Raw genomic sequence first — 72,089 nt, 5'->3', positions numbered from 1 at the left:
CATATATCTAACAAAACATTTCAGCAGGTGCAAATGTAGCAACACATCACAATAAACATGACTGAAATGTAAGCTCTGAATGTAGAGAAAAATGAGTTTTATATACTGTCTGTACACAATGAGTACATGAATTTTAACACGTGTTACTTAAAACACTGCATTGACTGCCTTAACGCCAGGTGAAGTAGTAATTTGCATTTTAAATTCCTCTAAGCCTCTGGCTAATCAGTATCTGAGACCTGAGGACCCCCCAGCTTGTTGGTCCTACTTTTAATTGCAATTCAAAGGGCTCACTATATAGTAATCCCAAATATAAAAGTGCTGCTGCCCTTCAGAGTGATTGCTATGTAACCTCAAGCATTCAGGTCTTCATCCCTAATTAATTCAAATTATTTAAACCTTCTCTACAATTAAATACGTATTGCCATTAAAGCATGTTGTGTCCTAATAAATGCATTCCTCAGCCAGGGGGCCTTTAGGCAACATTGTTTGTTGGGCATGTTTCCCAGAAATTAAAAGACAAATATTTAAACAAAGCACTCAATTAAATTAGAAAACAAACTTAACCAGTTTCCTAAAATCATCTGTCTTTAAAACATTTGTACTAAGATAAGTTCTCATCAATAGGCAACCCGAGTGACTCCTTGGTCTCAAGCCAGTGTGTAGGTCCATCGGGCATTGTGGTTGAAAGTGTCCTGACATACAGAGATATGCTTATTTCAGGAAGGCAAACAGTGGAGGCCCAGGGATAAGCAACCAAATATGCCACAGAGTTACCACTATTTTAGGAAGGTATACAGTGGAGGTCGAGGGATAAGCAACCAAATATGCCCTGCTACAACCGGCTGCAAAATGGTCTCATCTCCTGTGACAGCCACAAAGTAAGTTTGTTTAAAGAGTGAATGAAGGAAATTCAGCTCCCACTTTCTACTTTAACTAGTTCGGCTGATTATAGAATTCCTGGTGTCTGAGCCTCTGAAGCCACCCGTATAGGCTATATCCTCAGTAAGGCCGACATTGGCATCCTGATGCTGAGAATCCCGACATGGGATGGGTAAGTATACTTATCCTTCCGCCCTACCCTGCCTAACCCCCCCTTCCCCTTCCCGCAGCCTAAACGTAACTTCCTCGTTGGTGCCTAAACCTAACCCCCCTTCCCCCTCCCCGCAGCCTAACCCTAATCCTCCCTTCCCCGCAGCCTAATCGTAACCATCCCGAGTGGTGCCTAACCCTAACTCCCTCCCCCTGCCACCACAGCCTATCACTAGAAGTCACCGGCATACTGTACTTACTGTTAGGATGTTGGCTATCAGGATTCCAGCGTCCGCATTACAACTACAAGTGATGTCGGGATTCTGGAGCTTGCATTCTGGCTGCATCCCATCTTTTGAAATAAAGGGAAGAGATAAGGGGAATGCTTTCTGCTGCGGGGTACACTGGGCTCCACAAGGAATAGACATAGGGGTGTAGTGTAGGATCTTGATCCGAGGCACCAACAGGCTGAAAAGCTTTGACTGTTCCCAGAATGCATAGCGCCGCCTCCTCTATAACCCCTCCTCACTGCACAGGAGCTCAGTTTTGTAGTTGGTGCTGCAATAAGCAGGCACATAACATAGGGGCTGCTCCAGGCAGCCCTAAGAAGAGCTTTTTTGAAGAAAAAGTGAAGACTACAAGGGCAGCAGCAGTGTGTAAATGTCAGAGACATTCACTGCTGCAGCTCCAGCTCTCCCCAGCGGCGCTGTACACTCCTGAGCCCTGGTTGCCGGGTAACTACAGCAGGAGGCTCCGGTTTTCTTCATGATCAGGCACACACGACGGGGGCTCACCGGGATCGCGTGGCCGCGCTTCGGGAGGTGGTGAGTGGGTCCCGCTTGCGGGACCCGTACTTTATCGCGATCCGGCGCGGTCAGTGGGAGGTGGGCCGCGCGCGCTGGTGGTGGACACTGTGGCAGTACAGGCGATCCCACTAGATCACCAGGGCATGGGAGCAGGTCAGGTTTTCTCTCTAAACCATTTTAATAGTAGCTCACAGTACCCGGTGGTTTTGCCAGCAGGGGGATAAGAGGCTTAGACCTGAAGCCCCTCCCCCAGCCCCAGGGCGCCATTTCCCGCAAATGTTCCCGCCCTGGAGCTGCATATCTGTCTCTCCCTCACTCCCTGTCAGTGTCTGGGCGCCATTTCTCTCAGCTTCACTCTTCCTGGGACTGCTTGGGCAAATCCTCCTGTGTAAAGCCGCCTGGTTGTTAGTGCTGTGACTTTACATGACACTTAAGTATTCTACCTGCCTTTTAGACAGTGTTAGTTAAGAAAGAGTGCATTTAGTCAGGGTTTTCTAGTACAATTACCCTGTGATATACATCCAGTTCTTACTGTGCAGTGTTATATCTATTGACTATATAGCTATATATAAGCTGGTCCACTGCAGTATTATTGTTAGTAATAACCTCTGCATTGTACAAACTGTGACTATCTGTGTGGGCATAGGTAGCTGAGTGGTGTCCATTTCGAGTCTCTCACTCAACTTGCTATCCCTATATTCTATAACCTGAGGGGGCTTGGTGCGTCAGGTTTTATATTTATATAGGATTTTCACAAAGATATACTTTAATACGTATTTTTCTCTGTGATTTTAGTCACCATATCTCTCCTTTATCTCTGCTAGTGCTGACTACACTGCGCAGGGGTTTGGGTAAGAGGTATTGTGCTGCTGCCAATTGTACTGTGTTACCTGATACTGCAAGTTACATCATGTCTGCTTCTGAGGGTAACGGTTCAGGGGCTAAACACACTGCCGGTGTTGCTGAAGCCACAGATCCCTATGAGGAGAATATAGCAGCTGTGGGCTCTGGTTCTGGAGGCTCCTTGCCCCCCAGTGGGACTGTGGCAACGGAGGTACTTAATGACCCAACGTGGGCCGCTTTTTCCACGCTTCTACATACGCTAGTTAATAAACTAACACCCCCTATGGGACCCCCTATGCGGTACAACCGTATGTGGTCCCTGCAGCTAACCCGCCGTGGGCGGACGACTTATATGCTCAATTGAAGAAGTTGAACCAGTCCCTGACTACTAAAAAGTCTGACCCTCGCTCGCCCAAGCCCAAGGGGCCCTCTAAGCGAGCTCTTATCTCCTCACAATCCACTGCTGTCACTGACACCTCGTCTGATGAAGACGGCATTTACACTGACCCCACAGATTCTGACACAGGTACTGCTGATGGGGAGGGTAGTTCACATGTGGATGTTCCTGATCTTTTGGAGGCTATTAAGTTGATTTTACAGATTACGGATGATCCCGAGCCATCCGTCCCTCCTAAGAAACCAGATAGGTTCAAGCGTCAGAAGGTGGTTAAACAAGTTTTACCTCACTCTGACCACCTAGTGGATATACGTCAGGAACCCTGGGAAAACCCGGGTACGAAGTTTGTGCCTCAAAAGAAGATGCTGGCTCGCTATCCCCTCGCGCTAGAGCTGTCTAAAAATTGGGAAACGCCTCCTCCAGTAGACTCACATGTGGCTAGGATGGTGGTTTCCTCAGCTCTACCTGTCACTACCGTCACGTCTCTAAAAGAGCCTACGGATAAACATGTGGAGGGATGTCTGAAAGCGATTTACACCCTCACGGGTGCTGCACAAAGGCCCACTATTGCAGCAACATGGGCTGCAGAGGCTATTGAAGCATGGGCCTTGGAGTTAGAAGCTAAAATCTCTTCTGACCATGCTAGACAATGCTTGTCATATATTGTCACAGCTTCTCGCTATATTAAAGAGGCGGCTTCTGATGCCGGTATCCTGGCAGCCAAGGCTTCTACTAAAAACCCATTTGTTTGTCCCTAGAAGAATCCTTCTCCATCTTGTTGGCAGGGTATGTTGAAAGAGGTTTTCTTGCAAAAAAAAAAAAAAAATTAGCTATTCAGTGGTGTATTAGGGGGTCATGTACTAAGCAGTGATAAAAGAGGAGGAGTGAGCCAGTGGAGAAGTTGCCCATGGCAACCAATCAGCTGCTCTCTTTACTCCTATAGTATGCAAATTATAAATGTTACATCAATGCTGATTGGTTGCTATGGATAACTTCTCCACTGGCTCACTTCTCCACTTTTATCACTGCTTAGTACATGTCCCCTTAGTGTTTAACACATTGAAACCTGTGGATGAATACTATACAGTATCATACAGGAAGTCTTTTCTAATGCAGGAAGTGTTTGTTACAGGAAATGCGTCTGCAGTGACCATTTTACAAAACTCATAGAACTGTGGTTTCAGTCTGAGCAATAGGAAACCTCCCCTATGAGCACCCAAATTTGCCAGTCGTCAGTGGGTTTGCCGTGGTAAAAGGGCTGTGGCAAACAGCCCTGATTCCAGGGCACGAAAAAGGTGGAGTTTACCCAAAAATAGGAATTTACTTACCGATAATTCTATTTCTCACAGTCCGTAGTGGATGCTGGGGACTCCGTAAGGACCATGGGGATTAGAGGCTCCGCAGGAGACTGGGCACATCTAAAGAAAGCTTTAGGACTATCTGGTGTGCACTGGCTCCTCCCCCTATGACCCTCCTCCAAGCCTCAGTTAGGATACTGTGCCCGGACGAGCGTACACAATAAGGAAGGATTTTGAATCCCGGGTAAGACTCATACCAGCCACACCAATCACACCGTATAACCTGTGATCTGAACCCAGTTAACAGCATGATAACAGAGTAGCCTCTGAAAGATGGCTCACAACAATAATAACCCGATTTTTGTAACAATAACTATGTACAAGTATTGCAGACAATCCGCACTTGGGATGGGCGCCCAGCATCCACTACGGACTATGAGAAATAGAATTATCGGTAAGTAAATTCTTATTTTCTCTAACGTCCTAAGTGGATGCTGGGGACTCCGTAAGGACCATGGGGATTATACCAAAGCTCCCAAACGGGCGGGAGAGTGCGGATGACTCTGCAGCACCAAATGAGAGAACTCCAGGTCCTCCTCAGCCAGGATATCAATTTTGTAGAATTTTACAAACGTATTTGCTCCTGACCAAGTAGCTGCTCGGCAAAGTTGTAAAGCCGAGACCCCTCGGGCAGCCGCCCAAGATGAGCCCACCTTCCTTGTGGAGTGGGCATTTACAGATTTTTGGCTGTGGCAGGCCTGCCACAGAATGTGCAAGCTGAATTGTACTACAAATCCAACGAGCAATAGTCTGCTTAGAAGCAGGAGCACCCAGCTTGTTGGGTGCACACAGGATAAACAGCGAGTCAAATTTCCTGACTCCAGCCGTCCTGGAAAAATATATTTTCAGGGCACTGACAACGTCTAGCAACTTGGAGGCCTCCAAGTCCCTAGTAGCCGCAGGCACCACCAATAGGTTGGTTCAGGTGAGACGCTGAAACCACCTTGGGGAGAAACTGAGGACGAGTCCTCAATTCCGCCCTGTCCGAATGGAAAATCAGATAAGGGCTTTTTCAGGATAAAGCCGCCAATTCTGACACGCGCCTGGCCCAGGCCAGGGCCAACAGCATGACCACTTTCCATGTGAGATATTTTAACTCCACAGATTTAAGTGGTTCAAACCAATGTGACTTTTGGAACCCAAAACTACATTGAGATCCCAAAGTGCCACTGGAGGCACAAAAGGAGGCTGTATATGCAGTACCCCTTTTACAAACGTCTGAACTTCAGGGACTGAAGCTAGTTCTTTTTGGAAGAAAATTGACAGGGCCGAAATTTGAACCTTAATGGACCCCAATTTCAGGCCCATAGACACTCCTGTTTGCAGGAAATGTAGGAATCGACCCAGTTGAATTTCCTCCGTCGGGCCTTACTGGCCTCGCACCACGCAACATATTTTCGCCAATTACGGTGATAATGTTTTTGCGGTTACATCCTTCCTGGCTTTGATCAGGATAGGGATGACTTCATCCGGAATGCCTTTTTTCCTTCAGGATCCGGCGTTCAACCGCCATGCCGTCAAACGCAGCTGCGGTAAGTCTTGGAACAGACAGGGTCCTTGCTGGAGCAGGTCCCTTCTTAGAGGTAGAGGCCACGGATCCTCCGTGAGCATCTCTTGAAGTTCCGGTTACCAAGTCCTTCTTGGCCAATCCGGAACCACGAATATAGTGCTTACTCCTCTCCATCTTATCAATCTCAGTACCTTGGGTATGAGAGGCAGAGGAGGGAACACATACCCTGACTGGTACACCCACGGTGTTACCAGAGCGTCTACAGCTTATTGCCTGAGGGTCCCTGGACCTGGCGCAATACCTGTCGAGTTTTTAATCATGTGGAAGACTTCTGGGTGAAGTCCCCACTCTCCCGGGTGGAGGTCGTGCTGAGGAAGTCTGCTTCCCAGTTGTCCACTCCCGGAATGAATACTGCTGACAGTGCTATCACATGATTTTCCGCCCAGCGAAGAATCCTTGCAGCTTCTGCCATTGCCCTCCTGCTTCTTGTGTCACCCTGTCTGTTTACGTGGGTGACTGCCGTGATGTTGTCCGACTGGATCAACACCGGCTGACCTTGAAGCAGAGGTCTTGCTAAGCTTAGAGCATTGTAAATGTCCCTTAGCTTCAGGATATTTATGTGAAGTGATGTCTCCAGGCTTGACCATAAGCCCTGGATATTCCTTCCCTGTGTGACTGCTCCCCAGCCTCGCAGGCTGGCATCAGTGGTCACCAGGACCCAGTCCTGAATGCCTAATCTGCGGCCCTCTAGAAGATGAGCACTCTGCAACCACCACAGGAGGGACACCCTTGTCCTTGGTGACAGGGTTATCCGCTGATGCATCTGAAGATGCGATCCGGACCATTTGTCCCGCAGGTCCCACTGGAAAGTTCTTGCGTGGAATCTGCCGAATGGGATTGCTTCGTAGGAAGCCACCATTTTACCCAGAACCCTTGTGCATTGATGCACTGAGACTTGGCTCGGTTTTAGGAGGTTCCCGACTAGCTCGGATAACTCCCTGGCTTTCTCCTCCGGGAGAAACACCTTTTTCTGGACTGTGTCCAGGATCATCTTTAGGAACAGAAGACACGTCGTCGGAACCAGGTGCGATTTTGGAATATTGAGAATCCAATCGTGCTGCCGCAACACTACCTGAGATAGTGCTACACCGACCTCCAACTGTTCCCTGGATCTTACCCTTATCAGGGAATTGTCCAAGGAAGGGATAACTAAAATTCACTTCCTTCGAAGTAATATCATCATTTCGGCCATTACCTTGGTAAAGACCCGGGGTGCCGTGTACCATCCATACGGCAGCGTCTGAACTGATAGTGACAGTTCTGTACCATAAACTTGAGGTACCCTTGGTGAGAAGGGTAAATTTTGACATGAAGGTAAGCATCCTTGATGTCCCGAGACATCATGTAGTCCCCTTCTTCCAGGTTCGCAATCACTGCTCTGAGTGACTCAATCTTGAATTTAAACCTCTGTACGTAAGTGTTCAAAGATTTTAGATTTAGAATCGGTCTCACCGAGCCGTCCGGCTTCGGTACCACAACAGTGTGGAATAATACCCCGTTCCCTGTTGCAGGAGGGGTATCTTGATTATCACCTGCTGGGAATACAGCTTGTGAATGGCTTCCAAAACTGTCTCCCTGTCAGAAGGAGACTTCGGTAAAGCCGACTTTAGGAAACGGCGAGGGGGAGACGTCTCGAATTCTAATTTGTACCCCTGAGATATCACCTGAAGGATCCAGGGGTCTACTTGCGAGTGAGCCCACTGCGCGCTGAAATTCATTGAGACGGGCCCCCCACCGTGCCTGATTCTGCTTGTAAAGCCCCAGCGTATACTGAGGGCTTGGCAGAGGCGGGAGAGGGTTTCTGTTCCTGGGAACTGGCTGATTTCTGCAGCCTTTTTCCTCTCCCTCTGTCACGGGGCAGAAATGAGGAACCTTTTGCCCGCTTGTCCACGAAAAGACAGCGCCTGATAATACGGCGTCTTCTCATGTTGAGAGGCGACCTGGGGTACAAACGTGGAATTCCCAGCTGTTGCCGTGGCCACCAGGTCTGAAAGACCGACCCCAAATAACTCCTCCCTTAATAAAGCAATACTTCCAAATGCCGTTTGGAATACGCATCACCTGACCACTGACGTGTCTATAACCCTCTACTGGTAGAAATGGACAACGCGCTTAGACTTGATGCCAGTCGGCAAATATTCCGCTGTGCATCACGCATATATAAAAATGCATCTTTTAAATGCTCTATAGGCAAAAATATACTGTCCCTATCTAGGGTATCAATATTTTCAGTCAGGGAATCCGACCACGCCAACCCAGCACTGCACATCCAGGCTGAGGCGATTGCTGGTCGCAGTATAACACCAGTATGTGTGTAAACACCTTTTAGGATAACCTCCTGCTTTCTATCAGCAGGATCCTTAAGGGCGGCCATCTCAGGCGAAGGTAGAGCCCTTACAAGCGTGTGAGCGCTTTATCCACCCTAGGGGGTGTTTCCCAACGCACCCTAACCTCTGGCGGGAAAGGATATAATGCCAATAACATTTTAGAAATTATCCATTGTTATCGGGGGAAACCCACGCATCATCACACACCTCATTTAATTTCTCAGATTCAGGAAAACTACAGGTAGTTTTTCCTCACCGAACATAATACCCCTTTTTTGGTGGTACTCGTATTATCAGAAATGTGTAAAACATTTTTCATTGCCTCAATCATGTAACGTGTGGCCCTACTGGAAGTCACATTCGTCTCTTCACCGTCGACACTGGAGTCAGTATCCGTGTCGGCGTCTATATCTGCCATCTGAGGTAACGGGCGCTTTAGAGCCCCTGACGGCCTATGAGACGTCTGGACAGGCACAAGCTGAGTAGCCGGCTGTCTCATGTCAACCACTGTCTTTTATACAGAGCTGACACTGTCACGTAATTCCTTCCAACAGTTCATCCACTCAGGTGTCGACCCCCTAGGGGGTGACATCACTATTACAGGCAATCTGCTCCGTCTCCACATCATTTTTCTCCTCATACATGTCGACACAAAAGTACCGACATACAGCACACACACAGGGAATGCTCTGATAGAGGACAGGACCCCACTAGCCCTTTGGGGAGACAGAGGGAGAGTTTGCCAGCACACACCAGAGCGCTATATATATACAGGGATAACCTTATATAAGTGTTTTTCCCCTTATAGCTGCTGTATAGTTAATACTGCGCCTAATTAGTGCCCCCCTCTCTTTTTTTAACCCTTTCTGTAGTGTAGTGACTGCAGGGGAGAGACAGGGAGCTTCCCTCCAACGGAGCTGTGAGGGAAAATGGCGCCAGTGTGCTGAGGAGATAGACTCCGCCCCTTTTTCGCGGACTTTTCTCCTGCTTTTTTATGGATTCTGGCAGGGGTTAAATGCATCCATATAGCCCAGGAGCTATATGTGATGCATTTTTTTTGCCATCCAAGGTGTTTTTATTGCGTCTCAGGGCGCCCCCCCCAGCGCCCTGCACCCTCAGTGACCGAAGTGTGAAGTGTGCTAAGAGCAATGGCGCACAGCTGCAGTGCTGTGCGCTACCTTGTTGAAGACAGGACGTCTTCTGCCGCCGATTTTCCGGACCTCTTCTGCCTTCTGGCTCTGTAAGGGGGCCGGCGGCGCGGCTCTGGGACCCATCCAAGCTGGGCCTGTGATCGTCCCTCTGGAGCTAATGTCCAGTAGCCTAAGAAGCCCAATCCACTCTGCACGCAGGTGAGTTCGCTTCTTCTCCCCTTAGTCCCTCGATGCAGTGAGCCTGTTGCCAGCAGGTCTCACTGAAAATAAAAAACCTAATCTAAAACTTTCACTAAGAAGCTCAGGAGAGCCCCTAGTGTGCACCCTTCTCGTTCGGGCACAGAGATCTAACTGAGGCTTGGAGGAGGGTCATAGGGGGAGGAGCCAGTGCACACCAGATAGTCCTAAAGCTTTCTTTAGATGTGCCCAGTCTCCTGCGGAGCCGCTAATCCCCATGGTCCTTACGGAGTCCCCCAGCATCCACTTAGGACGTTAGAGAAAAGGCATTGGCGTTTCTATAATGGGTGCAGTGTGTGCGGTGCACACGGGCCCCTGGGTCCAGGGGGTCCCACACCGCACACACTGCACGCATACATTATACTTACCCCTCCGGAGTCCTGCGATGGTGTCACTGCTGTGCGGGCACAAATTACTCTGAAAATGGCCGCCACGGCCATTTCTGAGTGATTTGAGAATGCGCACTGAAGGTATCCCCGGGAACAAGGCACGGCCGCCATGTTCCCGGAGACCTGCGCATGCACAGTACACTCTGGCATTATGCCAGAGTCTACTGCGGCTGGAGAGGAGGGGGCCGCGACGGAGGCTGCACGCGGGTCCCCTCCTCTCTTAAAACGTCCCTGCAAAGACATACCCTCCAACTGTACCTTTTTGGCAGGTACAGTACCTTTTTTCTGTGGTCTGCATCGATTTTTGACTCTCCATTTTTCCATTGAAAGTATAAGAAAAGAGGCATGGCCCTTTACCCGTGCCCACGCCCCCTTTCCTAATCTGTACCGATTTTTATTTGTAAAATGTTGGAGGGTATGAAAAGAGGGTATTTCCGGTCAACTCAGGATGTGGTTAGAGTGGATAATGATTGAGGTGGGACCTATTTTATCAAAGTTTAACAAATGCAAATATTGGCAGATTTGACAGGGCAACACAGGCAAGCGCCTAATAACTGGTACTGTTATGGAAAAGGTTCACATGTATAATAATAATTACACCTAGTTAGTGAGTGCGACTTGAATATACACATCATCCTTCAAGCTGCATATTGCGGCACAGATGCTGTTTGTGAACTTGTAAAGCAGGTACTGTAGCATTTTATGGATCTATCTTCTATGTTTGTACTTGTATAAAAAGGAAGATTAATAAATGTTGGCTTTCACTGGATATTATAGACTAGAGGACACAAGTTGTTTCATTTTTTTAAATACCGAAGGAATGATGTGACTGGCTAATTAGAGAGGCTGCGTCTCTTGTACTACTACTACTGCACCACCCCTTCCATCCATCATCACCACATTTCCCATGCCCTGCTCCCACATAACCCTTAAGATTGTAAGCTCTCACGAGCAGGGCCCTCTTCCCTCATGTGCTTATCCTTCTCTTACTTTAATAATCTTCAACTGCACCAAATCCAGCAGTCTTCTGCCACCTGATACTTATTCCAGTGTCATCTGCTTTTGTAGCTGTGTTTATTTACCCTGTACTTGTCCTATATTGTCATCAACTGTATGTTGCTGTTTTCCTGTTTTTGATTATTCGTTCATGTACTCTGTAATTGGGCGCTGCGGAACCCTTGTGGCGCCATATAAATAAAGGATAATAATAATAATAACAACAACCAGGGATTGCATTTGGGAATGAAAGAAAGTAGTATACATATAGAATCGCTGTTGCTGCTGCTGCTGCTCCAAGGTCACTTAATTCAACCTGGCCTGTCAGACACAGTGGAGTTAATCACCCTGGAAAAGGGTGGAGGAATGTAAGGCTGTAATCCTAAGTGAATGGCAAGTAAGTCTATATAGGGGCATAAGAGGAAACAATAGGGTTTGATGTACACAATATTTCTATTGCTATAACTTGCATGAACAAAAGGTTTCTTTTTGTATTGTGTGCTAATTATTAACTTTTCTTCTGCATTAAGTAATGAAAATATAATGTAATACAGTAATAATGAAATGCAAATATAATGTAATACAGTAATAGTTCTAGCAGAACACTTTACATGACCCCTTACTTTACAACATCATTACATTTTGTGATATACACTGAATGGCCAAATTATTATGCCATGTGTTAGCACTATGGGGGTAATTCAGATCTGATCGCTAGGCAGCGATTTTTGCTCTCCTGCGGGGGGAGTGTATTTTCGTTGTGCAAGTGTGTGAACGTATGTGTAGCAGAGCTGAACAAACTAATTTTGTGCAGTCTCTGCGCAGCCCAGGACTTACTCAGCCGCTGCGATACCATCAGCCTGTTCGGGAATTGGGGTGCAAAAAAAGGCAACAGGTGGTCTGGACTAATTAGTCAAAATGTGAAAATGTGAAATATTTCCGAAGGGCTGGAGAGCAGTACAATAATGAGTGTCTGTAGGCAACAGTGAAACATGGTGGAGGTTCCTTGCAAGTTTGGGGCTGCATTTCAGCAATTGGAGTTGGGGATTTGGTCAGGATTATTGGTGTCCTCAATGCTGAGAAATACAGGCAGGTACATATCCATCATGCAATACCATGAAGGAGGCATCTGGTTGGCTCCAAACATATTCTGTAGCAGCACAACAACCCCAAACACAGCCAATGTCATTAAGAACTATCTTCAGCATAAAGAAGAACAAGTTCTGGAAGTGATGATATGGCCCCACAGAGCCCTGCTCTCAATATCATTGAGACTGTCTGGGATTACATAAGGAGACAGAAGGATTTGAGCAAGTCTACATCCACAGAAGCTCTGTAGTTAGTTCTCAAAGATGTTTGGAACAACCTCCCTGCCAAGTTCCTTCAAAAACTGTATGCAAGTGTATCTAGAAGGGAAAGCGGTTAAAATACCACTAGTCGGGATCCCGGTGGTCACAATGCCGATGCCGGATCCCGACTAATAGTGAAGTATTGCTGCCGGAATACCGGCGACACAGGCTATTCTCCCTCCATGGATGTCCACAACACCCATAGAGGAGGAATATAACCTGTGGCGAGCGCAGCGAGCCACCGTGCCCACTGCACAAGGGTCTTTCTGGCACCCACCCCGCTGCCGGAATACTGGTGGCCAGGTGGCCAGGATACCGTTGTCGGTATACTTACGGCTGGCATCCCGGCCACTGGTAATTCCTACTAAACTCCCTAGAAGAATTAATGCTGTTATTCTGTTTTGAAGGCAAAGGGTGGTCACACCAAATATTGATTAGATTTAGAGTTCTCTTATGTTCATTCACTTTGCATTTTGTTTATTGATTAAAATAAACTAATAAAGTCTTCTATTTTTAAAAGCATTCTTACTTTGCAGCATTTTTTTCTTATATAACATTTTCCTTTCGGAGGCACTCAATTAAGACAGGAGTCAGCTTAGTGACCAACATTTCAGTGATGTATTTCAAAACATTTTCGTCAGGATGCTGAACCCTGACAAAAATGCTTTAAAGTATAGCACTGAAGCGTTGTTCACTACATGCCGTAACTAGACATTTTGGTGCCCTGTGCCAGAAAAAGAATTGGTGCCCCCTCTCCAGTCATATTTAAAACAGGGACAGTGCGTGCCGAAGGGGTGTGGCTTTATAGGGAAGGGGCGTGGCCACAAAATAGTAACAATTCACATTACACAGCACAGTAGTGTTTGTTATTCACAATACAACACATAGTAGTACCCCTAACACATATTACACCACAGTAGAGGCCCTGATACACATTATGCCAGCTAGAGCCCCTGATACACATTATAACAAGTAGAGCCCACATTATGCCAGGTAAAGCCCCTGATACACATTATTCCTGGTAGAGCCCCTGATACACATTATGCCAGGTAGAGCCCCTGATACACATTATGACAGGTAGAGCCCCTGATACACATTATGGCAGCTAGAGCCCACATTATGCCAGCTAGAGCCCCTGATACACATTATGTCAGGAAGAGCTTACATTATGCAAGGTAAAGCCCCTGATATACATCATGCCAGGTAACGCCCACATTATGGAAGGGTGTAGGGAGCAGTGAATGAGGGTGAGTTTATCAAGTAGAGAGGGTGAGAGTAAGGAGCAGTAATTGAGGGGAGCAGAGAGAGTAGGTGAAGGGAGCAGTGAGGGTGGGTGAGTGAAGGGAACAGTGAGGAAGAGTGTAGGGAGCAGTGAGTGAGGGGAGCAGAGAGAGTGGGTTTAGGGGGGAGTGAGGGTGAGTGTAGGGAGCAGTGAGAGAGGGGAGCAGATAGAGTGGGTGTAGGAAGTAGTGAGGGTGAGTGTAGGGAGCAGGGAGCAGTGAGTGAAGAGCAGAAAGAGTGGGTGTAGGGAGCAGTGAGGGTGGGTGAGTGTAGGGAACAGTGAGGAAGGGTGTAGGAAGCAATGAGTAAAGGTTGTTATAGAGAGCAGTAAGGGAGGGTGGGAGTAGGAAGCAGTGAGGGTGCAGTAAGGGTGAGTGTGAAAACAGTGAGGGATGATCAGTGTGGAGCCGCTGAGCTCAGTGTGTGTTCCCACTGACTGCTGCAACCTCCTCCCACCTGTGTGACTCACCATAACACTGCCCCGGACTCTCCCTCCTACTTGGAAGGCAGAGCTATAGACTACAGATGCGATTGCGAGTGCTGGTCGGTTTGCAACTTTGCAGTGGATGTAGGAGGCGGGTGGCGGTGGCAGGGGGGAAGGAGTTGGGGACGCACAGTGTGCTGGTTCTTCACCCACAATGCCTATGCGCTGTAGGCCGAGCACACTCAGCACACACGTATTTACGGCCCTTGGTCACTAAGCCGATTCCTGTCTTTATTGAGTGCCGCCAAGCAGAAAATGTTGTATACTGCAGCTGACTGGCTTTGCATGCTGAGGGCACCTATTTGTAATTTTTAGCTTATGGACATATGTACCTTAAAGAGTGCTGCTTTTGTGAAAACGTCTATATATATATATATATATATATATATATATATGCATGTGACCGGCACTCCAACTAAAAAATACATAAGTACCTGGGTGCCCTCCCGTGGCACTACAAGGCCCAGCAGACAGCACAAATTGGTGGGCGGCACTCCAAGGGTTTGTAAAGAAAAGACAGCTGCACAAGCTGAATTGCTTCAACGTTTCAGACGCCTTTATTTGCGCCTTTCGTCAGGATCCTGACGAAAGGCGCAAATAAAGGCGTCTGAAACGTTGAAGCAATTCAGCTTGTGCAGCTGTCTTTTCTTTACAAACCCTTGGAGTGCCGCCCACCAATTTGTGCTATATATATATATATATATATATATATATATATATATATATATATAAATTTATTTGAATTGCACACTCACCAGTTGATGAATAAAAAGTTATTTATTAATAGGCAAAATACTCACAAAAACTACATAGCAGAAAGTGCATATGTGCAAGGTCAACGTTTCGGTCCACTAAGGACCATCATCAGGACAGGCAACAGAACATCCTTGAAGCAGCTCAGCAGAAAGCAGAATGAACTGTGTTCCATAGCATGTGGGTATTTAAACCCTGGAGCATTACCCATAAACACTCTGTGCTATACCAATGCACCATGGGACAAAAAACACAAATAAAGCATAATAAGTTGTGTAACCAATACTGGCAACAATATAAAACATATACCTTAGACAATAAAGTAAAGTGTGGCATACTAAACAAATAAATATTGTATAACTTATCAATAAGATGTTAATTAATACCCGCACCCAGAACGGGAACAGGAAGTATCATGCATTCCACTGTACTGTGAAACGCACGCCAACCCCAATAGTAATTAACCGCCGGAAGCGGAAATTACGTAACCGGAAGTACTATGCGTTCCGCAGGCGGTGGAACGCAAATACAGGAAGTAATGTTAACAATAGCGCTATACTGAAAACGAATGCCACACTTAATATATACAAGTCCAACACAACACTATAACTTGTAATGTAGATAAACAACCCTCCTACTACTATGTGTTGGACTACAAAGGTTCAAAAAATAGCTTAGTGTGTTTCATTAATATTACATATGCATCAGAGTGAATATGACAATGGTTTTGGTAGTATAAAACCAAATCTAAATAACAATACTAGAATAAACAAACAAACATATATGAAGAATCATATGACACTAATGATCACCTCTGTCGAAATTTAAGAACAAAATGGGAAAAAATGGGAAAAAAGGAAAAAAGCTTATTCAGGCTTCTAATAATTAAAGCAGGATATTATAAGGATTATGTTCATTGAGCCCACGTGGCTGAACAGTATCGAGTGTATAAATCCAACGTGCTTCACGGAGCCGCCCCAAGACTGCTCAGTCTTGGATCACTTGACACAATTGGCCAATGTTGTGTAATGGCCTTTTTGGCTTGGTGGGCCATACAATCATAAGTACTCGTAAAGATAATACGTCTATTGTCAAAATGTTTAATGTGAGTATTGCCAGAAAAAAAAATTGTGCTTTTTGGAGACATCTGTTGATGGTACGTTGAGTATAACCACGTATGAGAAAATGTTGTGACATCTCAGTGATCTGTTCTTCAGCGCGGTGTGGGTCAGAGTTAATCCTCAAGATCCTCAAGAATTGAGAGATCGGGAGTCCCTCCTTGAGGGGACTTGGATGATGACTTGTAGAAAATAATAGTGTATTACGGCCTGTATCCTTCCTGAATAAGATGGTAGCCAATGTGTCACCTTGTCGAAGAAGGGTGACGTCCAAGAAATTGATGCTGATCGGATCCACCTTACTCATGAATCTGATAGGGGTATCTAAAGAATTAAGATAATTGACCATTGTGGTAAATTGTTCGCCAGTGCCAAGCCAAAGTACAAATAAATCATTGATAAACCTTTTATAGTATAGTATCGAAGAACCAATTACAGGCAAAATATATTTTTGTTCATAACTTGCCATATACAGATTGGCGTAGGCCCGTGCCAAATTCGACCCCATAGCAGTGCCCATAGTTTGCATGTAATAGGCACCGCTATAGAGGAAATGATTGTTAGTCAAAACTAGACGCGTAAGATGCAGCAAAAATTCAGAGGGTGGACCTTTTGGTGGGAATAACCTTAAAGCAGAAGCTACAGATGCCAATCCCTCATCATGTGGAATCACAGTGTAAAGCTGTATGTATGCTAAGCTCTCACGAGTAGGGCCCTCTTCCCTCATGTGCTCACCCTTTTCTTCTTTAATAATTCTCAACTGCCCAAATCACAGTTTTTGGGCCACCTGGAACTTATCTCTGTCATTTACTGGTGTAGTTATGCATAGTTACCCTGTACTTGTCCAAAATTGATTTCAACTGTAAGTCACTGTTTTGATTATGTGCATATGTACTCTGTAATTGGGCGCTGCGGAACCCTTGTGGCGCCATATAAATAAATGATAATAATAATAATAATAATAATAAAAAGGGAATTGACATCAAGTGTAGCTAATAACACATTTTGCGGTAAAGTACCCAGTCCAGATATCCCTTCTAGAAAATGACCTGTATCTCTCAAATAACTAGGTAGAGAAGTTACAATTGGTTGAAGAAAAGCATCAACAACTGTGCTACTGTTTGAAACAGGGATCCACGGGCTGATATGATGGGTCGCCCTGGTGGATCCACAAGGGATTTATGAATCTTAGGTAAGGTGTATAGAATAGGGCAGATAGGGTGTTCAACTTTTAGGAAACCCATCATATCAGCCTCAATCCCACCCTGTATAAGAGCCATGTCTAAAGTCCTATCAATAATGCGTTTAAGGCGGGGCATAGGGTTGTCACTCTGCGATATGTGTTGGAATCACCTAATTGTCGAAGAATCTCGTTGTTATATTTAGACCAATCTTGCAGGACGACAGCACCCCCCTTATCTGGCTGACGAATGACTACCTGATCATTATTGATCAACCCCTTTAGGGCCGATCTTTGACTAGGAGTAAGATTGTCATACCTAGGTTTATGTGTAGTTTTAGTCATGTCATTTTCTACTACCCTTAAAAAGGTCTTAAGACTAGCATTAGAGCTCTGTGGGTCAAATTGACTGGGTGCTTTAAGGATATGAGAATGAGAGGGAACAGAATCGTTATTACCAAAAAATTCGCGCAAACGTAGTTTGCGTCCTAGTTTAAAGTGGTCAACCGACCACCGGAAGTTGTCATGTGTACAAGTAGGGACAAATGAAAGATCAAGCGCTAAAACCTCATTTTCAGAGGCCGACAGAGTATGTTGAGAAAAGTTAAAAACAGTGTCTAATAATGGTTTGTTGGTCCCCCTCGTCTTCTTGTAGCCCGCCCTCCTCGTGGGGTACCTGCTCCTCGGCCTCTGCCTCTGCCAGTGGCCGCCCTGGTGCCTAAAAAAACTGTCCCACTGGGTGGTTTTTGATCAACATAATTAATATCACTAGTTTCAGCAAGATCTGTCTCTGATTGTGATTGAGAGGAGGAAGAAAGATCAACATCCTGTGTACTACATTGATGGTAATTAAACCATCTACGTCTATAGTTAACAGGTTCACCTTTGAGACAAGGGTAGACTTGGTGATTAGTATAATAGTGGTTAACTGTACTAAGTTTTTTACGTTTAAAAACTGTAAGATCTTGCTGAAACTTGGTGATCTGTTCAGACAACCGTTCACACCAATTCGCTGACTTATCGGCATTGAGAGATGGGAAAAAAATTTCATTAAAAGAGGCAATATCCTTTCTTATATTGGCAAGTTCAACTCCGACTTCCTCAATCACCAAAACCATGAGGTCTAGAGAGCACTTGTTAAGCACACCACACCACTTAGTACAAAATGTGATGTTATTACGACCAAACGTGGGCATGTTACGCACACGAAACCCCCTGGGGATTTTTTTATTTCTAAAATAGTCTGAGAGGGACTGGCCGTGTAGCATAAGTTCCACCTCACGTCTGCGCAACCTCATGATTTTATGAAAAAGGTCGGCCGGAGTTTCATCAGGTAACTTCAAGAATTCAATTTGTTCAAACAACACTTTTTCGGCATCATCATCTGTTAGAGAAATAATATTGGATTCAATGGCTTGAAAGGCAACTTCATCTAAATCATGTGCCTGACGTTGAGTCATATTGTAACCCTTGAAGACATGCAATATTAAATACTAATAATGATAGGCTTAGCACCAGCGAACAAAGTACAACAATTGGCCAGGACAGAGGTGACCAAAAAAAAAAAAAAAAAAAAGGAATTTAAAAATGACCAACACAGGTCAAAAACACAGAAAAATCCTGCTACAGCTGATAAGAGAAAAATGTTTCAAATGTCCACAATAAATAGAGCGGGTGCCAGACTAAAGAAAATGTCCAGAAACTGGATACTTCCAATAACATAGGATATACGGTCCACACTCCATGCAAAAGGGGGTCCAGCAGCGGGGTGCTCCAATAAAGATACTGTAGATCCAAGTATATAAATTTGTTTGAATTGCGCACTCACCAATTGATGAATAAAAAGTTCTTTATTAATAGGCAAAATACTCACAAAAAACTACATAGCAGAAAGTGCATATGTGCAAAGTCGACGTTTCGGTCCACTAAGGACCATTATCAGGACAGGCAACAGAACATCCTTGAAGCAGCTCAGCAGAAAGCAGAATGAACTGTGTTCCATAGCATGTGGGTATTTAAACCCTGGAGCATTACCCATAAACACTCTGTGCTATACCAATGCACCATGGGACAAAAAACACAAATAAAGCATAATAAGTTGTGTAACCAATACTGGCAACAATATAAGACATATACCTTAGACAATAAAGCAAAGTGTGGCATACTAAACAAACTAAATAGTGTATCACTTATCAATAAGATGTTAATTAATACCTGCACCCAGAACGAGAACAGGAAGTATCCTGCATTCCACTGTACTGTGGAACGCACGCCAATCGCAATAGTAATGAACCGCCAGAAGCGAAAATTATGTAACCGGAAGTACTATGCGTTCCACAGGCGGTGGAACGCAGATACTGGAAGTAATGTTAACAATAGCGCTATACTGAGAACGAATGCTACACTTCATATATACAAGTCCAACACTACACTATACCTTGTAATGTAGATAAACAACCCTCCTACTACTATGTGTTGGACTAGAAAGGTTCAAAAAATAGCTTAGTGTGTTTCATTAATATTACATATGCATCAGAGTGAATATGACATTGGTTCAGGTAGTATAAAACCCAATCTAAATAACAACACTAGAATAAACAAACATATATGAAGAATCATATGACACTAATGATCACCTCTGTCGAAATTTAAGAAATAAATGTGAAAAAATGTGAAAAAAGGAAAAAAGCTTATTCAGGTTAGGTGGATCCGATCAGCATCAATTTCTTGGACGTCACCCTTTTTCAACAAGGTGACACATTGGTTACCACCTTATTCAGGAAGGATACAGACCGTAATACACTATTATTTTCTACAAGTCATCATCCAAGTCCCCTCAAGGAGGGACGCCCGATCTCTCAATTCTTGAGGATCTTGAGGATCAACTCTGACCCACACTGCGCTGAAGAACAGATCACTGAGATGTCACAACATTTTCTTACATGTGGTTATACTCAACGTACCATCAACAGATGTCTCCAAAAAGCACGAAAAAAAATTTCTGGCAATACTCACATTAAACATTTTGACAATAGACGTATTATCTTTACGAGTACTTATGATTGTATGGCCCACCAAGCCAAAAAGGCCATTACACAACATTGGCCAATTGTGTCAAGTGATCCAAGTCTGAGCAGTCTTGGGGTGACTCCACCATTGTGTACATACCGATGAGGTCCTAATCTAAGGAACATGCTAATGCGTCCCCTACTACAGCCACGGAAGAACCAGGGAACTTGGTTACCAGGTAGGATGACCGGCTGCTTCAAATGCGCAGATTGCACGACCTGTCGTTCAATGCTTACTGGGTCATTTTTTACTCATCCACACAGTGGCAAAAAAATGCGCATCAAACATCACCTACACTGCCAGATGAGTTTCGTCATTTATCTACTCGTTTGCCCTTGCGGACTTATGTATGTTGGCATGACGAAGCGCAACTTTAGGGACCGCATGGCCAACCATAGATCATCGATAAGGGCGGCCCTAGACACTGGTGTGTCGGATAAACCAGTAGCAAGACACTGTTTTGAGGCCACACATTCAATAGCTAGCATCAGATGTATGCTAATCGATCACATCCCGATTGATATCAGGGGTGGTGATCGGTTGAAGAAATTGAGAGAACGTGAAGCACGTTGGATTTATACACTATATACTGTTCAGCCACGTGGGCTCAATGAACATAATCCTTATAATATCCTGCTTTAATTATTAGAAACCTGAATAAGCTTTTTCCCTTTTTTCCCATTTTTTCACATTTTTTTCTTACATTTCGAAAGGTGATCATTAGTGTCATATGATTCTTCATATATGTTTGGTTGTTTATTCTAGTATTGTTATTTAGATTGGGTTTTATACTACCTGAACCATTGTCATATTCACTCTGATGCATATGTAATATTAATGAAACACACTAAGCTATTTTTTGAACCTTTCTAGTCCAACACATAGTAGTAGGAGGGTTGTTTATCTACATTACAAGGTAAAGTGTTGTGTTGGACTTGTATATATTAAGTGTGGCATTCGTTTTCAGTATAGCGCTATTGTTAACATTACTTCCTGTATTTGCGTTCCGCCGCCTGTGGAACGCATAGTACGTCCGGTTACGTAATTTCCGCTTCCGGCGGTTCATTACTATTGCGGTTGACGTGTGTTCCACAGTACAGTGGAACGCATGATACTTCCTGTTCCCGTTCTGGGTGCGGGTATTAATTAACATCTTATTGATAAGTTTATCCACTATTTAATTTGTTTAGTATGCCACACTTTACTTTATTGTCTAAGGTATATGTCTTATATTGTTGCCAGTATTGGTTACACAACTTATTATGCTTTATTTGTGTTTTTTGTACCATGGTGCATTGGTATAGCACAGAGTGTTTATGGGTAATGCTCCAGGGTTTAAATACCCACATGCTATGGAACACAGTTCATTCTGCTTTCTGCAGAGCTGCTTCAAGGATGTTCTGTTGCCTGTCCTGATGATGGTCCTTAGTGGACCGAAACGTCGACTTTGCACATATGCACTTTCTGCTATGTAGTTTTTTGTGAGTATTTTGCCTATTAATAAAGAGCTTTTTATTCATCAATTGGTGAGTGCGCAATTCAAACAAATTTATATACTTGGATCTACAGTATCTTTATTGGAGCACCCCGCTGCTGGACCCCGTTTTGCATGGAGTGCGGACCGTATAGCCTATGTTATTGGAAGTATCCAGTTTCTGGACATTTTCTTTAGTCTGGCACCCGCTCTATTTATTGTGGACATTTGAAACATTTTTCTCTTATCAGCTGTAGCAGGATTTTTCTGTGTTTTTGACCTGTGTTGGTCATTTTTAAATTCCTTTTTTTTTCTTTTTTGTTTTGGTCACCTCTGTCCTGGCCAATTGTTGTACTTTGTTCGCTGGTGCTAAGCCTATCATTATTAGTATTTAATATTGCATGTCTTCAAGGGTTACAATATGACTCAACATCAGGCACATGATTTAGATGAAGTTGCCTTTCAAGCCATTGAATCCAATATTATTTCTCTAACAGATGATGATGCCGAAAAAGTGTTGTTTGAACAAATTGAATTCTTGAAGTTACCTGATGAAACTCCGGCCGACCTTTTTCACAAAATCATGAGGTTGCGCAGACGTGAGGTGGAACTTATGCTACACGGCCAGTTCCTCTCAGACTATTTTAGAAATAAAAAATCCCCAGGGGGTTTCGTGTGCGTAACATGCCCACGTTTGGTCGTAATAACATCACATTTTGTACTAAGTGGTGTGGTGTGCTTAACAAGTGCTCTCTAGACCTCATGGTTTTGGTGATTGAGGAAGTCGGAGTTGAACTTGCCAATATAAGAAAGGACATTGCCTCTTTTAATGAAATTTTTTTCCCATCTCTCAATGCTGATAAGTTAGCGAATTGGTGTGAACAGTTGTCTGAACAGATCACCAAGTTTCAGCAAGATCTTACAGTTTTTAAACATAAAAATCTTAGTACAGTTAACTACTATTATACTAATCACCAAGTCTACCCTTGGCTCAAAGGTGAACCTGTTAACTATAGACGTAGACGGTGTAATTACCGTCAACGTAGTACACAGGATGTTGATCTTTCTTCCTCCTCTCAATCACAATCAGAGACAGATCTTGCTGAAACTAGTGATATTAATTATGTTGATCAAAGACCACACAGTGGGACAGTTTTTTTAGGCACCAGGGCGGCCACTGGCAGAGGCAGAGGCTGAGGAGCAGGTACCCCACGAGGAGGGCGGGCTACAAGAAGACGAGGGGGACGAACAAACCGTTATTAGACACTGTTTTTAACTTGTCTCAACTAGTGATGAGCGGGTTCGGTTCCTCGGAATCCGAACCCCCCCGAACTTCACCCATTTTACACGGGTCCGAGGCATACTCGGATACTCCAGTATTGCTCTGTTAACCCGAGCGCGCCCGAACGTCATCATCCCGCTGACGGATTCTCGCGAGATTCGGATTCTATATAAGGAGCCGCGCGTCGCCGCCATTTTTCACTCGTGCATTGGAAATGATAGTGAGAGGACGTGGCTGGCGTCCTCTCACTTTGTTTCAAAACTTTCAGGGGGCGGCAAATATCTTTATTCTGGGGACCAGCAGTATTATAGGAGGAGTACAGTGCAGAGTTTTGCTGACCAGTGACCACCAGTATTATACGTTCTCTGCCTGAAAAACGCTCCATATCTGTGCTCAGTGTGCTGCATATATCTGTGCTCACACTGCTTTATTGTGGGGACTGGGGACCAGCAGTATTATATAGGAGGAGTACAGTGCAGAGTTTTGCTGACCAGTGACCACCAGTATTATACGTTCTCTGCCTGAGAAACCCTCCATATCTGTGCTGCATTGTAGTATATAGTAGGAGTACAGTGCATAATTTTGCTTACCACCAGTATATAATATATAGGAGTACGGTACAGAAGGTCACTGATCTACCTACCTCTGTGTCGTCAAGTATACTATCCATCCATACCTGTGGTGCATTTCAGTTTTGCACAGTTTGCTGACAACCAGTATGTAATATATAGCAGTACGGTACAGTAGGCCACTGCTCTACCTACCTCTGTGTCGTCAAGTATACTATCCATCCATACCTGTGGTGCATTTCAGTTTTGCACAGTTTGCTGACCACCAGTATATAATATATAGCAGTACGGTACAGTAGGCCACTGCTCTACCTACCTCTGTGTCGTCAAGTATACTATCCATCCATACCTGTGGTGCATTTCAGTTTGCACAGTTTGCTGACCACCAGTATATAATATATAGCAGTACGGTACAGTAGGCCACTGCTCTACCTACCTCTGTGTCGTCAAGTATACTATCCATCCATATCTGTGGTGCATTTCAGTTTTGCACAGTTTGCTGACCACCAGTATGTAATATATAGCAGTACGGTACAGTAGGCCACTGCTCTACCTACCTCTGTGTCGTCAAGTATACTATCCATCCATACCTGTGGTGCATTTCAGTTGTGCGCAGTATATATAGTAGTAGGCCATTGCTATTGATAATGGCATATAATTCCACACATTAAAAAATGGAGAACAAAAATGTGGAGGGTAAAATAGGGAAAGATCAAGATCCACTTCCACCTCGTGCTGAAGCTGCTGCCACTAGTCATGGCCGAGACTTTGAAATGCCATCAACGTCGTCTGCCAAGGCCGATGCCCAATGTCATAGTAGAGAGCATGTAAAATCCAAAATACAAAAGTTCAGTAAAATGACCCAAAAATCAAAATTAAAAGCGTCTGAGGAGAAGCGTAAACTTGCCAATATGCCATTTACGACACGGAGTGGCAAGGAACGGCTGAGGCCCTGGCCTATGTTCATGGCTAGTGGTTCAGCTTCACATGAGGATGGAAGCACTCATCCTCTCGCTAGAAAAATGAAAAAGCTTAAGCTGGCAAAAGCACATCAAAGAACTGTGCGTTCTTCTAAATCACAAATCCCCAAGGAGAGTCCAGTTGTGTCGGCTGCGATGCCTGACCTTCCCAACACTGGACGGGAAGTGGTGGCGCCTTCCACCATTTGCATGCCCCCTGCAAGTGCTGGAAGGAGCACCCGCAGTCCAGTTCCTGATAGTCAAATTGAAGATGTCACTGTTGAAGTACACCAGGATGAGGATATGGATGTTGCTGGCACTGAGGAGGTAATTTACAAGGAGGATTCTGATGGTGAGGTGGTTTGTTTAAGTCAGGCACCCGGGGAGACACCTGTTGTCCGTGGGACGAATATGGCCATTGACATGCCTGGTCAAATTACAAAAAAAAATCACCTCTTCGGTGTGGAATTATTTTAACACAAATGCGGACCACAGGTGTCAAGCCGTGTGTTGCCTTTGTCAAGCTGTAATAAGTAGGGGTAAGGACGTTAACCACCTCAGAACATCCTCCCTTATACGTCACCTGCAGCGCATTCATCATAAGTCAGTGACAAGTTCAAAAACTTTGGATGACAGCGGAAGCAGTCCACTGACCACTAAATCCGTTCCTCTTGTAACCAAGCTCCTGCAAACCACACCACCAACTCCCTCAGTGTCAATTTCCTCCTTACACAGGAAAGCCAATAGTCCTGCAGGCCATGTCACTGTCAAGTCTGACGAGTCCTCTCCTGCCTGGGATTCCTCCGATGCATCCTTGAGTGTAACGCCTACTGCTGCTGGCGCTGCTGTTGTTGCTGCTGGGAGTCGATCGTCATCCCAGAGGGGAAGTCGGAAGACCACTTGTACTACTTCTAGTAAGCAATTGACTGTCCAACAGTCCTTTGCGAGGAAGATGAAATATCACAGCAGTCATCTTGCTGCAAAGCGGATAACTCAGGCCTTGGCATACCATCTAGGTTCCATTTCTCTAGGCAGGCGATACCGAAAATGTACACAGACCTCAGAAAAAGAGTCACCAGTGTCCTAAAAAATGTAGTTGTACCCAATGTCCACTTAACCACGGACATGTGGACAAGTGGAGCAGGGCAAACTCAGGACTATATGACTGTGACAGCCCACTGGGTAGATGTATTGCCTCCCGCAGCAAGAACAGCAGCGGCGGCACCAGTAGAAGCATCTCGCAAACGCCAACTCGTTCCTAGGCAGGCTACGCTTTGTATCACCGCTTTCCAGAAGAGGCACACAGCTGACAACCTCTTACGGAAACTGAGGAACATCATCGCAGAATGGCTTACCCCAAATGGACTCTCCTGGGGATTTGTGACATCGGACAACGCCAGCAATATTGTGCGTGCATTACATCTGGGCAAATTCCAGCACGTCCCATGTTTTGCACATACATTGAATTTGGTGGTGCAAAATTATTTAAAAAACGACAGGGGCGTGCAAGAGATGCTGTCGGTGGCCCGAAGAATTGCGGGCCACTTTCAGCATTCAGCCACCGCGTGCCGAAGACTGGAGCACCAGCAAACAGTCCTGAACCTGCCCTGCCATCATCTGAAGCAAGAGGTGGTAACGAGGTGGAATTCAACCCTCTATATGCTTCAGAGGATGGAGGAGCAGCAAAAGGCCATTCAAGCCTATACATCTGCCTACGATATAGGCAAAGGAGGGGGAATGCACCTGACTCAAGCGCAGTGGAGAATGATTTCAACGTTGTGCAAGGTTCTGCAACCCTTTGAACTTGCCACACGTGAAGTCAGTTCAGACACTGCCAGCCTGAGTCAGGTCATTCCCCTCATCAGGCTTTAGCAGAAGAAGCTGGAGACATTGAAGGAGGAGCTAAAACAGAGCGATTCCGCTAGGCATGTGGGACTTGTGGATGGAGCCCTTAATTCGCTTAACCAGGATTCACGGGTGGTCAATCTGTTGAAATCAGAGCACTACATTTTGGCCACCGTGCTCGATCCTAGATTTAAAACCTACGTTGGATCTCTCTTTCCGGCAGGCACAAGTCTGCAGAGGTTCAAAGACCTGCTGGTGAGAAAATTGTCAAGTCAAGCGGAACGTGACCCGTCAACAGCTCCTCCTTCACATTCTCCTGCAACTGGGGGTGCGAGGAAAAGGCTAAGAATTCCGAGCCCACCCGCTGGCGGTGATGCAGGGCAGTTTGGAGCGAGTGTTGACATCTGGTCCGGACTGAAGGACCTGCCAACGATTACTGACATGTCGTTTACTGTCACTGCATATGATTCTCTCACCATTGAAAGAATGGTGGAGGATTATATGAGTGACCGCATCCAAGTAGGCACGTCAGACAGTCTGTACGTATACTGGCAGGAAAAAGGGGCAATTTGGAGGCCCTTGCAGAAACTGGCTTTATTTTACCTAAGTTGCCCACCCTCCAGTGTGTACTCCGAAAGAGTGTTTAGTGCAGCCGCTCACCTTGTCAGCAATCGGCGTACGAGGTTACTTCCAGAAAATGTGGAGAAGATGATGTTCATCAAAATGAATTATAATCAATTCCACCGTGGAGAAGACATTCACCAGCAATTGCCTCCAGAAAGTACACAGGGACCTGAGATGGTGGATTCCAGTGGGGACGAATTAATAATCTGTGAGGAGGGGGATGTACACAGTGAAAGGGGTGAGGAATCGGACGATGAGGAGGAGGTGGACATCTTGCCTCTGTAGAGCCAGTTTGTGCAAGGAGAGATTGATTGCTTCTTTTTTGGTGGGGGCCCAAACCAACCAGTCATTTCAGTCACAGTTGTGTGGCAGACCCTGTCGCTGAAATGATGGGTTTGTTAAAGTGTGCATGTCCTGTTTATACAACATAAGGGTGGGTGGGAGGTCCCAAGGACAATTCCATCTTGCACCTCTTTTTTCTTTCATTTTTCTTTGCATCATGTGCTGTTTGGGGACTATTTTTTTCAAGTGCCATCCTGCCTGACACTGCAGTGCCACTCCTAGATGGGCCAGGTGTTTGTGTCGGCCACTTGTGTCGCTTAGCTTAGCCATCCAGCGACCTTGGTGCACCTCTTTTTTTCTTTGCATCATGTGCTGTTTGGGGGCTATTTTTTTGAAGTGCCATCCTGTCTGATACTGCAGTGCCACTCCTAGATGGGCCAGGTGTTTGTGTCGGCCACTTGGGTCGCTTAGCTTAGTCACACAGCTACCTCATTGTGCCTCTTTTTTTCTTTGCGTCATGTGCTGTTTGGGGACTATTTTTTTGAAGTGCCATCCTGTCTGACACTGCAGTGCCACTCCTAGATGGGCCAGGTGTTTGTGTCGGCCACTTGGGTCGCTTAGCTTAGTCATCCAATGACCTCGGTGCAAATTTTAGGACTAAAAATAATATTGTGAGGTGTGAGGTGTTCAGAATAGACTGAAAATGAGTGGAAATTATGGTTATTGAGGTTAATAATACTATGGGATCAAAATGACCCCCAAATTCTATGATTTAAGCTGTTTTTGAGGGTTTTTTGTAAAAAAACACCTGAATCCAAAACACACCCGAATCCGACAAAAAATATTCAGGGAGGTTTTGCCAAAACGCGTCCGAATCCAAAACACGGCCGCGGAACCGAATCCAAAACCAAAACACAAAACCCGAAAAATGTCCGGTGCACAGCACTAGTCTCAACATACTCTATCGGCCTCTGAAAATGAGGTTTTAGAGCTTGGTCTTTCATTTGTCCCTACTTGTACACATGACAACTTCCAGTGGTCGGTTGACCACTTTAAACTAGGACGCAAACTACGTTTGCGCGAATTTTTTGGTAATAACGATTCTGTTCCCTCTCGTTCTCATATCCTTAAAGCACCCAGTCAATTTGACCCACAGAGCTCTAATGCTAGTCTTAAGACCTTTTTAAGGGTAGTAGAAAATGACATGACTAAGACTACACATAAACCTAGGTATGACAATCTTACTCCTAGTCAAAGATCGGCCCTAAAGGGGTTGATCAATAATGATCAGGTAGTCATTCGTCAGGCAGATAAGGGGGGCGCTGTCGTCCTGCAAGACTGGTCTAAATATAACAACGAGATTCTTCAACAATTAGGTGATTCCAACACATATCGCAGAGTAAGTGACAACCCTATGCCCTGCCTTAAATGCATTATTGATAGGACTTTAGACATGGCTCTTATACAGGGTTGGATCGAGGCTGATATGATGGGTTTCCTAAAAGTTAAACACCCTATCTGCCCTATTCTATACACCTTACCTAAGATTCATAAATCCCTTTTGGATCCACCAGGGCGACCCATATCAGCACGTGGATCCCTGTTACAACCACTAGCACAGGTTGTTGATGCTTTTCTTCAACCTATTGTAACTTCTCTACCTGGTTATTTGAGAGATGCAGGTCATCTTCTAGAAGGGATAGCTGGACTGGGTACTTTACCGCAAAATGTGCTATTAGCTACACTTGATGTCAATTCCCTGTACACTGTGATTCCACACGATGAGGGATTGGCATTTGTAGCTTCTGCTTTAAGGTTATTCCCACCAAAAGGTCCACCCTCTGAATTTTTGTTGGATCTTACGCGTCTAGTTTTGACTAACAATCATTTCCTCTATAGCGGTGCCTATTACATGCAAACTACGGGCACCGCTATGGGGTCGAATTTGGCGCCGGCCTATGCCAATCTGTATATGGCAAGTTATGAACAAAAATATATTTTGCCTGTATTTGGTTCTTCGATACTATACTATAAACAGTACAGTGGAATGCATGATACTTCCTGTTCCCGTTCTGGGTGCGGGTATTAATTAACATCTTATTGATAAGTTATACACTATTTAATTTGTTTAGTATGCCACACTTTATTGTCTAAGGTATATGTCTTATATTGTTGCCAGTATTGGTTACACAACTTATTATGCTTTATTTGTGGTTTTTGTCCCATGGTGCATTGGTATAGCACAGAGTGTTTATGGGTAATGCTCCAGGGTTTAAATACCCACATGCTATGGAACACAGTTCATAAAACATCCAAAAGCAGCTGGCACTCGGTTATAAGCAGAACTAGCTCTGGTGCTCCATCCAATAACATTAGTGTATTATACCAGATGAACAGATGGCACTCAGAGACTTGAAACTTTCAAATAGCGCTTGATGTATTAGGATTAACGTTTCGGGGTGCAACCCCCTTTCTCAGGATCACATCACAGTAGAACAGACATGTGTGAGGGCTTTGTAAGCAGGTATGAGAAGCTTGAAATGGATTCTGAAAGGGAAGGGAAGCCAGTGAAGGTCTTGTACATGGACGTAGTGCGTTGTGTTTGGTGAGGAAAATGAGCCAGGCAGCAGCATTGAGGATAGATTGGAGTGGAGAGAGGTATTTGTCAGGAATGCCAGTCAGGAGGAGATTAAAGTAGTCCACTCTGGAGATGACCAGTGAGTGGATAAGGGTCTTAGTAGCGTCCTGGGTCAGAAAGGGTCTGATCCTGGAAATATTTTTTAGATGAAAACGGCAGGTTTGTGAGAGGTGTTGAATGTGTGGTTTGAAGGAGAGGGAGGAGTCAAGGATTACTACATAATAATAGATGCCACTGATTGATTATAGCAATTGCATATATCAAAAACGTGATCCAAGGTTGTTCTAAAGAGATCTCTGTAGGACATAGGGAGCCTGCCAGGTAGAAATATCCAATTGTGCATACCCACATAAATAGACAATAAGGTATAAACCAAAGCCCAAAGATTATAAAGGATATTATAAACACAATAAAAAACATAAATATCAAGTAAATATAAGAGAGTGTGTTGGCCAAAAATGCTATGCTCAGTCTAACCTTAAAATGAGCACCTCATGCAGCAGAACTTATATGCATGCAGGTGCATGAAACAAACTACACCAGTGTGTATATATACATATACATAAATATATACATATACACACACATGCATATATTTTACTCTATCACACAGGAGATCAAGAATTCTTCTGAAAAATAGTGTCATAGTTATCAAAAATCAATGAAGAAAAGCATTGAGGGGATTACACTCATTTAGACCATTGGGTGACACAGTCCCTAGGTGATAAATCCACCTCGCCTCAAGCTTCTTCAGAATGAGTGCCCTGTCACTACCTCGTAACAGCGGTGGTACCCAGTCAATACTGCGGCACTGCAATGATGAAATCTGGTGTCCATATGTAAACAAAAATGGTAAGCCACAGGTTTATCAGTTACCCCAGTAGGCAATGCCTGGCGAATCATCATACTGTGGTTGGCCATTCTCTCCCGGAAAGCATACGTGGTCATCCCCACATAGGATAGCCCACAGGGGCATGTCAATAAATAAATTACATACTCCAAACGGCAATGGAGCTTATAACGAATCCGGATAGGCCTTCCATTTTGTGGATGAGGGAAACTTACTTCTGGGACCATAGAGCAACAGGTGGTGCAACCTGTGCATTTAATACACCCAGGCTTTTGCGTCATCAACCAAGTTTTATCCTCAGTGTTTTTCACTTGACTGGGGTGCATTAGAAGTTGTTTCAGATTCCTACCCCTTCTGTATGCCATCATAGGTGCTTCTTTGTTATGCATTACCAGAGAGGGATCTGATGACAGAATTGGCCAATGTTCCTTAATAGATCTCGCAACCAGAGACAGCCTCTCATCAAATTGAGTCACAAATATCATTAAATCACTCCTTGTGTTATGCCATCTGCGTGTATTATTTTGTGCTTTGGTGAGGCAACCCTCTATAGTTTTAGCATTATAGCCTCTGTTGAGAAACCGTTGTTTCATCTTGGATAGTTGATGTTCTGCATTGATTGTATCGGAGTTATTTCTTATGACTCTCGTAAATTGTGAAATAGGAAGAGTATTTTTCAAATGCGGTGGATGGTTGCTTGTTGCATGCAAGATGGTATTATGGTCTGTTTCTTTCCGGAACAGAGTAGTTTTCAGTCTCGGACCCTCATGTGAAACAGTGACGTCAAGAAAATTAATAGCTTCTCAGAAGCAGTGTCATGTAAAGCATACACTACTCTCCAAAGAATTCAATGTACTAAGCATATTATTGAAATCCTCCTCGGTACCTCTCCATAGCAAAAAAACCCATCATCGATGTATATTTTAAAGTACAAAATCCTATCTCCAAAATTAGGAAAAATATGTATGGACTCATATTCATGCATGAAAACACTTGCATAAATTGGGGCCACATTAGACCCCATCGCGGTTCCCGTGCACTGTATGTAATATTTGCCCTCATACATGAAATGATTATGTACTAGAATTAATTCAAGTAATTGCAGTATAGCCTCCACTGGTGGCCCATCTGGTCTATGCCTGGTCATAAGTGCTCGGACCGCTGCAATACCTAGATTATGGGGAATAATCGTATATAATGAAGATACATCGAGGGTGATAAGCAAAGTGTCCTCAGTCAAATCATCCAATGTCAGTGTCCTGTCCAAAAAAATCCCCAGTGTCTTTCAAGTAACTGGGGATAAATTGTACAAGGTCCTGCAGAAAATGATCCACAAAAATTGCTAGAGGCTGGAGAAGAGAACCTCTAGCAGAGATAATGGGCCTACCAGGGGGGTCCACCAAGGTCTTATGGGGGTCATTCCGAGTTGATCGCTCGCTAGCAGTTTTTAGCAGCCGTACAAACACTAAGCCGCTGTCTGGGAGTGTATTTTAGCTTTGCAGAAGTGCGAACAAAAGGATCGCAGAGCGGCTACAAAAAAAAATTGTACCGTTTCAGAGTAGCTTCAGACCTACTCAGCGCTTGCGATCACTTCAGACTGTTCAGTTCCTGTTTTGACGTCACAAACACGCCCTGCATTCGGGCAGCCACTCCTGCGTTTTTCCTGGCACGCCTGCGTTTTTTCGAACACTCCCTGAAAACGGTCAGTTGACACCCAGAAACGCCCACTTCATGTCAATCACTCTGTAGCGGCCATTGCGACTGAAAAGCTTCGCTAGACCTTGTGTGAAACTACATCGGCCTTTGTGAAAGTACGTCGCGCATGCGCATTGCGCCGCATACGCATGCGCAGAAGTGCCATTTTTTTGCTTCATCGCTGCGCAGCGAACATTTTCAGCTAGCGAACAACTCGGAATGACCCCCTATGTATCTTAGGCAGGGTGTATATAACCGGACATACTGGATGTTCAATCTTAAGGTACTCTGAAATTTGTTCAGTAAGCCACCCCTGGCTGACCGCTCTGTCAAGAGTGTTGTCGACCATCCTCTTAATCCTTGGAATAGGATTAGTAGCACAGTATGTATATGTGGATGTATCAGACAATTGGCGTATGATTTCTCGATCGTAATCACAGAAATCCTGTACGACGACCGCTCCGCCTTTATCGGCGGGACGTATCGTAATTGTCTGATTATTTTTAAGTGACCTCAAAGCCTGATATTGGTCAGCAGAGAGGTTACTATGGTGGGTATTAACATTTTTAGCATCAAGATCCTGATCTACCATCCTTAAAAATGTACGTATACTCGCATTTGTGCACTGGGGATGAAATAAGCTTGGTCTACGAAAGGAGTTAAGATCAATATCATTGATGTCATTCCCTTCTTTGTTCTTAAAGAACACTTTTAGTCTCAATTTGCGGCCAAACTTATATTGGTCAACTGCCGAATTTAAATGATTGTGTTTTGAGGAAGGAACAAAAGACATACCCAAAGAGAGTAAAGATAGCTCCCCAGGGGTCAATTGATGTTTAGACAGATCAAAGACCGTATTTAGGTTCTCCTCCTTCTCCTCCCTCTTCGCATTGTATCCCCCTCTCCTGTGTGCACCGTATCTTGACTTAATTGGTCTCTTGTGCTCTGGTCTAAAGAACCACTCGGTGGGCGGGGGGCAAAGGTCTCAGCTTTTGAGGTAGAAGGAGAAGAAGTGGATTCAAATTTATTGTAACCCCTGTATCTTGAGTATCTCTGAGATCTTTGTCGTCGACCACTATAGGAATCACCCGTCAACCAACGATATACTTGATGGGTTGCATAATCATTGGTGACTGTCTGTAATTTCTTTCTTTTGAAAGAAATTAGATAATCCTTGAAAGATTCAATGGTCAGCTGCAATTTGTCACACCAATTCTCTGTTTTGTCAGCTCTGAGCGACGGTAAACTAGCCTTTTCAAGGATAGTGATCTCTTCACGTATCTTGGCTCATACCTCAGAGCCTAGGCTCGTACCTCAGTAGGCTCGTACCTCAGAGCCTACTTCCTCTATCACAAGCAGGATCAAATCTAACGAGCATTTATTTACTACTCCGCACCATTTGCTACAGAACAGTGCACTGGTGCAACCAATTGTTGGTATGTTAGCTACCCTGAAACCTCTAGGAATACGCTTAGTTCTGTGATACTCAGATAAAAACTGACCATGTAAAGTGAGTTCTATTTCTCTACATTTCAACTGAAGCAATTTATGGTAAACATCAATAGATTTCTCCGTAGGTAAGTTATTGAACTCCAAATGATCAAAGTAGATCTTATCTGCATCGTTGTCCGTTAACGACACTAGACCACTCTCGGCTGCCTGTAGCAATCCCTCATCAAAAGTAATAGGATGTAATTGGGACATTATTCACAAAGGCTCAAGAACTATACACAACCAAAAAGTATGGCAAAAGACAACAAAAGGGCACAGGGACAATAATACTGATAATAATAGCAATGATATAACATACATGTGCGTGCATAGATACTGCAAAGGAAACCTGCACACACATAGGCACCAGGAGGAGTACTGTGGAGGAGGACCAACAAACTCTCAGAAAAACACAATTGTATAAAAAAAATATATATATATATATATATATTTTTTTTTTTTTTTAAACAGTTGTTTCAATTTTGACAATCTAAGATAACTTCACAAGATTCACTTTGTAGGTTATATGAAAACTTCAAAAAAGATATTTGTAATGGGATGGGTGACAGACCAAAAAACAATGTCCAAAAGTAGGGCCTTGTTCCAAATATAAGTCGATATACGGTCGCACTCACATCAGTAACCATTAAAACATCCACTGGGGTTGCTCCCAAGAAGTCCAAAAGACATCCAAATATAGAGAGGCAAATAGAGGGGAACTCTATTTGCACCTAAAAAGTCAAGAATTTTAATTCATACTTATCAACATGGTAATACAGCTTACCGACATTTTGATCCTATCAGGATCATCCTCAAGATGCAGAACTTTGCAGCAAATACAGCTAATGTCAGCTGTCCATATTCAATACACAAAGTGGAAAGCTGCTCAATCAGATTGTAATGTCACTCAGGTGCTAAAAGGGGAGGGGTAATTCTGTGTAGGAAAAAAACTGTTCCCTAATGCACACCGAGTGAATAATATTACTACATAATAATAGTCAGATAATACGGAGTTCTTAGTTGCGTATATCTGCAGATATAGGGTTAAGCCCCCAGGCCGATCGACAAGGCTTCTCCGTCACTGAGGGTCCCTAATACTAGGTATGGGCCTGGGGTGCAGGACCCCACGATGTCGGCACAGGTCGGCCACCCCAGGTCAGCACACAGGTGAGAATTAATAGGGGTTAATAAGAAGCACAGAAGTGCTATGTAAGTGGTGTGATTAAAATAATATATACAAAGTGATAGGAAAAATAATAAGTGTTAATAAAGTGTTAGGGTGTGCCGACCTGAAGCAGCCCAGCCATACCGACACAGGGGCCACCGCACCCCACACCCACCCCATAAATAATTACAAATATATCTGGGTTAAATTCCCAGTGTAAGGCCACATGGTAATGGCACCTACAGCATCTGAGAGCCAGCTTACCTGGGGATACCCCTGGCTTCCCCTATGGCACTTCTGGAGTCAGCAATCCCTCCTAATGCTGACCCATTTATGCCTCTCTATATACAATACACAAAGTGGAAAGCTGCTCAATCAGATTGTAATGTCACTCAGGTGCTAAAAGGGGAGGGGTAATTCTGTGTAGGAAAAAAACTGTGTTCCCTAATGCACACCGAGTGAATAATATTACTACATAATAATAGTCAGATAATACGGAGTTCTTAGTTGCGTATATCTGCAGATATAGGGTTAAGCCCCCAGGCCGATCGACAAGGCTTCTCCGTCACTGGGGGTCCCTAATACTAGGTATGGGCCTGGGGTGCAGGACCCCACGATGTCGGCACAGGTCGGCCACCCCAGGTCAGCACACAGGTGAGAATTAATAGGGGTTAATAAGAAGCACAGAAGTGCTATGTGAGTGGTGTGATTAAAATAATATATACAAAGTGATAGGAAAAATAATAAGTGTTAATAAAGTGTTAGGGTGTGCCGACCTGAAGCAGCCCAGCCATACCGACACAGGGGCCACCGCACCCCACACCCACCCCATAAATAATTACAAATATATCTGGGTTAAATTCCCAGTGTAAGGCCACATGGTAATGGCACCTACAGCATCTGAGAGCCAGCTTACCTGGGGATACCCCTGGCTTCCCCTATGGCACTTCTGGAGTCAGCAATCCCTCCTAATGCTGACCCATTTATGCCTCTCTATATACAATACACAAAGTGGAAAGCTGCTCAATCAGATTGTAATGTCACTCAGGTGCTAAAAGGGGAGGGGTAATTCTGTGTAGGAAAAAAACTGTTCCCTAATGCACACCGAGTGAATAATATTACTACATAATAATAGTCAGATAATACGGAGTTCTTAGTTGCGTATATCTGCAGATATAGGGTTAAGCCCCCAGGCCGATCGACAAGGCTTCTCCGTCACTGGGGGTCCCTAATACTAGGTATGGGCCTGGGGTGCAGGACCCCACGATGTCGGCACAGGTCGGCCACCCCAGGTCAGCACACAGGTGAGAATTAATAGGGGTTAATAAGAAGCACAGAAGTGCTATGTAAGTGGTGTGATTAAAATAATATATACAAAGTGATAGGAAAAATAATAAGTGTTAATAAAGTGTTAGGGTGTGCCGACCTGAAGCAGCCCAGCCATACCGACACAGGGGCCACCGCACCCCACACCCACCCCATAAATAATTACAAATATATCTGGGTTAAATTCCCAGTGTAAGGCCACATGGTAATGGCACCTACAGCATCTGAGAGCCAGCTTACCTGGGGATACCCCTGGCTTCCCCTATGGCACTTCTGGAGTCAGCAATCCCTCCTAATGCTGACCCATTTATGCCTCTCTATATACAATACACAAAGTGGAAAGCTGCTCAATCAGATTGTAATGTCACTCAGGTGCTAAAAGGGGAGGGGTAATTCTGTGTAGGAAAAAAACTGTGTTCCCTAATGCACACCGAGTGAATAATATTACTACATAATAATAGTCAGATAATACGGAGTTCTTAGTTGCGTATATCTGCAGATATAGGGTTAAGCCCCCAGGCCGATCGACAAGGCTTCTCCGTCACTGGGGGTCCCTAATACTAGGTATGGGCCTGGGGTGCAGGACCCCACGATGTCGGCACAGGTCGGCCACCCCAGGTCAGCACACAGGTGAGAATTAATAGGGGTTAATAAGAAGCACAGAAGTGCTATGTGAGTGGTGTGATTAAAATAATATATACAAAGTGATAGGAAAAATAATAAGTGTTAATAAAGTGTTAGGGTGTGCCGACCTGAAGCAGCCCAGCCATACCGACACAGGGGCCACCGCACCCCACACCCACCCCATAAATAATTACAAATATATCTGGGTTAAATTCCCAGTGTAAGGCCACATGGTAATGGCACCTACAGCATCTGAGAGCCAGCTTACCTGGGGATACCCCTGGCTTCCCCTATGGCACTTCTGGAGTCAGCAATCCCTCCTAATGCTGACCCATTTATGCCTCTCTATATACAATACACAAAGTGGAAAGCTGCTCAATCAGATTGTAATGTCACTCAGGTGCTAAAAGGGGAGGGGTAATTCTGTGTAGGAAAAAAACTGTTCCCTAATGCACACCGAGTGAATAATATTACTACATAATAATAGTCAGATAATACGGAGTTCTTAGTTGCGTATATCTGCAGATATAGGGTTAAGCCCCCAGGCCGATCGACAAGGCTTCTCCGTCACTGGGGGTCCCTAATACTAGGTATGGGCCTGGGGTGCAGGACCCCACGATGTCGGCACAGGTCGGCCACCCCAGGTCAGCACACAGGTGAGAATTAATAGGGGTTAATAAGAAGCACAGAAGTGCTATGTAAGTGGTGTGATTAAAATAATATATACAAAGTGATAGGAAAAATAATAAGTGTTAATAAAGTGTTAGGGTGTGCCGACCTGAAGCAGCCCAGCCATACCGACACAGGGGCCACCGCACCCCACACCCACCCCTTAAATAATTACAAATATATCTGGGTTAAATTCCCAGTGTAAGGCCACATGGTAATGGCACCTACAGCATCTGAGAGCCAGCTTACCTGGGGATACCCCTGGCTTCCCCTATGGCACTTCTGGAGTCAGCAATCCCTCCTAATGCTGACCCATTTATGCCTCTCTATATACAATACACAAAGTGGAAAGCTGCTCAATCAGATTGTAATGTCACTCAGGTGCTAAAAGGGGAGGGGTAATTCTGTGTAGGAAAAAAAGCTGTCCATATTCACCAGTGTCAAAAATGGATAATGCCCCTTAATATACCCTCAGTGATCTCAAAAAATGGCGCCAAAACATAGAGCACCAATCAAAACACAGCGACCATACCAAATCAACTAAAGGGATCTTATTGTGCAGCTTTGCAATAACTTGCTATAGTTTAAGCAGACCTTAAGAGTCAGCAACTCCCCTCTGTTTAAAGTACTCACCACTGCCAGCAGCGCCTAAAGCCACAGCACAGAAGGCTGCATCCGGCGTGCGTTCCACGTGAACCCAGTGGAACGCACACCACTTTCGGTAGGCAGTACGCATGTGCGACAGCGTAACTTCCGGCGGCCGCATCCCAAAGTCTGTCAATGCTGTTAGGGGCGTGCCTTACATCGATCACAGAAATGACAGCGGAGTGCTAAAAATTAAGTAATGCCTCCCAAATCCGAAGGTATAGATGCAATGGGGCTACATAATAATAGATGCCACTGATTGATTATAGCAATTGCATATATCAAAAATATGATCCAAGGTTGTTCAAAGAGATCTCTGTAGGACATAGGGAGCCTGTCAGGTAGACATATCCAATTGTGCATACCCACATAAATAAACAATAAGGTATAAGCCAAAGCCCAAAGGTTATAAAGGATCATATTATAAATAGAGATGAGCGGGTTCGGTTCGTCGAGATCCGAACCCCCCGAACTTCACCTATTTTACACGGGTCCGAGGCAGCCTCAAATCTTCCCGCCTTGCTCGGTTAACACGAACGCGGCCGAACATCATCATCCCGCTGTCGGATTCTCGCGAGATTCGTATTCTATATAAAGAGCCGCGCGTCGCCGCCATTTTCACTGTGCATTGGAGATTGAACAGAGAGGACGTGGCTACGTTCTCTGCCTGAAAAGCTCCATATCTGTGCTCAGTGTGCTGCAAATATCTGTGCTCAGTGTGCTGCAAATATCTGTGCTCAGTGTGCTGCAAATATCTAAGTTCTCTACCTGAAAAGCTTCATATCTGTGCTCAGTGTGCTGCAAATATCTACGTTCTCTGCCTGAAAAGCTCCATATCTGTGCTCAGTGTGCTGCAAATATCTGTGCTCAGTGTGCTGCATTTTGGTGACCAACAGTATATAGTTGTACAGTACAGTAGGCCATTGCTGTATCTTGCAGCTCCGTGTCACTGCAAGTATCCATTCTATATCTGTGCTGCATTTTTGTGAGCAGTATATATAGTAGTACAGTGCAGCATTTTGGTGACCAACAGTATATAGTTGTACAGTACAGTAATCCATTGCTGTATCTTGCAGCTCCGTGTCACTGCAAGTATCCATTCCATATATGTGCTGCATTTTTGTGAGCAGTATATATAGTAGTACAGTGCTGTATTTTGGTGACCAACAGTATATAGTTGTACAGTACAGTAGGCCATTGCTGTATCTTGCAGCTCTGTGTCACTGCAAGTATCCATTCCATATCTGTGCTGCATTTTTGTGAGCAGTATACATAGTAGTACAGTGCAGCATTTTGGTGACCAACAGTATATAGTTGTACAGTACAGTAGTCCACTGCTGTATCTTGCAGCTCCGTGTCACTGCAAGTATCCATTCCATATCTGTGCTGCATTTTTGTGAGCAGTATATATAGTAGTATAGTGCAGCATTTTGGTGACCAACAGTATATAGTTGTACAGTACAGTAGGCCATTGCTGTATCTTGCAGCTCTGTGTCACTGCAAGTATCCATATCTGTGCTGCATTGTTGTGAGCAGTATATATAGTAGTACAGTGCAGCATTGTGGTGACCAGTATACTACAGTACAATAGTCCAGTGCTGTTCTCGCTGCTCAGTGTCAGTTCTCTGTAGTATCATCAGTGCTCAGTAAAATCAATGCTCAGTATAATCAGTGATTGATCAGTGTAATCAGTTCTCAGTATAATCAGTGCGCTGTTAGACGTGCGCCCGTTTTCTGACATTAGTGCATTGGGATTTAGACAATTGATGAAGTTATTGTGTCCCCGGTACAAAATCCCATCTAGATTCCACTTCACTAGGCAGGCGATAGTGAGATTTTACCAATTAATATCAGTGATTTATAATTTATTATTAATTACAGTGATCTTGCTAAATGATTCCAGTGATTTTGTCATTTTGTTTCAGTGATTTGGACCAATAATACGATTGATTAGAACGAATAATTCCTGTGATTTTGTCATTTTCTTCTAGTGATTTGGACCAATAATACCATTGATTAGAACGAATAATTCCAGTGATTTTGTCATTTTCTTCCAGTGATTTGGACCAATAATACCATTGGTTAGAACGAATAATTCCTGTGATTTTGTCATTTTCTTCCAGTGATTTGGACCAATAATACCATTGATTAGAACGAATAATTCCTGTGATTTTGTCATTTTCTTCCAGTGATTTGGACCAATAATACCATTGATTAGAACGAATAATTCCAGTGATTTTGTCATTTTCTTCCAGTGATTTGGACCAATAATACCATTGATTAGAACGAATAATTCCTGTGATATTGAGGTGTTTGTGTCGCTTAGCTTAGCCGTCCAGCGACCACAGTGCACCTCTTTTTCTCTTTTCTTTGCATCATGTGCTGTTTGGGGACAATTTTTTTAAGTGCCATCCTGTCTGACACTGCAGTGCCACTCCTAGATGGGCCAGGTGTTTGTGCCGCCCTCTTGGGTCGCTTAGCTTACTCATCCAGTGACCTCGGTGCAAATTTTAGGACTAAAAATAATATTGTGAGGTGTGAGGTGTTCAGAATAGACTGGAAATGAGTGGAAATTGTGGTTATTGAGGTTAATAATACTATAGGATCAAAATTACCCTCAAATTCTATGATTTAAGCTGTTTTTGAGGGTTTTTTGAAAAAAAAAACACCCGAATCCAAAACAAACCCGAATCCAACAAAAAAATTTCAGGGAGGTTTTGCCAAAACGCGTCCGAATCCAAAACACTGCCGCGGAACCGAATCCAAAACCAAAACACAAAACCCGAAAAATTTCCAGTGCACATCTCTAATTATAAACATAATAAAAAACATATAAATTTCAAGTAAATATAAGAGAGTGTGTTGGCCAAAAATGCTATGCTCAGTCCAACCTTAAAATGAGAACCGCATGCAGCAGAACTTATATGTATGCAGATGCATAAAACAAACTAAACCAGTGTGTATATATACATATACACACATGCATATATTTTATATATATATATATATATATATATATATATCAGGGCCGTAACTACGTGTGTGCCAAGTGGGCTTGGCACACAGCGCAGTTGCCCTGAGGGCGCACGGCCAGCGGCATGTAATGAGTCAAATTGACTCATTACATGCCGCCTCTGAAGTCTGCGCCGTGCGCCGCAGCCGCGCTGGAGGAGAGAGAAGCGCCGGAGGCAGCTGAGAAGGAGGAGGAGGGAGAGGGACTTGAGCCGCAGCAGCGCTAATTTATTGGTAGTAAGCGCCGCTGCAGCATCCCCCTCTCCTTCCGTATAGGCTGCCCGGCGCTGCTGTGGATGCTGGGATGCGGTTCCTCCATCCCAGCATCCACAGCAGCGCCAGGCAGCCTATACGGAAGGAGAGGGGGATGCTGAAGCGGCGCTTACTACCAATGACATAGCGCTGCTGCGGCTCCAGTCCTCCTCCCTCCTCCTCCTTGTCCGATGCCTGCACAGAGGGAGATGCCAGCACGAGGAGCCTGTCAGCGGGGAGAAGGTAAGTATATCCCTCTCTCTCTCTCTCTCTCTCTCTCTCTCTCTCTGGGGGACACCGTCTGCCATAATGTGTAAAAAGGGGTCCTAGCTGCTGCAATGTGTAAAAAGGGGGCCTGGCTGCTGCAATGTGTAAAAAGGGGGCCTGGCTGCCGCAATGTGTAAAAAGGGGGCCTGGCTGCCGCAATGTGTAAAAAGGGGGCCTGGCTGCCGCAATGTGTAAAAAGGGGTCCTGGCTGCCGCAATGTGTAAATAGGAGGCCTGGCTGCCGCAATGTGTAAAAAGGGGGACTGGCTGCCGCAATGTGTAAAAAGGGGGACTGGCTGCCGCAATGTGTAAAAAGGGGGACTGGCTGCCGCAATGTGTAAAAAGGGGGCCTGGCTGCCGCAATGTGTAAAAAGGGGGACTGGCTGCCGCAATGTGTAAAAAGGGGGACTGGCTGCCGCAATGTGTAAAAAGGTGGACTGTCTGCTGTAATGTGTAAAAAGGGGGACGCTGTCTGCTGTAATGTATAAAAGGGGCTCTACCTGGTGTAGTGGCGCTACTGTGCAGCGTAATTTGAATAATGGAGACTACTGTGCACCGTAGTATGAATTGCTATTATTTTGTGGCCACGCCCCTTCCCCATGAAGCCACGCCCCTATATATTTTTCGCGCGACTACGGCACGCACTGCCCCTATCTTGCATGGGGGGGCGCCAATGCCGTTTCTTGCACACAGCGCTAAAATGCCTAGTTACGGCACTGATATATATATACACACACATACATCTGATTATGTCTGCCTAGTGTGTGTATGGTGCTCTCTATAAAATATTCATCATAGCCAGACTACTCATAACAGACTAATAGCTGAACAGGGCAAGTCATTTGCATGCTGGAATGTGCGTCAGTAAAAAGATGATTTTGGTTTAGGCATAATGACAACAGGCCTTTTTTCCCTGCTGAATGCTTATAACACTAGTCATAAAAATTGCATTTTCAGTATGAGCAGGAATTACTGTGAGATCCACCCAGCATGAAATAACTGTCATTGCCCTTGGCTAATTTATATCCTTGGCTTACATCTTCAAGGAAACCCCAGGGAATTCAGCAGGTCAGTAACTGTCTACAGGTGACTGTGCATGTGGTAAATTAAATATGCCGAGCAGAATTACTCCACATTTCAATACAATCTAAATGTGCTAGCAGACATTTCTGTCAGCTATGTTGCGGCTATCAGGGAATTCATGGAGGGCAAAATATTGTGCAGTATCCAAACCTACAAACAGGGCCAGTTCTAGACCTTGTGGCGCCCAGGGCAAATGTTTTCTTTCCCCTTCCCCCACCCCCCAACAGGGAAAATAGTGTTAGTGCGCGCCTAAGGCACATTACACCACACAGCAGTACCCCTTATACCATGTTAGAGCCCCTTAAACACATTACACCACAGTAGAGCAGAGACCCTTATACACATTACGCCAGGTAGCCCCTTACACACATTGCACCAGGTAGACCCTTATATACATTGCACCAGGTAGACCCTTATACACACTGAGACAGGTAGCCCCTTATACACACTGTGACAGGTAGCCCCTTATACACATTGCACCAGGTAGACCCTTATACACATTGCATTTATTAAGTGCCCCCTATGCCAGGCATGTCCAAACTGCGGCCCTCCAGCTGTTGAGAAACTACACATCCCAGCATGCCCTGACACAGCTTTAGCATTCTCTGACAGCATGCTGGGATATGTAGTTTCACAACAGCTGGAGGGCCGCAGTTTGGACATGCCTGCTCTATGCAATGCCCTCATTAGTAGTGCTCCCATTAGTAATGCACCCAGTGGTAATGCCTCCATGTAGTATTGCCCCCAGTAGTAATGCCCCCATAGTTATGCCCCCTGTAGTTATGCCCCCGCAGCTATGCCCCCAGTAGTTATGCCCCGTGTAGTTATGCCCCCAGTAGATATGCTCTCAGTATTTATGCCCAATTTAGATATGCCCCCATAGTTATTTCCTTGTAGTTATGCCCCCTTTAGATATGCCCCCGTAGTTATGCCCCCTGCAGTTATGCTCCCAGTAGTTATGCCCCCTATAGTTATGCCCCCTGTAGTTATGTCCCCTGTAGATATGCCCCCAGTAGTTATGCCCCCGTAGTTATGCCCCCTGTAGTTATGCCCCCTGTAGATATGCCCCCTGTAGTTATGCCCCCAGTAGATATGCTCTCAGTAGTTATGCCCCCTGTAGACATGCTCCCTGTAGTTATGCCCCCATAGTTATTCCCTCGTAGTTATGCCCCCTGTAGATATTCCCCCTGTAGTTATGCTGCCAGTAGTTATGCCTCCTGTAGTTGTGCCCCAGTATATATGCCCCCTATAGTTATGTCCCCTGTAGTTATGCTCCCAGTAGGTATGCCTCCTGTATTTGTGACCCCAATAGATATGCCCCCTATAGTTATGCCCCCTGTAGTTATGTCCCCTGTAGATATGCCCCCAGTAGTTATGCCCCCTGTAGATGTGCCCCCAGTAGATTTGCCCCCAGTTGTTGTGCTCCCAGTAGTTGTGCCCCCTGTAGTTATGCCTCCAGTAGTTGTGCCTCCTGTAGATTTGCCCCCAGTAGATGTGCCCCCAGTAGAGATGCAACTGTAGTTATGCGCCTTAGTAATGCTGCTTACACTGACAAGGGCTGCATCGGACGCCTAAACGGGCCATGGCGCCCGCTGCAGCTGGACTCGGAGTGCGGGGTGCGGGTGGGCGTCGCGGGCCCATGCGTGGTGACTGTGGCCACCCGTCTGCCTTGCCCGTGCCTAGATCCGCTCCTACCTACAAACAGACAGAGTGATCCTTGTAGGAGAAAAACTACCACTACAGGCTAGTTAGGACCTAAGAGGCTATACACTGGAGGCACAGTAGGTGGGGCTGTATCTTAAGTAGTCACTGTGTAATCTCTCTTTGTTGTGATATTGTGCACTCCAGTGACGTGCGGTGGGGTGAGGCAGGTGAGGCAGAACCTTTCCTGTCATACTAACGTTTGTGCCAGAGTTTTGACTGGATAAAGTATATGAAAAATACAAGGAATATGTTTGAAATATCTTCTTTGCATTATTCTAATCATTTTTATAGCCAAAACCGTGGAGTAAAAAGTCTATGGCAGGTGAGGCAGTGCCTCACCTGCCTATTTTTTCCATAATTCTCTGATCAAAACTCACCAAATTTCCAAAAGTATATATTGCTGCACCTGTGTATAATGGCCCTCATTCCGAGTTGTTCGCTCGCTAGCTGCTTTTACCAGCATTGCAAACGCTAGGCCGCCGCCCTCTGGGAGTGTATCTTAGCATAGCAGAATAGCGAACGAAAGATTAGCAGAACTGCTACTAAATAATTCTTTGCAGTTTCTGAGTAGCTCCAGACCTACTCCTAGATTGCGATCAGCTCGGTCCGTTTAGTTCCTGGTTTGACGTCACAAACACGCCCTGCGTTCGGCCAGCCACTCCCCCGTTTCTCCAGACACTCCCACGTTTTTCCCTGACACGCCTGCGTTTTTTAGCACACTCCCGGAAAACGCTCAGTGGCCACCCAGAAACGCCCCTTTCCTGTCAATCATTCACTGATGAGCAGTGCGACTGAAAAGCGTTGCACGAACACCAGCAAATCTACTAAGTTTTGTGTTAAATAACTTAGCGCATGCGCTCTGCGTACCATGCGCATGCGCATTTAGCAACAAATTGCAGCATAGCGAAAATCGACAACGAGCGAACAACTCGGAATGACCACCAATTTCCAGATGTACCTTTTGGCTTATATATTGCATGTAAATTTGGCTCTGGTGCTAACCAATGCCACCTGTGCCAGTTAGCTCACCGCACGTCCCTGGTGCGCTCTTATAATATCTTCTTGTTATTTCGAAATGTTAGATAATTAAAATGTACCTGTTGCGGTCACAGTTATGTTTATCCCACTATGGGGGTCATTCCGAGTTGATCGCACGTAGCAATTTTTTGCTGCTCGTGTGATCAACTTGACGCCACCTATGGGGGAGTGTATTTTAGCATAGCAGGGCTGCGATCGCTTGTGCAGCCCTGCTATGCTAAAAATTTTCCTGCAAAACAAGACCAGGGTCAGACCTACTAACCCTGTGCGACGGATCCCAGCGATGAAGGTCCCGGTTGTGACGTCAGACATGCACCCTCCAAATGCCTGGACACGCCTGCGTTCGCCTTACCATGCCCGGGAAACGGTGAGTAGACTCCCCGATCCTCCTTCTTGCTGTCAATCTTCTTGCGATCGGGCCTGTGATCGCTTCCTTCAGTCCTGGCGTCGTTGCCCGGCGACTGCCGTCGCTGGGTAACGATGCATGTGCGCAGCCGCAGTTCTGGCTCGTTCGCACTGCAGCGAAGAACCGCTGCACGCAAACGGGTCGGAATGACCCCCTATATTCCCTGCATGTTTAATGCTTGAACAAAGCAGCATATACAGCAACCATCCTGACACTATATGAGTGACAGAATCACTGTCAATGTTGGACATAAACATAGGCAGCTAAACTGTATGAGATCTGACCATTGAAGTGCTTAGGTGAAGTGACCATCATTGGTGCATGTTATTATGGTTAAAATACGACAAAACATAGCATACAGTAGTCATCTCCCAACCAGATTTTTCAGGCTTGGCCTTTCAAGATGGCCACCTGAAAAGGGATCTCTGTGCTATCTACCTATTCTGCAACCTGCCATGCTAGGAACCAAGCTAGATAGTATGCAAGTTACAGCTAAGACCTGAAATTCTAGCAGAGTGTCGGGAGGCAGGAGCTGCTCATCCAGGATTTTGGGCTGGTCGGCCCATCAGGCCACATGCCCTTCTGGAATTTAAACTATACTTGCCTACATCTCATATTTCATCTCCGGAAGATACACGGGTAGGTGAAGCAGGTAGGAGGTGATGGGGTGGGGACGGGCTGGACTAATAGGCCCCATCCCCTCATGGGGAAAATGCCGGGATTGGCTTTTATTTGCATAGGTGTGGGGTTAAATTGACGCAATTAGCATACAATTGTATTATTAGGCTCAACCCCCTCAACCAAATTGAGGGGGTTGAGCCTAATAACACAATTATATGCTAATTTATCTCCACTTTCTGCCTACTTCACTAGGAAGTGAGCTGAATGCAGGAGGGGTGCCCACTCTTCCGGCGTAAGAAAGGGGGTCTCCAGCGGGATCCGGGACCGTAGTATACTGATTGCATCATAACATTTTAATGAACTATTTATGCTTTTATCCTTTTCCACTGTCTGACTTGAATACAGTGCACTTAAACATTACAAACAAAGTCCATAGAGCATTAAATCTTTCTACTGTATTCTAGCAACTTCTCGAGTCTTCAGTTATTATATTACAGTAACTGAATGATTAATCTCGTTGTCAGCTAGTAAGGAGATCCAGCTTTACTTGACTTTTAAAACCAATGCTCTACCAAAAATCATTGCCAGATCATTCACTGGGCCTATGCTGTTATATGGTTGCAGCTCCTGAGTTTTTATATTCCTGTTTCAAGCTATTATCTGACATCCTGCTTATCCATGTATTGCCTATTGCCCACCCACTGCCTATTGGTCTGCTCGGGTGTAGTAGGGTATGCCGGCGGTCCGGCTCCCGGCGGCCAGCATACCGGCGCCGGAATCCCGACCGCCGGCATACCAACAGCTGGCCAAGCGCAAATGAGCCCCTTGTGGGCTCGCTGCGCTCGCCATGCTGCAGGCACGGTGGAGCCACGCTGTCTATTCTCCTTCCAGGGGGGTCGTGGTCTCCCAAGAGGGAGAAAAGGTGTCGGTATGGCAGCTGTCGGGATTCCGGCGCAGGTATACTGTGCAGCGGGATCCCGACAGCCGGCAAACTGAAGACCACCCGGTCTGCACACCTAGATCTGCTGTATGGGCATCACATTATGTTATATGCCTGGGAGAATTCACATCTGCTTCTCTTTGTGCATGAGACTAAGGGGCCGATTTAACAGCATCCGCATCTGAGGATGCGGATGTGAGGTGATAAAATCAGCCAAACGCGCAATGCGATTATTAATGATATTGCATGAATGTATCGCATGCAGGGACAGAGCTTTCTTGTGATGCTTCTTTGCAGTATTATCGGGGTGTTCTTTATAAAAATAATACCTCGGCGTTACAGACGCTTGCACCCTCCTCCCCGTTACGACAACCCCCTCCCCCCGACCGCTGATCTAACTCACCAGCGGTGATCGGTACTCCAGTGAGTGCTGCCAGTGGTGCTGTAAAATGAGCACTGGTGCTTCGATCACCGGACCCTGGGGAGGTGAGTATGATTTTTTTTTTTTATTACTTTTTTTTAACACATCAATCACACACACACAGAGCTGATCCTATGGGCACATAAGTGCCTAGGGGCACAGAACGCTGTGCAGAAGTACAGGATCCACTGTGAGCACAGTGATTACGTAAGCTGAAGCTGGCAGAATTATCACAGGGCTCACTGCAGTATTATTATTTTTTTTTGTAAATTCGGTCAGATTGCGTTAATAAAAAATGACAAAGGGTTTTGAGCAGTTTTTAACAAAAACTAGTGATGTGCACCGGACATTTTTCGGGTTTTGTGTTTTGGTTTTGGATTCGGTTTCGCGGCCGTGTTTTGGATTCGGACGCATTTTGGCAAAACCTCCCTGAAAACTTTTTGTCGGATTCGGGTGTGTTTTGGATTCGGGTGTTTTTTTACAAAAAACCCTCAAAAACAGCTTAAATCATAGAATTTGGGGGTCATTTTGATCCCATAGTATTATTAACCTCAATAACCATAATTTACACTCATTTCCAGTCTATTCTGAACACCTCACACCTCACAATATTATTTTTAGTCCTAAAATTTGCACCGAGGTCGCTGGATGGCTAAGCTAAGCGACCCAAGTGGACGACACAAACCCCTGGCCCATCTAGGAGTGGCACTGCAGTGTCAGACAGGATGGCAGATTTAAAAAATAGTCCCCAAACAGCACATGATGCAAAGAAAAAAAGAGGTGCAATGAGGTAGCTGTGTGACTAAGCTAAGTGACCCAAGTGGCCGACACAAACACCTGGCCCATCTAGGAGTGGCACTGCAGTGTCAGACAGGATGGCAGATTTAAAAAATAGTCCCCAAACAGCACATGATGCAAAGAAAAAAAGAGGTGCAATGAGGTAGCTGTGTGACTAAGCTAAGCGACCCAAGTGGCCGACACAAACACCTGGCCCATCTAGGAGTGGCACTGCAGTTTTCTAGCGAGAGGATGACTGCTTCCATCCTCATGTGAATCTGAACCACTAGCCATGAACATAGGCCAGGGCCTCAGCCGTTCCTAGCCACTCCGTGTCGTAAATGGCATATTGGCAAGTTTACGCTTCTCATCAGACGCTTTTAATTTTGATTTTCTGGTCATTTTACTGAACTTTTGTTTTTTGGATTTTACATGCTCTCTACTATGACATTGGGCATCGGCCTTGGCAGACGACGTTGATGGCATTTCATCATCTCGGCCATGACTAGTGGCAGCAGCTTCAGCACGAGGTGGAAGTGGATCTTGATCTTTCCCTATTTTACCCTCTACATTTTTGTTCTCCATTTTTTAATGTGTGGAATTATATGCCAGTAATATATCAATAGCATTGGCCTACTGTACCGTACTGCTATATATTATATACTGGTGGTCAGCAAAATTATGCACTGTCCTCCTACTATATATACTGCGCACAACTAAAATGCACCACAGGTATGGATGGATAGTATACTTGATGACACAGAGGTAGGTAGAGCAGTGGCCTACTGTACCATACTGCTATATATTATATACTGGTGGTCAGCAAAATTATGCACTGTCCTCCTACTATATATACTGCGCACAACTAAAATGCACCACAGGTATGGATGGATAGTATACTTGACGACACAGAGGTAGGTAGAGCAGTGGCCTACTGTACCATACTGCTATATATTGTATACTGGTGGTCAGCAAAATTATGCACTGTACTCCTACTATATATACTGCGCACAACAACTAAAATGCACCACAGGTATGGATGGATAGTATACTTGACAACACAGAGGTAGGTAGAGCAGTGGCCTACTGTACCGTACTGCTATATATTATATACTGGTGGTCAGCAAAATTATGCACTGTACTCCTACTATATATACTGCGCACAACAACTAAAATGCACCACAGGTATGGATGGATAGTATACTTGACGACACAGAGGTAGGTAGAGCAGTGGCCTACTGTACCATACTGCTATATATTATATACTGGTGGTCAGCAAAATTATGCACTGTACTCCTACTATATATACTGCGCACAACAACTAAAATGCACCACAGGTATGGAAGGACAGTATACTTGAAAACACAGAGGTAGGTAGAGCAGTGGCCTACTGTACTGTACTGCTATATATTATATACTGGTGGTCAGCACAATTATGCACTGTCCTCCTACTATATATACTGCGCACAACTTAAATGCACTACAGGTATGGATGGATAGTATACTTGACGACACAGAGGTAGGTAGAGCAGTGGCCTACTGTACCGTACTGCTATATATTATATACTGGTGGTCAGCAAAATTATGCACTGTACTCCTACTATATATACTGTGCACAACAACTAAAATGCACCACAGGTATGGATGGATAGTATACTTGACGACACAGAGGTAGGTAGAGCAGTGGCCTACTGTACCATACTGCTATATATTAAATACTGGTGGTCAGCAAAATTATGCACTGTACTCCTACTATATATACTGCGCACAACAACTAAAATGCACCACTGGTATGAAAGGATAGTATACTTGACAACACAGAGGTAGGTAGAGCAGTGGCCTACTGTACTGTACTGCTACATATTATATACTGGTGGTCAGCTCAATTATGCACTGTCCTCCTACTATATATACTGTGCACAACTAAAATGCACCACAGGTATGGATGGATAATATACTTGACGACACAGAGGTAGGTAGAGCAGTGGCCTACTGTACCATACTGCTATATATTATATACTGGTGGTCAGCAAAATTATGCACTGTCCTCCTACTATATATACTGCGCACAACTAAAATGCACCACAGGTATGGATGGATAGTATACTTGATGACACAGAGGTAGGTAGAGCAGTGGCCTACTGTACCATACTGCTATATATTATATACTGGTGGTCAGCAAAATTATGCACTGTACTCCTACTATATATACTGCGCACAACAACTAAAATGCACCACAGGTATGGAAGGATAGTATACTTGACAACACAGAGGTAGGTAGAGCAGCGGACTACTGTACCGTACTGCTATATATTATATGCTGGTGGTCAGCAAAATTATGCACTGTCCTCCTACTATATATACTGCGCACAACTTAAATGCACTACAGGTATGGATGCATAGTATACTTGATGACACAGAGGTAGGTAGAGCAATGGACTACTGTACCGTACTGCTATATATTATATACTGGTAGTCAGCAAAATTATGCACTGTCCTCCTACTATATATACTGCGCACAACTAAAATGCACCACAGGTATGGATGCATAGTATACTTGACGACACAGAGGTAGAGCAGTGGACTACTGTACCGTACTGCTATATATATATACTGGTGGTCACAGCAAAATTCTGCACTGTCCTCCTACTATATACTACAATGCAGCACAGATATGGAGCGTTTTTCAGGCAGAGAACGTATAATACTGGTGGTCACTGGTCAGCAAAACTCTGCACTGTCCTCCTACTATATAATACTGGTGGTCCCCAGTCCCCACAATAAAGCACACTGAGCACAGATATTTGCAGCACACTGTGCCTGACTACAATATACTGTACCTATTGTACCTGACTACTATTTATTGTACCTGACTACAATATACTGTACCTATTGTACCTGACTACCATTTACTGTACCTGACTACAATATACTATACCTATTGTACCTGACTACAATATACTGTACCTAACTACAATATACTGTACCTATTAGAAACATAGAAACATAGAATTTGACGGCAGATAAGAACCACTTGGCCCATCTAGTCTGCCCCTTTTTTATTTTATCCTTTAGGCAATCTCAACCCTTTTTTAACCTTAATTCTTTGTAAGGATATTCATATGCCTGTCCCAAGCATGTTTAAATTGCCCTACAGTCTTAGCCTCTACCACCTCTGATGGGAGGCTATTCCACTTATCCACTACCCTTTCTGTGAAGTAATTTTTCCTTAAATTTCCCCTGAACCTCCCCCCCTCCAGTCTCAATGTATGCCCTTGAGTTCTAATACTTCTTTTCCTTTGAAGAATGTTTCCCTCCTGAACTTTGTTAAGACCCTTGATATATTTGAAAGTTTCTATCATGTCCCCCCTTTCCCTTCTCTCCTCCTAACTATACATGTTAAGATCTTTTAGCCTTTCCGGGTAAGTTTTGTGATGTAGGCCATGCACCATTTTAGTTGCCCTTCTTTGTACACTCTCTAATGTAGTTATATCCTTCTGGAGATAGGGTCTCCAGAACTGGACACAGTATTCCAGATGGGGTCGTACCAATGACCTATACAGTGGCATTATCACTTCTTTTTTCCTGCTACTGATTCCTCTCCCTATGCAACCAAGCATCTGACTTGCCTTTCTCATTGCTTTGTTGCATTGCTTTCCTGCCTTCAAGTCACTTGAAATAGTGACTCCTAAATCTCTTTCCTCCTCAGTAGTTTCCATTATAGTACCCTTGATACTATACTTAGCCTTTGGGTTTTTGAGACCCAAGTGTATGATTTTGCATTTTTTAGCATTAAACTGTAGTTGCCACGTTCTTGACCATTTCTCAAGCCTACCTAGGTCATTAATCATTTGTTTGACCCCTCCCGGTGTGTCTACCCTGTTGCATATCTTTGTATCATCTGCAAAAAGGCATATCTTCCCTTCAATACCATCTGCAATGTCACCAACAAAGATATTAAAGAGAACTGGACCAAGTACAGATCCCTGGGGTACTCCACTGGTAACATTTCCTTCCATAGATTGCACTCCATTAACTACGACTGTCTGTTTCCTATCCTGCAACCAGGTTCTTATCCATTTAACTGATTTATAATCCACCCCCAGGCTTTCAAGTTTATTTAGCAGTCTGCGATGTGGGACAGTGTCAAATGCCTTACTAAAGTCTAGATATGCTACATCTACAGCTCCCCCTTGATCTATTATTTTCATCACAGAGTCAAAAAAGTCAATAAGATTTGTTTGGCATGATCTCCCACCAGTAAATCCATGCTGTTTTGGATCCTGTAAGTTGTTTGATTTAAGATATTCCACTACTCTTTCTTTTAATAGTTTTTCCATTACTTTCCCTACTACTGATGTAAGGCTTACTGGTCTGTAGTTACTTGCTTCTTCCTTGCTTCCACTTTTGTGCAGTGGAACTACATTTGCTCTTTTCCAGTCCTCTGGAATAGCACCTGTATTTAGTGACTGGTTAAATAATTCTGTTAAAGGTGTAACCAGCACATCTTTTAGCTCTTTGAGTATCCTTGGGTGTATCCCATCTGGTCCCATTGATTTATCCACTTTTAGTTTTGAAAGTTCTGTTAGGACCTTCTCCTCTGTAAATGTATTTTCATCTACCTTATTTTTATGAATGTCCTTGCAACTTAACTGTGGCCCCATCCCTTCTTCTGTAGTAAATACGGAGCAAAAATTATTATTTAGGTGATCTGCTATTGCCTTGTCTCCCTCCACCAAATGCCCACTCTCTGTCTTAAGTCTTATTATTCCTCCATTTGATTTTCTCCTTTCACTTATATACTTAAAAAAAGTTTTGCCCCCTTTATCTACTGACTGGGCTATTTTCTCCTCAGCTTCTGCCTTTGCACGTCTGATCACTTTCTTAGCATCCTTCCGTCTGTCCAGATACACCTCTTTGTCGTTATTATTTTGAGTCTGTTTGTATTTCCTAAAAGCCATCTTTTTTGCTTTCACACTAGTTGATACTTCTTTTGTGAACCACACTGGCTTCCTTTTCCTGGTGCTTTTCCTAACCCTTTTGATACAAAGGTCTGTTGCACTTAGCATTGCACTTTTACGTTTTTTCCACCTCTCCTGCACTCCTTCCAAGTTCCTCCAGTCTGCCAATGAATCACTTAAACATCTCCCCATTTTTGCAAAGTCAGCATTTCTAAAATCCAACACCTTTGTTTTTGTGTGACAGGAGTTGGATCCTGTCTTTATACTAAACCATACTGCTTGATGATCACTGGATCCCAGGTGCTCACCCACATATATATCAGATATCCTATCACCATTTGTAAGAATTAGATCTAATATTGAGTCTTTGCGAGTGGGCTCCCTCACCAATTGCTTGAGAGATGCTCCCTGTAAGGAATGTAAAAATTTGCCACTTGTAGCTGAACTTGCTAAAGACCCCTCCCAATTTACATCAGGTAAATTAAAGTCTCCCATGATTATGACTTCTCCCTTAAAAGCCATTTTAGAGATGTCCAACAATAGGTTCCTGTCCAAATACTGCCCCTGGCCTGGTGGTCTATAGATCACCCCAATGCGAATAATGTCCTTCTTCCCAGTTTCTATGGTGACCCAAAGGGCCTCAGTTTTGGCTTCAATATTTTGTATTAAAGTAGCATTTATGCTTTTTTTCACATACATTGCTACCCCTCCTCCTATTCTTCCTATTCTATCTTTCCTAAATAAATTGTATCCTGGTATAGCTAAGTCCCAGTCATGATTCTCATTGCACCAAGACACTGTAATTGCCACAAAATCCAGGTTATCCCTTGTCATTATCGCAATTAGCTCTGGAATTTGTCTCCTAAGCTCCTAGCATTTGCACACATAGCTTTAAGAATTTTGTCTGTGCATCTGTTATTAGTAGCCATGTCCAGAGCGTACAAAATAAATGACAAGTTTAAAGTTGAAATTACCTGTTTGGGGATGTTGCTCAGTATTTGTTTTCTTTTACTAATCGGTAATCATACTATGACTACAATATACTGTACATGACTACAATATACTGTACTTATTGTACCTGACTACCATTTACTAGTGATGGCACCGGACATTTTTCGGGTTTTGTGTTTTGGTTTTGGATTCGGTTCCGCGGCCGTGTTTTGGATTCGGGCGCGTTTTGGCAAAACCTCCCTGAAAAATTGTTGTCGGATTCGGGTGTTTTTTTTTACAAAAAACCTCAAAAACAGCTTAAATCATAGAATTTGGGGGTCATTTTGATCCCATAGTATTATTAACCTCAATAACCATAATTTCCACTCATTTCCAGTCTATTCTGAACACCTCACACCTCACAATATTATTTTTAGTCCTAAAATTTGCACCGAGGTCGTTGTCCCCAAACAGCACATGATGCAAAGAAAAACAGAGGCGCAATGAGGTAGCTGTGTGACTAAGCTAAGCGACCCAAGTGGCCGATACAAACACCTGGCCCATCTAGGAGTGGCACTGCAGTGTCAGACAGGATGACACTTCAAAAAAATAGTCCCCAAACAGCACATGATGCAAAGAAAAAAAGAGACGCAATGAGGTAGCTGTGTGACAAAGCTAAGCGACCCAAGTGGCCGACACAAACACCTGGCCCATCTAGGAGTGGCACTGCAGTGTCAGACAGGATGGTCGATTTAAAAAATAGTCCCCAAACAGCACATGATGCAAAGTAAAAATAGGTGCACTGTGGTCACTGGATGGCTAAGCTAAGCGACACAAGTGGCCGACACAAACACCTGGCCATCTAGGAGTGGCACTGCAGTGTCAGGCAGGATGGCACTTCAAAAAAATAGTCCCCAAACAGCACATGATGCAAAGAAAAATGAAAGAAAAAAAGAGGTGCAAGATGGAATTGTCCTTGGGCCCTCCCACCCACCCTTATGTTGTATAAACAGGACATGCACACTTTAACAAACCCATCATTTCAGCGACAGGGTCTGCCACACAACTGTGACTGAAATGACTGGTTGGTTTGGGCCCCCACCAAAAAAGAAGCAATCAATCTCTCCTTGCACAAACTGGCTCTACAGAGGCAAGATGTCCACCTCCTCCTCATCGTCCGATTCCTCACCCCTTTCACTGTGTACATCCCCCTCCTCACAGATTATTAATTCGTCCCCACTGGAATCCACCATCTCAGGTCCCTGTGTACTTTCTGGAGGCAATTGCTGGGGAATGTCTCCACGGAGGAATTGATTATAATTCATTTTGATGAACATCATCTTCTCCACATTTTCTGGAAGTAACCTCGTACGCCGATTGCTGACAAGGTGAGCGGCTGCAATGAACACTCTTTCGGAGTACACACTGGAGAGTAGGCAACTTAGGTAAAATAAAGCCAGTTTCTGCAAGGGCCTCCAAACTGCCTTTTTTTCCTGCCAGTATACGTACGGACTGTCTGACGTGCCTACTTGGTTGCGGTCACTCATATAATCCTCCACCATTCTTTCAATGGTGACAGAATCATATGCAGTGACAGTAGACGACATGTCAGTAATCGTTGGCAGGTCCTTCAGTCCGGACCAGATGTCAGCACTCGCTCCAGACTGCCCTGCATCACCGCCAGCGGGTGGGCTCGGAATTCTTAGCCTTTTCCTCGCACCCCCAGTTGCGGGAGAATGTGAAGGAGCAGCTGTTGACGGGTCACGTTCCGCTTGACTTGACAATTTTCTCACCAGCAGGTCTTTGAACCTATGCAGACTTGTGTCTGCCGGAAAGAGAGATACAACGTAGGTTTTAAATCTAGGATCGAGCACGGTGGCCAAAATGTAGTGCTCTGATTTTAACAGATTGACCACCCGTGAATCCTGCATAAGCGAATTAAGGGCTCCATCCACAAGTCCCACATGCCTAGCGGAATCGCTCTGTTTTAGCTCCTCCTTCAATGTCTCCAGCTTCTTCTGCAAAAGCCTGATGAGGGGAATGACCTGACTCAGGCTGGCAGTGTCTGAACTGACTTCACGTGTGGCAAGTTCAAAGGGTTGCAGAACCTTGCACAACGTTGAAATCATTCTCCACTGCGCTTGAGTCAGGTGCATTCCTCCTCCTTTGCCTATATCGTAGGCAGATGTATAGGCTTGAATGGCCTTTTGCTACTCCTCCATCCTCTGAAGCATATAGAGGGTTGAATTCCACCTTGTTACCACCTCTTGCTTCAGATGATGACAGGGCAGGTTCAGGACTGTTTGCTGGTGCTCCAGTTTTCGGCATGCGGTGGCTGAATGCCGAAAGTTGCCCACAATTCTTCGGGCCACCGACAGCATCTCTTGCATGCCCCTGTCATTTTTTAAATAATTCTGCACCACCAAATTCAATGTATGTGCAAAACAGGGGACGTGCTGGAATTTGCCCAGATATAATGCACGCACAATATTGCTGGCGTTGTCCGATGTCACAAATCCCCAGGAGAGTCCATTTGGGGTAAGCCATTCTGCGATGATGTTCCTCAGTTTCCATAAGAGGTTGTCAGCTTTGTGCCTCTTCTGGAAAGAGGTGATACAAAGCGTAGCCTGCCTAGGAAGGAGTTGGCATTTGCGAGATGCTGCTACTGGTGCCGCCGCTGCTGTTCTTGCTGCGGGAGGCAATACATCTACCCAGTGGGCTGTCACAGTCATATAGTCCTGAGTCTGTCCTGCTCCACTTGTCCACATGTCCGTGGTTAAGTGGACATTGGGTACAACTGCATTTCTTAGGACACTGGTGACTCTTTTTCTGAGGTCTGTGTACATTTTCGGTATTGCCTGCCTAGAGAAATGGAACCTAGATGGTATTTGGTACCGGGGACACAGTACCTCAATCAAGTCTGTAGTTGCCTGTGAATTAACGGTGGATAACGGAAACACGTTTCTCACCGCCCAGGCTGCCAAGGCCTGAGTTATCCGCTTTGCAGCAGAATGATTGCTGTGATATTTCATCTTCCTCGCAAAGGACTGTTGGACAGTCAATTGCTTACTGGAAGTAGTACAAGTGGTCTTCCGACTTCCCCTCTGGGATGACGATCGACTCCCAGCAGCAACAACAGCAGCGCCAGCAGCAGTAGGTGTTACACTCAAGGATGCATCGGAGGAATCCCAGGCAGGAGAGGACTCGTCAGACTTGCCAGTGACTTGGCCTTTCCTGTGTAAAGAGGAAATTGACACTGAGGGAGTTGGTGGTGTGGTTTGCAGGACCTTGGTTACAAGAGGAAGGGATTTAGTGGTAAGTGGACTGCTTCCGCTGTCATCCAAAGTTTTTGAACTTGTCACTGACTTATGATGAATGCGCTGCAGGTGACGTATAAGGGAGGATGTTCCGAGGTGGTTAATGTCCTTACCCCTACTTATTACAGCTTGACAAAGGCAACACATGGCTTGACACCTGTTGTCTGCATTTGTGTTAAAATAATTCCACATCGAAGAGGTGATTTTTTTTTGTAATTTGACCAGGCATGTCAATGGCCATATTCGTCCCACGGGCAACAGGTGTCTCCCCGGGTGCCTGACTTAAACAAACCACCTCACCATCAGAATCTTCCTTGTCAATTTCCTCAGCGCCAGCAACACCCATATCCTCATCCTGGTGTACTTCAACAGTGACATCTTCAATTTGACTATCAGGAACTGGACTGCGGGTGCTCCTTCCAGCACTTGCAGGGGGCGTGCAAATGGTGGAAGGCGCCACCTCTTCCCGTCCAGTGTTGGGAAGGTCAGGCATCGCAGCCGACACAATTGGACTCTCCTTGGGGAGTTGTGATTTAGAAGATTGCACAGTTCTTTGCTGTGCTTTTGCCAGCTTAAGTCTTTTCATTTTTCTAGCGAGAGGATGAGTGCTTCCATCCTCATGTGAAGCTGAACCACTAGCCATGAACATAGGCCAGGGCCTCAGCCGTTCCTTGCCACTCCGTGTCATAAATGGCATATTGGCAAGTTTAAGCTTCTCCTCAGACGCTTTTAATTTAGATTTTTGGGTCATTTTACTGAACTTCTGTTTTTTGGATTTTACATGCTCTCTACTATGACATTGGGCATTGGCCTTGGCAGACGACGTTGATGGCATTTCATCGTCTCGGCCATGACTAGTGGCAGCAGCTTCAGCACGAGGTGGAAGTGGATCTTGATCTTTCCCTATTTTACCCTCCACATTTTTGGTCTCCATTTTTTAATGTGTGGAATTATATGCCAGTATCAATAGCAATGGCTTACTACTATATATATATACTGCGCACAACTGAAATGCACCACAGGTATGGATGGATAGTATACTTGACGACACAGAGGTAGGTAGAGCAGTGGCCTACTGTACCATACTGCTATATATTATATACTGGTGGTCAGCAAACTGTGCAAAACTGAAATGCACCACAGGTATGGATGGATAGTATACTTGACGACACAGAGGTAGGTAGAGCAGTGGCCTACTGTACCGTACTGCTATATATTATATACTGGTGGTCAGCAAACTGTGCAAAACTGAATTGCACCACAGGTATGGATGGATAGTATACTTGACGACACAGAGGTAGGTAGAGCAGTGGCCTTCTGTACCGTACTCCTATATATTATATACTGGTGGTCAGCAAAATGATGCACTGTACTCCTACTATATACTACAATGCAGCACAGATATGGAGCGTTTTACAGGCAGAGAACGTATAATACTGGTGGTCACTGGTCAGCAAAACTCTGCACTGTACTCCTCCTATATAATACTGCTGGTCCCCAGTCCCCACAATAAAGCAGTGTGAGCACAGATATATGCAGCACACTGAGCACAGATATGGAGCGTTTTTCAGGCAGAGAACGTATAATACTGGTGGTCACTGGTCAGCAAAACTCTGCACTGTACTCCTCCTATAATACTGCTGGTCCCCAGAATAAAGATATTTGCAGCCCCCTGAAACAAAGTGAGAGGACGTCAGCCACGTCCTCTCACTATCATTTCCAATGCACGAGTGAAAAATGGCGGCGACGCGCGGCTCCTTATATAGAATCCGAATCTCTGAGAGAATCCGACAGCGGGATGATGACGTTCAGGCGCGCTCGGGTTAACCGAGCCATACGGGAGAATCCGAGTCTGCCTCGGACCCGTGTAAAATTGGTGAAGTTCGGGGGGGTTCGGATTCCAAGGAACCGAACCCGCTCATCACTACCATTTACTGTACCTGACTACAATATACTGTACCTATTGTACCTGACTACAATATACTGTACCTGACTACAATATACTGTACCTATTGTATCCGACTACTATTTACTATGCCTGACTACAATATACTGTACCTATTTACCTGACTACCATTTACTGTACCTGACTACAATATACTGTACCTATTGTACCTGACTACAATATACTGTACCTGACTACAATAGACTGTACCTATTGTACCTGACTACAATATACTGTACCTGACTATAATATACTGTACCTATTGTACCTGACTACCATTTACTGTACCTGACTACAATATACTGTACCTATTGTACCTGACTACCATTTACTGTACCTGACTACAATATACTGTACCTATTGTACCTGACTACAATATACTGTACCTGACTACAATATACTGTACCTATTGTACCCGACTACAATATACTGTACATGACTACAATATACTGTACCTATTTACCTGACTACCATTTACTGTACCTGACTACAATATACTGTACCTATTGTACCTGACTACCATTTACTGTACCTGACTACAATATACTGTACATATTGTACCTGACTACAATATACTGTACCTGACTACAATATACTGTACCTATTGTACCCGACTACCATTTACTGTACCTGACTACAATATACTGTACCTATTGTACCTGACTACCATTTACTGTACCTGACTACAATATACTGTACCTATTGTACCTGACTACAATTTACTGTACCTGACTACAATATACTGTACCCATTGTACCTGACTACAATTTACTGTACCTGACTACAATATACTATACCTATTGTACCTGACTACCATTTACTGTGCCTGACTACAATATACTGTACCTATTGTACCTGACTACCATTTACTGTACCTGACTACAATATACTGTACCTATTGTACCTGACTACAATATACTGTACCTGACTACAATATACTGTACCGTAGTCGGGTACAATAGGTAAAGTATATTGTAGTCAGGTACAGTATATTGTAGTCAGGTACAATACGTACAGTATATTGTAGTCAGGTACAGTATATTGTAGTCAGGTACAATAGGTACAGTATATTGTAGTCAGGTACAGTAAATGGTAGTCAGGTACAATAGATACAGTATATTGTAGTCAGGTACAGTATATTGTAGAGATGAGCGGATTCGGTTTTACTCGGTTTTACTCGGTTCTCAAAACCGAATCTTATTGGCTATCCAAAACACGTGACATCCGTGAGCCAATAAGATTCGGTTTTGAGAACCGAGTAAAACCGAGTAAAACCGAATCCGCTCATCTCTACAATATACTGTACCCGACTACAATATACTGTACCTATTGTACCTGACTACCATTTACTGTACCTGACTACAATATACTGTACCTATTGTACCTGACTACAATATACTGTACCTGACTACAATATACTGTACGTATTGTACCTGACTACAATATACTGTACCTGACTACAATATACTTTACCTATTGTACCCGACTACCATTTACTGTGCCTGACTACAATATACTGTACCTATTGTACCTGACTACAATATACTGTACCTGACTACAATATACTGTACCTATTGTACCTGACTACAATATACTGTACCTGACTACAATATACTGTACCTATTTACCTGACTACCATTTACTGTACCTGACTACAATATACTGTACCTATTGTACCTGACTACAATATACTGTACCTGACTACAATATACTGTACCTATTGTACCTGACTACAATATACTGTTCCTGACTATAATATACTGTACCTATTGTACCTGACTACCATTTACTGTACCTGACTATAATATACTGTACCTATTGTACCTGACTACCATTTACTGTACCTGACTACAATATACTGTACCTATTGTACCTGACTACCATTTACTGTACCTGACTACAATATACTGTACCTATTGTACCTGACTACAATTTACTGTACCTGACTACAATATACTGTACCCATTGTACCTGACTACAATTTACTGTACCTGACTACAATATACTATACCTATTGTACCTGACTACCATTTACTGTGCCTGACTACAATATACTGTACCTATTGTACCTGACTACCATTTACTGTACCTGACTACAATATACTGTACCTATTGTACCTGACTACAATATACTGTACCTGACTACAATATACTGTACCGTAGTCGGGTACAATAGGTAAAGTATATTGTAGTCAGGTACAGTATATTGTAGTCAGGTACAATACGTACAGTATATTGTAGTCAGGTACAGTATATTGTAGTCAGGTACAATAGGTACAGTATATTGTAGTCAGGTACAGTAAATGGTAGTCAGGTACAATAGATACAGTATATTGTAGTCAGGTACAGTATATTGTAGAGATGAGCGGATTCGGTTTTACTCGGTTTTACTCGGTTCTCAAAACCGAATCTTATTGGCTATCCAAAACACGTGACATCCGTGAGCCAATAAGATTCGGTTTTGAGAACCGAGTAAAACCGAGTAAAACCGAATCCGCTCATCTCTACAATATACTGTACCCGACTACAATATACTGTACCTATTGTACCTGACTACCATTTACTGTACCTGACTACAATATACTGTACCTATTGTACCTGACTACAATATACTGTACCTGACTACAATATACTGTACGTATTGTACCTGACTACAATATACTGTACCTGACTACAATATACTTTACCTATTGTACCCGACTACCATTTACTGTGCCTGACTACAATATACTGTACCTATTGTACCTGACTACAATATACTGTACCTGACTACAATATACTGTACCTATTGTACCTGACTACAATATACTGTACCTGACTACAATATACTGTACCTATTTACCTGACTACCATTTACTGTACCTGACTACAATATACTGTACCTATTGTACCTGACTACAATATACTGTACCTGACTACAATATACTGTACCTATTGTACCTGACTACAATATACTGTTCCTGACTATAATATACTGTACCTATTGTACCTGACTACCATTTACTGTACCTGACTATAATATACTGTACCTATTGTACCTGACTACCATTTACTGTACCTGACTACAATATACTGTACCTATTGTACCTGACTACCATTTACTGTACCTGACTACAATTTACTGTACTGGATAAATATGGAATCCCACCTAAGTAAAGTCTGCAATTTATCTCTAGCTTTGTAAATACTTTTTGGCACATGAGGCGAGATGATACAGCATTGGGGATTGCCGGAGGTGTGGGATTCCTGCCGATATCTGACCTTTTTTAAAATGGCAGTCATTTACAAGGCATGGTTTTGCCTTTTCTCCCCTGTATAGCCATTGTTGTGCCACAGTCTCCTTTCCTGTAATTTATATATATATATACTATATATACTTTGTAAGGCTTTGTGGTGGTGTGGGACCTGCATGAAGGTGGGGTACCTTGGCGAGCGGTTTGCAGGCTTCCGTGCATTGGCCAATTCACTAACTAAACACCCCTTTATTTATTTATTGATGTTGTGAGGACAAGTGAGCTTGCTATGGTGAGTGCTGAATTTTCTATTTGTGTATATATATATATATATATATATATATACATATATATATATATATATATATATATATACACATATATATATATATATATATATATATATATACAGGTTGAGTATCCCTTATCCAAAATCACACATTTTTAGGTCCCCTACTGAGATAATGACATATATATTATATATTATGTGTGTATATATTAGAGATGAGCGGGTTCGGTTCCTCGGAAACCGAACCCGCCCGAACTTCAGTTTTTTTTACACGGGTCCGAGCGACTCGGATCTTCCCGCCTTGCTCGGTTAACCCGAGCGCGCCCGAACGTCATCATCCCGCTGTCGGATTCTCGCGAGGCTCGGATTCTATCGCGAGACTCGGATTCTATATAAGGAGCCGCGCGTCTCCGCCATTTTCACACGTGCATTGAGATTCATAGGGAGAGAACGTGGCTGGCGTCCTCTCCGTTTATAGAGAAGAGAGTGAGACTAGAGTAGAGAGAGACACAGTAGTAATTTTGGGGAGCATTAGAAGGAGTACTACTACTTGCTGAAGTGATAGATAGATAGATAGATAGATAGATAGATAGATAGATAGATAGATAGTGTGACTGTATAATGTATATCTGACTTGTGGGGGAGACACTGACAGTGGGGAGCAGTTAGAGTCTGAGAGCAGGACTCAGGAGTACATATAACGTACAGTGCACACTTTTGCTGCCAGAGTGCCACACTGCCATTGTGACCACACTGACCACCAGTATAATATATATTGTGATTGTCTGCTTAGGAGTACTACTTGCAAGTTGCTGATAGTGTGACCAGTGACCTGACCACCAGTTTAATAATCACCACCAGTTTAATATATATATATAATTGTATATAATATATATATATAATATTGTATACCACCTACCCGTGGTTTTTTCTTTTTCTTTCTTCTTTATACATACTACTATAGTAGCTTACTGTAGCAGTCTGCGGTGCTGCTGAGCTGACAGTGTCCAGCAGGTCCGTCATCAGTCATTACATAATAAATATATCTACCTGTCCGGCTGCAGTACTAGTGTGATATTATATATATATATATATATTGATTTCATCTCATTATCATCCAGTCTATATTAGCAGCAGACACAGTACGGTAGTCCACGGCTGTAGCTACCTCTGTGTCGGCAGTCGCTCGTCCATCCATAATTGTATACCACCTACCCGTGGTTTTTTTTTTTCTTTCTTCTTTATACATACTACTATAGTAGCTTACTGTAGCAGTCTGCGGTGCTGCTGAGCTGACAGTGTCCAGCAGGTCCGTCATCAGTCATTACATAATAAATATATCTACCTGTCCGGCTGCAGTACTAGTGTGATATTATATATATATATATATATTGATTTCATCTCATTATCATCCAGTCTATATTAGCAGCAGACACAGTACGGTAGTCCACGGCTGTAGCTACCTCTGTGTCGGCAGTCGCTCGTCCATCCATAATTGTATACCACCTACCCGTGGTTTTTTTCTTTTTCTTTCTTCTTTATACATACTACTATAGTAGCTTACTGTAGCAGTCTGCGGTGCTGCTGAGCTGACAGTGTCCAGCAGGTCCGTCATCAGTCATTACATAATAAATATATCTACCTGTCCGGCTGCAGTACTAGTGTGATATTATATATATATATATTGATTTCATCTCATTATCATCCAGTCTACATTAGCAGCAGACACACTACGGTAGTCCACAGCTGTAGCTACCTCTGTGTCGGCAGTCGCTCGTCCATCCATAATTGTATACCACCTACCCGTGGTTTTTTTTCTTTCTTTCTTCTTTATACATACTACTATAGTAGCTTACTGTAGCAGTCTGCGGTGCTGCTGAGCTGACAGTGTCCAGCAGGTCCGTCATCAGTCATTACATAATAAATATATATATACCTGTCCGGCTGCAGTACTAGTGTGATATTATATATATATATATATTGATTTCATCTCATTATCATCCAGTCTATATTAGCAGCAGACACAGTACGGTAGTCCACGGCTGTAGCTACCTCTGTGTCAGCAGTCGCTCGTCCATCCATAATTGTATACCACCTACCCGTGTTTTTTTTTTTTCTTTCTTCTTTATACATACTACTATAGTAGCTTACTGTAGCAGTCTGCGGTGCTGCTGAGCTGACAGTGTCCAGCAGGTCCGTCATCAGTCATTACATAATAAATATATCTACCTGTCCGGCTGCAGTACTAGTGTGATATTATATATATATATATTGATTTCATCTCATTATCATCCAGTCTATATTAGCAGCAGACACAGTACGGTAGTCCACGGCTGTAGCTACCTCTGTGTCGGCAGTCGCTCGTCCATCCATAATTGTATACCACCTACCCGTGGTTTTTTTCTTTTTCTTTCTTCTTTATACATACTACTATAGTAGCTTACTGTAGCAGTCTGCGGTGCTGCTGAGCTGACAGTGTCCAGCAGGTCCGTCATCAGTCATTACATAATAAATATATCTACCTGTCCGGCTGCAGTACTAGTGTGATATTATATATATATATATTGATTTCATCTCATTATCATCCAGTCTACATTAGCAGCAGACACACTATGGTAGTCCACGGCTGTAGCTACCTCTGTGTCGGCAGTCGCTCGTCCATCCATAATTGTATACCACCAACCCGTGGTTTTTTTTTTTCTTTCTTCTTTATACATACTACTATAGTAGCTTACTGTAGCAGTCTGCGGTGCTGCTGAGCTGACAGTGTCCAGCAGGTCCGTCATCAGTCATTACATAATAAATATATATATACCTGTCCGGCTGCAGTACTAGTGTGATATTATATATATATATATTGATTTCATCTCATTATCATCCAGTCTATATTAGCAGCAGACACAGTACGGTAGTCCACGGCTGTAGCTACCTCTGTGTCGGCAGTCGCTCGTCCATCCATAATTGTATACCACCTACCCGTGGTTTTTTTTCTTTTCTTTCTTCTTTATACATACTACTATAGTAGCTTACTGTAGCAGTCTGCGGTGCTGCTGATCTGACAGTGTCCAGCAGGTCCGTCATCAGTCATTACATAATAAATATATCTACCTGTCCGGCTGCAGTACTAGTGTGATATTATATATATATATATATTGATTTCATCTCATTATCATCCAGTCTATATTAGCAGCAGACACAGTACGGTAGTCCACGGCTGTAGCTACCTCTGTGTCGGCAGTCGCTCGTCCATCCATAATTGTATACCACCTACCCGTGGTTTTTTTTTTTCTTTCTTCTTTATACATACTACTATAGTAGCTTACTGTAGCAGTCTGCGGTGCTGCTGAGCTGACAGTGTCCAGCAGGTCCGTCATCAGTCATTACATAATAAATATATATACCTGTCCGGCTGCAGTACTAGTGATATTATATATATATATATATATTGATTTCATCTCATTATCATCCAGTCTATATTAGCAGCAGACACAGTACGGTAGTCCACGGCTGTAGCTACCTCTGTGTCGGCAGTCGCTCGTCCATCCATAATTGTATACCACCTACCCGTGGTTTTTTTTTTCTTTCTTCTTTATACATACTACTATAGTAGCTTACTGTAGCAGTCTGCGGTGCTGCTGAGCTGACAGTGTCCAGCAGGTCCGTCATCAGTCATTACATAATAAATATATCTACCTGTCCGGCTGCAGTACTAGTGTGATATTATATATATATATATATTGATTTCATCTCATTATCATCCAGTCTATATTAGCAGCAGACACAGTACGGTAGTCCACGGCTGTAGCTACCTCTGTGTCGGCAGTCGCTCGTCCATCCATAATTGTATACCACCTACCCGTGGTTTTTTTCTTTTTCTTTCTTCTTTATACATACTACTATAGTAGCTTACTGTAGCAGTCTGCGGTGCTGCTGAGCTGACAGTGTCCAGCAGGTCCGTCATCAGTCATTACATAATAAATATATCTACCTGTCCGGCTGCAGTACTAGTGTGATATTATATATATATATATTGATTTCATCTCATTATCATCCAGTCTACATTAGCAGCAGACACACTACGGTAGTCCACAGCTGTAGCTACCTCTGTGTCGGCAGTCGCTCGTCCATCCATAATTGTATACCACCTACCCGTGGTTTTTTTTCTTTCTTTCTTCTTTATACATACTACTATAGTAGCTTACTGTAGCAGTCTGCGGTGCTGCTGAGCTGACAGTGTCCAGCAGGTCCGTCATCAGTCATTACATAATAAATATATATATACCTGTCCGGCTGCAGTACTAGTGTGATATTATATATATATATATTGATTTCATCTCATTATCATCCAGTCTATATTAGCAGCAGACACAGTACGGTAGTCCACGGCTGTAGCTACCTCTGTGTCAGCAGTCGCTCGTCCATCCATAATTGTATACCACCTACCCGTGTTTTTTTTTTTCTTTCTTCTTTATACATACTACTATAGTAGCTTACTGTAGCAGTCTGCGGTGCTGCTGAGCTGACAGTGTCCAGCAGGTCCGTCATCAGTCATTACATAATAAATATATCTACCTGTCCGGCTGCAGTACTAGTGTGATATTATATATATATATATTGATTTCATCTCATTATCATCCAGTCTATATTAGCAGCAGACACAGTACGGTAGTCCACGGCTGTAGCTACCTCTGTGTCGGCAGTCGCTCGTCCATCCATAATTGTATACCACCTACCCGTGGTTTTTTTCTTTTTCTTTCTTCTTTATACATACTACTATAGTAGCTTACTGTAGCAGTCTGCGGTGCTGCTGAGCTGACAGTGTCCAGCAGGTCCGTCATCAGTCATTACATAATAAATATATCTACCTGTCCGGCTGCAGTACTAGTGTGATATTATATATATATATATTGATTTCATCTCATTATCATCCAGTCTACATTAGCAGCAGACACACTACGGTAGTCCACGGCTGTAGCTACCTCTGTGTCGGCAGTCGCTCGTCCATCCATAATTGTATACCACCTACCCGTGGTTTTTTTTTTTTCTTTCTTCTTTATACATACTACTATAGTAGCTTACTGTAGCAGTCTGCGGTGCTGCTGAGCTGACAGTGTCCAGCAGGTCCGTCATCAGTCATTACATAATAAATATATATATACCTGTCCGGCTGCAGTACTAGTGTGATATTATATATATATATATTGATTTCATCTCATTATCATCCAGTCTATATTAGCAGCAGACACAGTACGGTAGTCCACGGCTGTAGCTACCTCTGTGTCGGCAGTCGCTCGTCCATCCATAATTGTATACCACCTACCCGTGGTTTTTTTTCTTTTCTTTCTTCTTTATACATACTACTATAGTAGCTTACTGTAGCAGTCTGCGGTGCTGCTGATCTGACAGTGTCCATAAGTATACTAGTATCCATCCATCTCCATTGTTTACCTGAGGTGCCTTTTAGTTGTGCCTATTAAAATATGGAGAACAAAAATGTTGAGGTTCCAAAATTAGGGAAAGATCAAGATCCACTTCCACCTCGTGCTGAAGCTGCTGCCACTAGTCATGGCCGAGACGATGAAATGCCAGCAACGTCGTCTGCCAAGGCCGATGCCCAATGTCATAGTACAGAGCATGTAAAATCCAAAACACCAAATATCAGTAAAAAAAGGACTCCAAAATCTAAAATAAAATTGTCGGAGGAGAAGCGTAAACTTGCCAATATGCCATTTACCACACGGAGTGGCAAGGAACGGCTGAGGCCCTGGCCTATGTTCATGGCTAGTGGTTCAGCTTCACATGAGGATGGAAGCACTCAGCCTCTCGCTAGAAAAATGAAAAGACTCAAGCTGGCAAAAGCACCGCAAAGAACTGTGCGTTCTTCGAAATCCCAAATCCACAAGGAGAGTCCAATTGTGTCGGTTGCGATGCCTGACCTTCCCAACACTGGACGTGAAGAGCATGCGCCTTCCACCATTTGCACGCCCCCTGCAAGTGCTGGAAGGAGCACCCGCTGTCCAGTACCTGATAGTCAGATTGAAGATGTCAGTGTTGAAGTACACCAGGATGAGGAGGATATGGGTGTTGCTGGCGCTGGGGAGGAAATTGACAAGGAGGATTCTGATGGTGAGGTGGTTTGTTTAAGTCAGGCACCCGGGGAGACACCTGTTGTCCGTGGGAGGAATATGGCCGTTGACATGCCTGGTGAAAATACCAAAAAAATCAGCTCTTCGGTGTGGAAGTATTTCAACAGAAATGCGGACAACATTTGTCAAGCCGTGTGTTGCCTTTGTCAAGCTGTAATAAGTAGGGGTAAGGACGTTAACCACCTCGGAACATCCTCCCTTATACGTCACCTGCAGCGCATTCATAATAAGTCAGTGACAAGTTCAAAAACTTTGGGCGACAGCGGAAGCAGTCCACTGACCAGTAAATCCCTTCCTCTTCTAACCAAGCTCACGCAAACCACCCCACCAACTCCCTCAGTGTCAATTTCCTCCTTCCCCAGGAATGCCAATAGTCCTGCAGGCCATGTCACTGGCAATTCTGACGATTCCTCTCGTGCCTGGGATTCCTCCGATGCATCCTTGCGTGTAACGCCTACTGCTGCTGGCGCTGCTGTTGTTGCTGCTGGGAGTCGATCGTCATCCCAGAGGGGAAATCGTAAGACCACTTTTACTACTTCCACCAAGCAATTGACTGTCCAACAGTCCTTTGCGAGGAAGATGAAATATCACAGCAGTCATCCTGCTGCAAAGCGGATAACTGAGGCCTTGGCATCCTGGGTGGTGAGAAACGTGGTTCCGGTATCCATCATTACTGCAGAGCCAACTAGAGACTTGTTGGAGGTACTGTGTCCCCGGTACCAAATACCATCTAGGTTCCATTTCTCTAGGCAGGCGATACCGAAAATGTACACAGACCTCAGAAAAAGAGTCACCAGTGTCCTAAAAAATGCAGCTGTACCCAATGTCCACTTAACCACGGACATGTGGACAAGTGGAGCAGGGCAGGGTCAGGACTATATGACTGTGACAGCCCACTGGGTAGATGTACGGACTCCCGCCGCAAGAACAGCAGCGGCGGCACCAGTAGCAGCATCTCGCAAACGCCAACTCTTTCCTAGGCAGGCTACGCTTTGTATCACCGGTTTCCAGAATACGCACACAGCTGAAAACCTCTTACGGCAACTGAGGAAGATCATCGCGGAATGGCTTACCCCAATTGGACTCTCCTGTGGATTTGTGGCATCGAACAACGCCAGCAATATTGTGTGTGCATTAAATCTGGGCAAATTCCAGCACGTCCCATGTTTTGCACATACCTTGAATTTGGTGGTGCAGAATTTTTTTAAAAACGACAGGGGCGTGCAAGAGATGCTGTCGGTGGCCAGAAGAATTGCGGGACACTTTCGGCGTACAGGCACCACGTACAGAAGACTGGAGCAACACCAAAAACGCCTGAACCTGCCCTGCCATCATCTGAAGCAAGAAGTGGTAACGAGGTGGAATTCAACCCTATATATGCTTCAGAGGTTGGAGGAGCAGCAAAAGGCCATTCAAGCCTATACAATTCAGCACGATATAGGAGGTGGAATGCACCTGTCTCAAGCGCAGTGGAGAATGATTTCAACGTTGTGCAAGGTTCTGCAACCCTTTGAACTTGCCACACGTGAAGTCAGTTCAGACACTGCCAGCCTGAGTCAGGTCATTCCCCTCATCAGGCTTTTGCAGAAGAAGCTGGAGACATTGAAGGAGGAGCTAACACGGAGCGATTCCGCTAGGCATGTGGGACTTGTGGATGGAGCCCTTAATTCGCTTAACAAGGATTCACGGGTGGTCAATCTGTTGAAATCAGAGCACTACATTTTGGCCACCGTGCTCGATCCTAGATTTAAAACCTACCTTGGATCTCTCTTTCCGGCAGACACAAGTCTGCTGGGGTTCAAAGACCTGCTGGTGAGAAAATTGTCAAGTCAAGAGGAACGCGACCTGTTAACATCTCCTCCTTCACATTCTCCTGCAACTGGGGGTGCGAGGAAAAGGCTCAGAATTCCGAGCCCACCCGCTGGCGGTGATGCAGGGCAGTCTGGAGCGACTGCTGATGCTGACATCTGGTCCGGACTGAAGGACCTGTCAACGATTACGGACATGTCGTCTACTGTCACTGCATATGATTCTCTCCCCATTGAAAGAATGGTGGAGGATTATATGAGTGACCGCATCCAAGTAGGCACGTCACACAGTCCGTACTTATACTGGCAGGAAAAAGAGGCAATTTGGAGGCCCTTGCACAAACTGGCTTTATTCTACCTAAGTTGCCCTCCCACAAGTGTGTACTCCGAAAGAGTGTTAGTGCCGCCGCTCACCTTGTCAGCAATCGGCGTACGAGGTTACTTCCAGAAAATGTGGAGAAG

This window comes from Pseudophryne corroboree, chromosome 3 (assembly GCF_028390025.1).
Source record: "Pseudophryne corroboree isolate aPseCor3 chromosome 3, aPseCor3.hap2, whole genome shotgun sequence".
Lineage (NCBI taxonomy): Eukaryota > Metazoa > Chordata > Amphibia > Anura > Myobatrachidae > Pseudophryne > Pseudophryne corroboree.
The sequence above is the reverse complement of the archived record's forward strand: the minus strand, read 5'-3'. Positions refer to the sequence as shown.